Source organism: Sorex araneus, chromosome 2, assembly GCF_027595985.1.
Source record: "Sorex araneus isolate mSorAra2 chromosome 2, mSorAra2.pri, whole genome shotgun sequence".
NCBI lineage: Eukaryota > Metazoa > Chordata > Mammalia > Eulipotyphla > Soricidae > Sorex > Sorex araneus.
Genome location: NC_073303.1, coordinates 125110865 through 125182953, shown reverse-complemented (window position 1 = coordinate 125182953; position 72089 = coordinate 125110865). Strand labels below are relative to the sequence as shown.

Sequence of the window (72089 nt, the reverse complement as noted above, 5' to 3'; positions counted from 1 at the left end):
TGGTGGAGGGAAGGTGGACGGTGATAATGATGATGGGATTGGTGTTGTGATATTGAGTGCCTATAACAAATCATCATCAACAGCTTTGTAAACCACAGTGCTTATGTAAAGTGCCTGGGGTGAAATTTACAAGAGCAGGCCTTACCTATTTCATGTAAACTCCAAAATGTATTAGCACAGAATTTCTTTAAAAGTTTTATTCAAGACAGGTAAGGCATGATTATTATTATAATGAGATCCAAATCACTGTCACTGTATCACTGTCATCCCGTTGCTCATCAATTTGCTCGAACGGGCACCAATAACGTCTCCATTGTGAGATTTGTTACTGTTTTTGGCATACCGAATATGCCACAGGTAGCTTGCCAGGCTCTGCCGTGCGGGCGAGATACTCTCGGTAGCTTGCCGGGCTCTCCAAGAGGGGCGGAGGAATCGAACCTGGGTCGACCGCGTGCAAGGCCCTACCTGCTGTGCTATCGCTCCAGACAATGAGATCCAAATATTAAATAAAATTTAATGCAATATACTAAAATAGAAATGTGGGCTGAGAATCATTGCAATATATACCTCTTTTGTACTCGACTGGGTATTCATGATGTCATCATTTTTAAAAATTAAACGGGGTTCGGGGCTGGAGCGATAGCACAGCGGGTAGGGCGTTTGCCTTGCACGCGGCCGACCCGGGTTCTAATCCCAGCATCCCATATGGTCCCCTGAGCACCGCCAGGGGTAATTCCTGAGTGAAGAGCCAGGAGTAACCCCTGTGCATCGCCGGGTGTGACTCAAAAAAAAAAAATTAAATGGGGTTAGAGGGATAGAGATAGTACAGGGAGATAGGAGTTGAGGTGCTTGTCCTGCATATGACCAAGCCCATTTGATCCCCAGCACTGCATCCGAGTATCCGATTACTACCAGGAGTAATCCCTGAGTGCAGAGCCAGGAAAAATCCCTGAGCACTGCCAGGTCTGGCCCAAACCTCTCTTCCCCATATACACACACAAAACTTAAATATAATTTATGTAGCCAGGGACTGGAGAAACCGTATAGTGGATAAAGCACTTGCTTTGCATGCAGTTGACTGGGTCTGTTCCTCTGACAACCCCAGAACCCCAGCACCTCCAGAGTAATTCCTGAGTGCAGAGCCAGAAGTCACCCCTACGCTTCAGTGGGTGTGATCTCCCCCCAAAAAACAAACAAAAAGACACTCAAAGATAAACACTAGCCTAGCACCTACTGGTTGCAAACTCTAGAGCACTGATAATCCAGTAATAGCACTCCAGATTGCATGGAATATAACAGAGAAGGCAACCAAGCCCAGCTAACCAAACAGAAACACAGAAGGTTTACTACTGGTTGGCTGGTTTGCAGGGAGAGTGGAGATGAATCTGTTTATACTTAATGGCACAGACATATGTATTAATTTTCTCTCTCTCTCTCTCTATATATATAGATAGATATATGTATATATTTGACATAGCACTGCAAAAAATGTTATAAAAGGCATTTTATTTGGGCTTGGTCAAATAAGTATATTGCTATTCTTATCTAAAAAATCCTAAGAAATCATGTTTTGGTTTCTTCTCTCTGAGCTACCTTTTTTTTTTTTTTTGCTTTTTGGGTCACACCCAGCAATGCTCAGGGGTTACTCCTGGCTTTGCACTCAGGAATTACTCCTGGCAGTGCTTGGGGGACCATATGGATGCCAGGGATCGAACCCCGGGTCGGCCGCGTGCAAGGCAAACGCCCTACTCGCTGTGCTATCGCTCTAGCCCCTGAGCTACCATTTTCTAATCTCTGAGAAGTTCACCTTCTCTGAGATACCCAATCTTCTTCGTGTGTGTGTGTGTGTGTGTGTGTGTGTGTGTGTGTGTGTGTTTAGCAAGAAATACTTGGGACTGGTTTCCCTTTTCTTTTTTCCCCCTTTCTCTCAGAGCACACTGGGCAGCTACTGACTGCCGCTGATAACGAGTTAGTATCTCATCGACCCCAGGAAGGAGGCTTTTTAGGAGCATCTTCATCTTTTCCCATGAAGAAGCCCCTGATTATATGCCACAGTCTCATCTGGGTTCAATTTCCAGCACTTCCTATGGTCCCCCGAGCATGCCAGGAGTAATTCCTGAGTGCAGAGCCAGGAGTAAGCCCTGAGCATTGCTGGGTGTGGGTCCCAAAAGTGAAAAAACAAAAATAAAAAAGCTTTTTTTCCCCCCAGTAGAAATTCTGGTGAAATCCTTAGACAAACATAGGGTGAACCCAGCAGATAAACCACCCTTTTTGCATTGTCTTCATCTCCAGCACCTCTGCTTGGCCTGCATAGACCGTTTCCGTATGGATATTCTTTTTTTTTTTTTTTTTTTTTTCAAAATGTTCTGGTTATGTTTTATAGGGCTGACATAGATATATTACCATTTATTGGTTTCCTTTTTCTTTTTTTTTTTTTAAATTTATTTATTTTTAATTAGAGAATCACCGTGAGGGTACAGTTACAGATTTATACACTTTTGTGCTTATACTTCCCTCATACAAAGTTCGGGAACCCATCCCTTCACCAGTGCCCATTCTCCACCACCCGTAAACCCAGTGTCCCTCCCACCCTCCCCAATCCCATCTCCCCCCCACCCCACCCTGCCACTGTGGCAAGGCATTCCCTTCTGTTCTCTCTCTCTAATTAGCTGTTGTGGTTTGCAATAAAGGTGTTGAGTGGCCGCTGTGCTCAGTCTCTAGCCCTCATTCAGCCCGCAACTCCCTCCCCCACATGGCCTTCGACTACAATGTAGTTGGTGATCGCTTCTCTGAGTTGACCTTTCCCCGGAACGTGAGGCCAGCCTCGAAGCCATGGAGTCAACCTCCTGGTACTTATTTCTACAGTTCTTGGGTGTTAGTCTCCCACTCTGTTATTCTATATACCATAGATGAGTGCAATCTTTCTATGTCTGTCTCTCTCTTTCTGACTCATTTCACTCAGCATGAAACTTTTCATGCCCATCCACTTGACTACAAAATTCTTGACCTCCTTTTTTCTAACAGCTGCATAGTATGATATTCTTATGTCATGTCCATGAGGACCTGCGGGCAGCAGCGGGGCCGGTACAATACGCTGCAGCATGATTGGACAGACCACGCCACGTCCGATATTTGGGAGTTCTTGAGTATTTTGTCTCTTTCCATAAAGGTAGATGCCACCTGACTCTTCTCTACTGGTTACACAAACTTTCATCTGATACGGAGGCTCTTGTGCTTATTTTCATCTGAGATTACCATGTCTGTGTTTAGTGATCAGTTTTACCCTCTCACTGTCTTCTAAATTTCATGTGGTAGCTCCTGAAGTACGTATTAAAGACTTTATTATTTTATTTTTAGCTTCTTGGGTCCAGCGATGCTTAGGGATTATTCCCAGATCTGCATTCAGAAATTACTCCTAGTGGTACTCAGGGGACCATATGGAATGCCAGAGATAGAACCCAGGTCAGCAGCGTGAACGGCAAGTTCCCTACCTGCTTACTATCGCTCCAGCTCCTAAAGACTTTAATAAACCCTGATGGCATAAGGACCCATGGCCAAGGGTCCTCAGATCTGTAAAGCACTGTTCACTTACATATTAAAAAGTATGGCTATTCCATGATAATTAGCACCTGGATCATATTACATGAGTGTTTCCACTACTAAAACATTCTTATCACTTAGCCAGTTGAATAATAATATAATCTAGTTTACATCCATTAGACAGTGCATTTGATTGCTAGGACTTACTACTCATTGCAGGCTTGTACATTTCAAAACTCTGTCCCATTGAGGCTGGAGTGATAGCACAGTGGGAAGGGTGTTTGCCTTGCACGTGACTGACCTGGGTTCAATCCCTGGCATCCCAATGGTCCCCCAAGCACCGCCAGGAGTAATTCCTGAGTGCAGAGCCAGCAATAACCCCTGAGCAACGCTGGGTGTGACCCAAAAAAGCAAAAAAACAAACAAAACCCCCCCAAAAAACCCTGTCCCATTTCCTCAAACCAAGCCTGGCAGACACCATTTTCCTCTTTAATTTGACTTTCTCAGATTCCATGTCCAAATGATGTCATACAGTGTTTGTCTTTGCATAGTGCCCTAAAGGTCCAGCCCTGTGGCCATAAATGGCAAGATGTGTTTTCTTGTGAACTGAATAACATTCTGCAGAAAAGCTGTCTACCACAGTTATCCATTTACCCAACTGGTGGGGAAAAGGTTTTTTTCCCCACATCTTGGCCATTGTGGATAAAGTTGCCATAGACCTGGGAAGCGTATCTCTCTTCAATCTCTGTTTCCATTTCCTTTGGGCATACATCCACAAGTGGGATTGCTGAACCATATGGTTGATCTATTTTTAATGATTTGAGGAAGCTGATACTGTTTTCCATAGTGACTGAACCAGACACTGTTTTCTATCACGATCAAACCAATACAGGGTTGTGTGTCACCTAATGACGGGCATATGCTTTGAGAAATGCGTCACCAAGACACTTTCCTACTGTGCAAATGTCAGGGAGTGTGATTACACAAATCTAAGCAGTGCAGCCAAGCGTGCCCAGGCTGGATGGAGCAGCCTGTTATTCTTGGACTCGCAGTCTGTACTGATACCTACAGGCCACTGTAACACCATGAGGAGACTGGTGCACCCGTCAGACGGAGACATAGAGAAGGTACCTATGATATGGTATGCAGAAAAAAGGTCACTCGCCTGTGCAGAGCATTGGGCATAAATGAAACTTGGGTAGGACAGGAAGACGGTGCCACCTGTCCCTTCATGGGCTCTGCCCACTGGGCCAACTTCAGACATGCTTCTCGGTGATCTTTCACAAAACCTGTTTCACCTTATCACTGTATCACCCTGTCGTTCCATTGCTCATTGATTTTCTCAAGCGGGTGCCAGTAACGTCTCCATTTGTGTTCAGGGTCAGGGGAATGAGACCCATTATTTTTACTGTTTTTGGCATATTGAATATGCCCGGGTAGCTTGCCAGGCTCTGCTGTGCGAGATTCTGCATTGCTCTCTTCCGGGAACTTTGCTTTATAGTCTCTGGATCTTGGCCTTTGATGAGATTACATGATGCTGGGGGCAGTTTGTGAGTGTGACTGCCAAACTACTGGAAAACTGGGGATCTGAGTGGAGGAGGCCCAGTCCCGACCCAAGCAGGCTTGGAGATCTCAGCCACAGGTCCCGCATATCTGGGTTTCTCTGCTGGTTCCTTCATGGGTGGAGAGTGGCCTTTAGCATGGCTGTCGCTGGGTTCTGGAGGTTTTTGGCTGCCAGGGTTCTGCTTGGGGTGGGGAAGAACCCACCCCTCTGATGGGCTCCAGTGAAGACAGCCTGGCACAGGGGCAGGAGATTTTGCCCTTTCACCTTATACACTTTTTAATCTTTTTGATGCCTAGTAACACTTAGCTCAATGTATACACTACACAGCTCTACAAAGATTCTCTTTCCTATATCTTTATTCTATAAGCTTTTTCTATTTTAAAATAGTTTCATAATTCATTTTTAAAATATTATTATTATTATTATTATTATTATTATTATGTGGTGCTAGGGTCCAAACCCAGAAAGGACCTCACATATATAAGATCCACAGTCTCCTGATGAGCCATCCCTAAACTGATGGCTTTTAGCTGATACAAAAAAGATATGGAAGGGCTGGAGCGATAGCACAGCAGGTAGGGCTTTGCCTTGCACGCAGCTGACCTGGGTTCAATTCTCAGCATCCCATATAGTTCTCTGAGCACCGCCATGGGTAATTCCCATTGCATAATACAGGAGTAACCCCTGAGCATCGCCGGGTGTGACTGAAAACACAAAAAATTTTTAAAAATTTAAAAAAAGATATGGGGTGGGGGTGATCTGCTGAGATGGTACAGGGGCTAAGGCACTTATCTCACATCCCCCTGGCCTTGATAGAATTCCCAGCACCACAGATGGTCCCTGAGAAGTGCCAGGGGTCATGTGAGCACAGAGCTAGGAAGAGCCCCTGACCACTACTGGGTGTGACCCTCCTGTCCCCACCACTCCCAAAGACACAATACCAGAGAGATGGCACAGGGCACTTGCCATGCATGCAGCTGACCTCAGTTCATTCCTCAAGTACCACAAGGGGTGACCCTGATCACAGAACTGGAAGAAGCCCCCAACCACAGCTGGATGTGTCCCAAACCCATCCCCTTCAAAAGGAGAGATGGAGGCCAGGGATATGGCACCTTGAACGCCTGAGGCCCTGGGTCTGAGTCCCAGCACTGCATGCACCCTGAGCACTGCCAGAGCAATACTGGCACAGAGCTGGGAAGCCCCGGGCACAGTCAGTTGGCCCAAATCACATCCCAACCCCCCAGGAAGGACACAGCACAGAGACCACCTCAGACTGGAGTGCATGATTTGCTTTCTGAAGGCCCAGGTTCTATCCCCGAGCACTTTCAAGGGTGACCCTGAGCACTGAGTTGGGAGTAGCCCTTGCAGACTACTGGGGCCAACATTCCACCACAATGCACAAGAAAGACACAAACACACATTAGTCCAGGCCTGTACATCTTTCCCCCGCCTTGGAGGGCCTATCAAATCCTGTAATGACATGATTTGGACCGCACCAGGCTATACCCAGGGCCCATTCCTGACTCTGTGACTCAGGGGTCACTTCTGGCAGTGCTCAGAGCACCATCGGAGGTGCTGGGGTTCTGGGGATCAAACCAGAGCTGGCCACATGCAAAGCAAGTGCCTTAACTCTGATGCTATATTTCTAATCCCTATCTTTTTTATTTTCATGGTTGACTTTAAGATTTGGGGGTGCAGGTAGGCAGTGGAAGAACTCCATCTGGTCCCCTGAGCCCTACCAGGAGTGATCCCTGAGCACAGAGCCAGGAGTAAGCCCTGAGCACTGTCTGGTGTGGCCCAAGTAACCAAAAAAACATTTTTCTTTTTTTGCTTTTTGGGTCACATCCGGCGATGCATAGGGGTCACTCCTGTCTCAGCACTCAGGAATTACCCCTGGCGGTGCTCAGGGGACCATATGGGATGCTGGAAATCGAACCCGGGTTGGCTGTGTGCAAGGCAAAAGCCCTACCTGCTGTGCTATCGCTCCAGTTCCATAACCAAACTAATTTTTTTCAAGTTTTATATTTTGACATTTTTATAGGGCCATACCCAGTGGTGCTCCCTTAGAAGTGCTCAGGAGACCACATGGTGTCACCTGGGGCTAGATGGGGTGTCACAGATGTGCCCTTGTGCTGCATTCAGGCCCTCTTCACGTAGTTCACATCTTTGGCGCTCTTTTTAAGCTAGCGGGATTACTGCTACATCTCCCTCTTCCAGGTCACTCACTCTCCCCACCTCATGATCCCTGCCAGTCAGTGCCTGTCCTGTCACAACTGCAGACTGCCGCAGCTCTGAAGACCAGTGGCTGAAACCCACGCTCTCCATGTGCGCAGGATTACTCAGTTCAGAACTTACTGCATAAAAAACAATAATAGCTTCAGCCTCTGTGGTAAAGCGCCCTTCTGCTCACTAGCATTCAGAGAACCGTCTGGGGTCTGCTGTAGCGCATGGGATCGCTCCCGTCGAGCAGCTCCGAAACGAGACGATGGAAATAGTCCCCATGATTCTGTGAGTGTTTGCAGGAGAGTCATTTCCTGTGGCCCAGCTTGTTCATGGCTCAGGGCTTGCTCGTGGCTTACTCCCGCAGCTCTGCAATCAGGGATCACTCCTGTTGGGTCTTGGGAAGACTCTATGGGGTGCTGAGGGTTGAAGTCAGGCACGAGCCAGGCAAATACCTTACCTGCTGTAATAGCTGCCCAGCCCCAGCACATTTTCTTTTTTTCTCTTTTTTTGCTTTTTGGGTCACACCCAGCGATGCTCAGGGGTTACTCCTGGCTTTGCACTCAGGAATTACTCCTGGTGGTGCTTGGGGGACCATATGGGATGCCGGGAATTGAACCCAGGTTGGCCACGTGCAAGGCAAACGCCCTACCCGCTGTGCTATCGATCCGGCCCCACATTTTCTTTTTTTGTATTTTTTGGGTAGCACCCAGCGATGGTCAGGGGTTACTCCTGGCTCTGCACTCAGGAATTACTCTTGATGGTGCTTGGGGGACCATATGGGATGCGGAGATCAAACCTGGGTCAGCCTCGTGCAGGCAAACGCTCTCCCCACTGTGCTATCCCTCTGGCTCCAACACACTTTCTCAACTCAAGTGCCAGGTCTGGGCTCTGTCTTCAAAACCGTGTTCTCCTCTGAATACACACCTCGCTCGCTTTCCTCTAAGTTATCTTTGCTTGCTTTTTCCATCCTGGAGAAGCCCATGTTCTTTCTTGAACATGTATTTCCTCTCTTCTCTTGCATTGTTTTAGGTTTCATTCAAGAAAACTTCTTGCTTCACAAAATAATAATAAACAAAGTGTCAGATGCGCTTTGCTGCACTGTGCCGTGTCTGGACGACTGATGACTCCAAGCCTTTGTTCTGTGTCCTGGAGCTGACTCTGGCCTGGTTCTGGGAGAGGAACGTTAAGTCAGCAGCAGAACGGGCCGGGGGATTTTCGCACTAGGATCCTTGGGGGATTAGGCACTGGTGGGTACGTGGAGGCTGTTGGTGAGCCGGCTTGCTGAGCCTTGTGTTTCCTTCCTGCTTTTGCCCCTTCCAGCCGTCCAGAAATGCCAGTGCTGGGGCTTATTTAGACACAAACCTCCCAGCCAAAGGCTCCGGGCAATTCCTGTCCGCTTTTGGCTCTCTTGCCCCTTGTCAAGTCGCCACGAGGAGGAAGGTCACTAGGCAAAGTTCTCTTTCCCCGTTTCCAAACTGGTCTCCCTCCCACAGCGGGCAGGCTCGGTGTGCCTTTGGCAGGCATCTCGCCTGTACTTTTCTGTCCCCGTTTTGCAATCAACTGGCTCTCTCCAGGGAGTCATAACGCAAATATGCAGAATCCTGATCCCGCGAAGGTGCAACCCTCACAGACCACGTGGGTCTTCCAACCCACGGACAGGCTGGAATCCTCCTGAGTGGAGCCTGTCATGACAGTGCTTCTGCTCAGCTCTGCACGCTCAGCACTTGGCTTTAAAATGGGAGAGAGGGGCTGGAGCGATAGCACAGCAGGTAGGGCACTTGCCTTACACAGGGCCGACCCAGGTTCGACTCCCAGCATCCCATAAAGTCCCCCAATCACCGCCAGGAATAATTCCTGAGTACAGAGCCAGGAGTAACCCTTGTGCATTGCTGGGTGTGACCCAAAAAGCAAAAAGGAGAGGCTGGAGAGAGAGTACAGGCAGGGCACTTGCCTTGCATGTGGCTGCTCTGGATCCAATCTGCAGCATTGGTCCCCTGAGGAAGCCCAGAACACCAGCAGGTATAAAAAACAAACAAAAGAAACACCAAAACACACACACACACACACACACACACACACACACACACACACAAAGTATTTTTTAAAAAAATGAAAGAGGAACAACTCCCATTTCCATGACACTGATGTCACTTTGGTCATCTCAGAAACCAGATAAAAGCTAAGTTTATGTCACACACACACACCCCTTATTTGAAGCGCCACTCATCTCAGTGCACAGGGATCCCGCCTGGCGGTACTCAGGGGATCATGTGATACGGGGCATTCAGCCTGGGCCTCCTCCATGCAAAGCCTTAGCTCTGGCCCCATCACTGGGCCCCAATCCCATATTTTGTTTTGTTTTTGTTTTTTGGGGGTCACACCCGGCTATGCACAAGGGTTACTCCTGGCTCTGCACTCAGGAATTACCTCTGGCGGTGCTCGGGGGACCATATAGGATGCTGGGAATCGAACCCGAGTTGGCCACGTGCAAGGCAAACGCCCTACCCGGTGCTATTGCTCCAGCCCCTCCAATCCCATCTTTTAAAATGTATTATCGTCACTTTCATTTCAGCATCAAGGATTAGCAAAAGAAAATCTAAACTAGGAGCTTGAGCCATAGTTTAATACAGTGGGCAGGGCATTTGCCTTGCACACAGCCAACCCGGGTTCAATTTCTGGCATCCCATATGGTTTCCTGAGCACCGCCAGGAGTAATTCCTGAGTGCAAAGCCAGGAGTAACCCCTGTGCATCGCCAGGTGTGACCCAAAAAGCAAAAAGCAAAACAAAAAAAGAAAAAGAAAATCTAAACTAAAAAGAAAGCAAAAAATCCCAAGGCTCCAGGGTTTCAGGTCTGGCTTTGCTCCTTCCTGGCGGTATGTGTTCCTTCAGAAAAACATGCTTCTTATTTTCACTTGTTGGAAATTTCTTCTTTAGCAGCAGTAATTGGTATTTTTATCCAACATAGTTCTTAATTAACTGTTGTGAAAAGGTTGACATTTTCCTAATTGCCTAGAAGTGCAGCACCGGGTCAGAGGGGTTAATTTGGCAGGTTGTATAGAAAGTTTATAATTAAAAGATTTCAAGTCCATTTTTCAGTTCCAAGAGTATGTCACACAGGAATATGAACAAGGAAAACAATCATGGGTTTGCTAATGGAATGTCTGATAGTTCCAGATAAGGCAAGAGACTTGGTAGGAGGGGAAAATGAGAATTTGAAGTTAGCCTCTTTTGACTTCTAGAGTTTCTCCTCTGACAGTCCTAAACTGTGACACAAGAGCACCTTTGGGCTTCCTTCCCTGGGTCTTGAGATGTGGACATTTGTCGCTAGCCATATCCCACTCCATCCCAACTAGTTCCTGGACTAATCATTGGACTACCTGAGATTTTGGGGCTCATTTGTTCTTTCTTTGCTGTTTCCAGGTATTCACGTAAAGCTCAGGGCAGGGAACTCCCTGCCTGTAAGGCCTGGAGTGCAGCAACACTCCCTCTTACTGTGACATTAGCCATCACTAGGCTTCTGGAAGCCTTAGGTTTCTTACCTGCAAAGGGGGTGCGCCAAAGCAGCAGTGTAATAGGATGGTTCTAAGAATTGAACGTAACGGCAGATGAACCAGGAGCACCCATGAATATTAGTTACAATTAATTGGTTCAAAAGCAAGACTTCGGAGTTTGTACCACACTAGGGATGCTCAGGGGCTAGTCCTGATTCTGTGCTCAGAGATCAGTCCTGGAGGGGCTCAAAGGACCTCTAAGGTGCCAGGGATCGAACCTGGGTCAACCACATGCAAGGCAAATGCCCTATCCACTGTACTAACACTCTGGCCCCCAGGCCTTTCTTTCATTGTAGAAAATGCTTTGAGGCCACAGATATCCCATCTCCACCACCACGGCTCTCAGGGCTTGAACTTGGTTTCCAGCAGAGACTGATTTCACAATTCACACTGTTGGCTCTGTGTGACGTAACATTCCCGGCACCTCTCCACCAGGACTCTTAAGCAGCACTGCAGCATTTGCAAATAATCGCATAGAAAGAATGATCTATCCAACAATTAAACACTCGAGGATGTGTTTAGCATACAATCTAGTATCTAATTCATTTTACCTTATATTTATTTTTATGCTGGGAAAATGTGGAAACATGGGGAAAATGGGATTGATTTCAAAAGTTTAGGAAATATCAACATTTGGGGCTGATAAAATGTCAGGCTGGCGGGTCTGCTTGACAATGCGAAAAAACGAACATAATATTCCAAGAAGCATGTTTTACTTAGGGGTGGGGCATAAGGACAAACCCCCACCAACCATTTAAATCCATCTGCTTATCTGAATGTTAGCAATCATCAATTCAATCATGTTATTTTTGTGAAAAAATACTAGCTTCCAAGGCACCAGAGCAAGGGTTCAGTGTGTGGAGTGCTTGCCTTGCACTAGGCTGACCTAGGCTTGATCCCCAGCACTCCCCATGGTTCCCTCGAGCCAGGAATAAACCCTGAGCATACCAGTGTGGCCTAAACACCCACTCCCTGCCTCCAACAACACACACACAATGACCGCCTAGTATAGGGCCAGGAATAAGTCCTGAGCATACCAGGTAAGGTCTAACCACCACACACACACACACACACACACACTCTCTCTCTCTCTCTCTCTCTCTCTCTCTCTCTCTCACTGATCCCTGAGTATAGGGTCAGGAATAAGCCCTGAGCATACCAGGTGTGGCCTAAACACCCTCCCCTGCCCCAACAGACACACACACACACACACACACACACACACACACACACACACACACACACACAAACTGGCTTTAATCTTTGATAAAAAGCCTTCTTTCCTCTACAAAGGTTTGAATGATTTTCCCACTCTGTTGTTTCAAGTTTCCTCAGGATATTGTAACCTATTTTTTTCTACTTAAACAATCACCCCAGGCAAACTTCCCACAATTATGGACAGCTAAAAGGCTTGAAATACCGCCTGACGTTTGAAGGTGGGTTATCCTTTCCATCACTTATGTAGAACACTTGCAACTGATGTCTGAGAAGACACAGCAACATCTGAGATGTACTCACGGGATATCCTAGCCAAGTGTAAGGCCCCAGAAGCCTAACCAACTGACCGTCCTCCTGGATTCAGTTTTACAGGAGAGCTGCTAGTAAGCCTGGGAACAGGGACATGAGAACTCATCAGTGGGCTGGAAATTTAGTACAGGGATTAAAGCACTTGCCTTACCTGTGGCTGACCCGTTACATCCCTGAGGCCCACCTCAGTTCCTCAAATAAGAACCCAACACTTTGGACTTGTCCCCAGGTGTGTTCCCTGACGGGTGTCTCCCAGCATAGCCTTAGACCTCAGCCCACTATGGCTGGCCCTGGTAGCCAGTGGACTGACCTACTCCACCCACTTTGTTTCCAACTCACGAAACTTTAGATCCCTTTCTTCTATACAATAGGGAGAGCACATTCATTTAATACCAGTATTCAGGACCTCTAGAAGTCATACACTTTATGCAAATAAATCATCTGGGGCCAAATGAATTTTTAATGTGCTCTCCAGAATGCCACCTATTTCTGATCCATTAGTTTGAAGAGGCACATTATCAGCACACATCTACTGTACACAAAGTAATCACTGAAGCAGATTTTCTGTACCAAATTTGATGTCTCTAATGGAACATAGCTTCCAGGCTAGAAAAGCAGTTTCGGAGGGTCCATTGTCTTATCAGGTACCCAGAGAAAACTAGCACCTCTCATTTTAGACTCCAGTAAAAGCAGCCATACCCATACTTGAGGCTGTTTCACTGCTTCACCTAAAACGTAAGCTGCTGTCGGAGCCATAGATAGTGTGGTGGGTATTAGGCTTGCATGTGGCTGGCCAAATTTCAACTGTGCACTACGGGATTCCCTGAGCCTAGCCAGGAGTAATCCTTGAACACAGCTGGGTGTGGCCCCCAAACCAAAATTTTTAAAAATAAAAAATAAATTTAAAAATTTATCTACTGTAGGGGCTGGAGCAATAGCACAGCGGGTAGGGCATTTGCCTTGCACGCGGCCGACCCGGGTTCGATTCCCAGCATCCCATATGGTCCCCTGAGCACCGCCAGGGGTAATTCCTGAGTGCAGAGCCAGGAGCAACCCCTGTGCATCGCCGGGTGTGACCCAAAAAGCAAAAAAAAAAAATTTATCTACTGTAGACTACAAGCCACTTATAAGTAACCAACTAGTTGGATGTCATTTATGATAGTTCAACAACTGAATCATGGTTCCTACAGAGAATAAGGTCTAGGTGCCTGAGAATAACACCTTTTCAATAAATAAGCTGGTTGTCTGTCCAGGTTTTGGGGCCACACCTGTCTGTGTTCAGGGCTTACTCCTGGCTGGGTTCGAACGAGGGTCAGCCACATGCAAGAAAAGCGCCCTCCCCTCTGTTCTTCCTGGATACCTTAGCCAACAGCAGTATAATTTGGGTTTTAATGAAGTTTTTCTCTTAACCTTCTTGGACGTAAGTCAGAACAGGGAGCACAAAAACAGGGAGCAATTTGAATAGAATCAACCTCAAAAACCGAAACATCAAGACGGCATGAAACACTCTCAGGAGGAACTACTGTTTATGGCCTGAGCTGAAGAAGTGGCATAACATCCCTTATTCCACTGTCGAGACTACATGCACCCAGATGTCACTTTCAATCTCTGTGCATGTCTAAAAATGACCAACTTTTGAGATTTTGGGGCTTACAAGGGGTAAACTTGTGTTGACCGAACAATCAAATCATAAGGGCCTAGCATGATTTCCAATTTAATTCCTGCAAATCAAATGTCTACTTTAGATTCTTGAGTCCTGCCCAACACAGGCCTGGAAATGGGTTTTCTGTCACACTGAATAGCAAGGCCACTGAGCAGCTGATACTTTTGCTTTTTGGGTCACACTTGGAGGATGCACAGGTCCTGGCTCTACACTCCAGAATTACCCCTGGCAGTGCTCAGGGGACCATTATGGGATGCTGTGAATCGAACTCGGGTTAGCCGTGTGCAAGGCAACACCCTATCTGCTGTGCAGCCCCTCGGCAACTCATTTTTAAAAAGGCCAAGTGGCCACCTGCAGGCTGGAGATAGTACAGTGACTTCCTCTGCTATAACCCAGGCTCCATCCTCAACATCCCATATGTTCCCCTAGGCACCACCAGTGAGTGATCGAGTGTAGAGCCAGGAGTAACCTGATCACCTCCAGGAATGACCCAAACACTGAAATAAAATGTGGGCACTCTATATACAGCTTCTATGGAGTCTCAAACTACTGTCCTTTAATCTTCAAAGCCTGCTCTACTTCGGTAAATATGGTGCATACTTCTCATTTCTTTTCATGCCAATCACTGGTCCCTTAAAAATCACTGCTTAAGGACCTGTCAAACATAAAGCTCAAAATGCATCATTGAATCAATGTAAAAAGTATACCAAGCCTATTATCTATATCCTCTACCACCAATAAAATAGCTGTGTTGGTTTTATATAACCCTATATAAAAGAGAGCTTAAGCTAATTATCTTCTAACCTAGAAACCTCATTATAGCCCTACAAATGGCATGGTCTCAAACGTTAAGCTCAATTAACACATACAGGTATGCCTTGGTTTAACAATCGGGGAGGCTGGAGCCATAGCACAGTGGGGAGGGCATTTGCCTGGCACGCGGCCGACCTGAGTTCGATCCTCGGCATTCCATATGGTCCCCTGAGCACTGCCAGGAGAAATTCCTGAGTGCAGAGCCAGGACTAACCCCTGTGCATCGCCGGGTGTAACCCAAAATGGGGAAGAAAAAAAAAAAGAAAAAGAAACAGCAGGAAGGGAGTCTGCCCTGCATGCAGCCAACCTGGGTTCAAACCCTGGAACCAGACTGTCTCCCAACCACCACCAGAGTTGAGCCTGGAAAGCACAGCTGGGTATGGCCCAAAACCAAAGCAAAAAGAAATTGTGCCCTTTGAAACACAAACCCAAGATTCTCATCCTTCTTATGCCAGTTTTTCACTATCACCTATGTATATATCAATTACAAATAATTAACACAAAACAGCAAAGTACACTGTTTAAGTAATTTTTATTAAAGCAAGAATTTTATAATCCAAATTACGTTTCCTTGCTCAGTAATCAATTCTGTTATTTAAAACAGAACTATTTGACATTCTGAGCTATTCCACAGTAAAGAATTACAAAATTAAAGAAAGGAATGCTTTAAATTTTTGTACGTTGCTGAAAATTCTTTTTCCCAGGGTCTATAAAACATTGATTTGTTTTTATATTTTACTATTTTTTTTGTTTTTTTTTGTTGTTTTTAAATCAGAAGTAATCTAGGCCTAGCGGTTTGCTAGACCTGGCATTTGCTCGGTACATAAGGTTCAAAGTTTCCTTTCCTTTTTTTATTTATTTTATATTTTGCAATGTTTTTTTTCATAATATTTAAGTTTTTCGATGTTTAGATATTTTTCTTCGGTGAAGCACGAGTTTCTTTTCGTGGTCCCTGATCAATCTGCAAATAAATAAAGACTTATCATTAGCATTTGACAGTAGCAAATTTAGGTCCTTGGCTAAAATGTATTTGGGAGCCTGACTGGCAAAGTTTGTTGGAAGATAGCCCTCTTGCTCATTTACATACTATGACTGAAATTATTAACAGAAAAATATAAGATACTGCAGAGAAATGGAATGCCCAGAGACCAAGTATTTTCTTTCTGGTCCTTTACAACATAGCTCTGCCAAGTCCTTACTACAGTGTCACAGCTGCCACCTTAGCTGGAGTAAGCTCTGAAGTAGAAGACTTCCTGACGCTGCACACAACCAAGGGTGTTGTCATCTCATTCATAGGCCTCTTACAAGTGACTCTAAGAACTATTTCAAAAATGTTTTATTTTTAAAATTTAAGTCAATAACAGTGTAACTCTATGCTTCAGAGAATGTTTCCAATCTATCTGCATTAATGGCTGAATAAATTTTTACTATGTTTATACATGAGCTTGACCTGTTAAAAAGATCAAGAGCAACAAAATTAGAATGAATGCACACAGAAGGAAAGCTCACTTTAAACAGTTGGAACACCGGTGGCACTGTTCACGGCTTTCTGGGCAGCCTCTTTAGCTTGGTGGGCTTGTAGTACAGCTACAGCTTCATCAACCTTAAAAAAAAAAAAAAAAGTCTTTGTATTATTGTCTTCAAGGTGTTGACTTCAGGTCTCCAGAGGCAACCATCTCTCCTCAGATCCAAATGGAAACTCATCGAGGAGACCCCAACTCTGCCCACGCCTTTCAGATCCATTCTACAACTGCTCTAAAATTACAAATGTTCCTAAGTATCTCCCCCACTAAGATGAAGTGAGAGAGGTTGGAGCAATAGCACAGCCTTGTACACGGCCGACCCCGGTTCAATCCCCAACATCCCATATAGGTCCCCCAAGCACCGCCAGGAGTAATTCCTGAGTGCAGAGCTAGGACTAACCCCTGTGTATTGCCAGGTGTGACCCAAAAAGCAAAAAAAGATGAGAACAACCAGTTATTTCCCCCATTAAAGCAGCAGTAACAGGACTGAAGTCAAAGTACAGCAAATAGGCTGCTTGTCTTCCACACAACCAACCCAGGTTCAATCCCTGACACCCCATATGGTCCCCGGCTAAAGAGACGACAACCAGGAGTAAGCCCTGAGTACTGCAGGATACAGCATCCCAAAATCGAAACAATATTTGCTGCCCCTAAAGCAGCAGAGTATGGGCACTGGGAGTTAACTGCTGGATTGGAAATTCAGCTCTGCCATTTACAACTATGTATGTGCATGGGCAAATTACTCAAGCACTGTTTCACATCTATAAAGTGGGGATAAAAGCAGTAACAACCTATGGTGCTATTTGGATTTCCAGTTAATAATTTATAAACCCTTAGAACTGAAGGCAGCTTGAAATACTTATAAATGTTCTATAAAATTAAGTCTCTACAATAAATGTTCAAACATGGGACGTAGAGGTTGCTAGATAAATTCAAATTACTTTAGAACGAAGAGACTCCGGAGACTCAAGCATATGAAGAAGTTCTGAATTATCAATCTCCAACAACATGCCAGTGATTTTACCAGCAAGAGTAGGGTGCATGGCCTGAATGAGAGGAAAGAGCCGTTCACCTAGAACGAAGAAAACATGCAAAACCTGTCAGTCAACAAGTCTTTAACTGCACCTGCCATAGTAGAACCAGGGCGAGAGGAAAACCTTGCTCATGAGCGAATCCCAAACCCCATTGGATTTCAGCCTATCATGGATTATTTTATTACTGAGTAAGAGCTATCCAGGAAATTATCAGTTTGTCACAAAAAATAAACATCAAGTTATTAAATCTGTGCTAAGGCAGTCACAGCTATTTTTCTCAAGGAGTTCAAATTCCCTCCAAAAATTGTGGGGTGGAGAGAAAATAATGCCCCACTATCCCATCCAATAAAAGCAGTGTTCTCATTTTCTAATTTATCAGCTAGGTAAGCCTAGTTTAGTGCCCTCATTGTTCATCCATGCCAACCCTTACCCACCTCACTGTTTGGATGTGTGAATAACCACCTAGTTGCCTGAGCAGGAGAAAGGGACTCACCCAACATTTGCTTTTGCTCCTGAGGGGGGGCAGATGCCAACATGGAAGCAGTCAAAGGCTCCTGACCTTGTACATGAACAGCAGGCTAGATATCAAAAAGAAAACGTCCACATTCAAAGTACAGAAGAGAAAATCCAAGTACCTCCTCCCCAGGGAGCCGCACACAGGCCAGTCTACTCCCCAATACACATTCAAATGAACTTCTCTATGGGACAGCATCGTTTTCACTGGTGACTCTTTGGACCTGTAGCTTTATTATGACCAATGGCAACTAACTGTGATCCCAGCAGCAGGCACTTCTGGGGTCTGCTGGATGCTCAGGAGCACTGCTCTTGCACCACTCAAGATGGCTCCCTCTCCCATTCCTAGAGAAATCCCAAGCTTTTACCTGCTGCATGGTCACCTGTGGCTGTGCGTTCAGATGCTGCTGAGGATTGCGCACGCCTGCGGCGTACTTATACTGTGGAACGGTGCGGACAGCAGGAGTCGCGGCAGCGGCCGCAGCTGCAGGACGTGGACCCATTGTTTGTGTTGATGTGTTAGCTACAAAGATAACACGGGAGAGGGGGTTACTGTAGGCCTGCTATTTCAAACCAGAAGAAATTTCACAGGAGAGGTCGTCAAGACTCACCAACACGTTGCGTGGACATGACTCGTGGGACCTGGGAAGAAGCTGGTCTCATCGTACTAAATGGCGGTCTAGGAGCGGCTGGGCGGATAGCACCGGGCATATTTTGGAATGCTGCACAAAGACAGTAAGGGAGGGATTTACTCCTACTGGGATACATTAACCTGCACCACTCCTACTGGGATACATTAACCTGCACCAAGTTCTAAGTGCTCCTGAAAGAGCATAACTGGCAACAGCAGGACCCTGGTGATCACACATGGAGGGCATTTGCCTGGCATGCAGGCAACCCAGATTTGATATGGTCCTGAGCATAGCTCGGGATAGCCAAAAGTCCCCAAATAAGCAAGTAAAGGAAGTAGAGCATTAAGGGTATTTGGATCCAGTCCCAAATTTATCACAAATGAAAATCAAACCACTATTACTCAGACAGAAGGGTGAAGCCTATTAAGCCTTTCTTTAAAAAATTTAGGATTCTCCTCAAATGACTACCCGTAATTACAAGCCCTGAAAAAAAGCAACAGGTAGGTAACAAAGCACTAAAGTAGAACTGGTTTGGCCTCTGTAATTTTAGTCCAAGCTTGAAAGCAGGAACAGTACTTACGATGAGGTCTGGCACCCTGAGCAGTCCAGCGCGGACTTGGTCTTAGTTGAGCAATTTGGCTAGGAGGATAGTATGCAGCACGGTTCTGAGTCTGGAAAGGGAAAGCATGGCACATTCAATCCATCACCCTCCAATATCGGCATGCCCACACCCAAGCATTCCATGGTCACCCACTTCCCTTGGCTGCTGCTTTTAAAGGGGTATGCACTGGAGCCAGGTGCCCTGCTGCAACCCACCTGTGGGATAGCTGCCATGAAGTACCCTGAAGGAGGTGCTGGCTGGTAGGGGTTGATAACGGGGTTGGGCACGGCTCGCACACTCGCCATTCTCTGCATGTACTGGTTGGTCAGGTGAGCCTGGCGCTCTTCTTTGCGCTGAGCTAAAGCTACATACAATGGCTTGGTGGCCACAATTCTACCGTTCATTTCTGTAACTGCTTTAGTGGCTTCTTCTGGGGAGGAGAAACATACAAAACCAAACCCTTTGCTGCGACCACCCTCCATCATAACCTAGTAAAAGAAAACAAAAGTAATAAAATTAATGCACTGGTACGATGAGCTGCACAAAAGGTGACTTATTTCTATGTGACTTATTTCTATTATGCCCTCTGATAGTTTCTTCACAATTTTTCTCTAATACAAATAACAAAGGCCAGCTTCCGCCCCCCAAATACCCTGGGGGGGCTGAAGCAATAGCACAGAGGGTAGGGCATTTGCCTTGCACGTGGCCAACCCGGGTTCGATTCCCAGCATCCCATATGGTCCTTTGAGCACCACCAGGAGTAACTCCTGAGAATCGCCAGGTGTAACCAAAAAAAACCAAATACTCTGGGGTAAAAAGATGAAGGAACCACAACTCAGGTAACCACTCTGTTGTGCTGGGGCCATACCCAGGGGGTCCTGGCTCTGGGCTGGGGACAATAGAGTGCTAGACAACTGAACTAGAGTTGGCAGCAGGCAAGGTAAATGCCCACCCACTATACTTTTTCCTCTCGCCACCCACCAGTTCCCACTTCTTTAGACATTTTCAACAGTAAAGTTAAGTACCTAAACAAATTCAATGTCTATTAAATGTGAGCCTTTACCACACTAGAAAGTCAACAAGATGCTTTGAGGGTGGGGGGATACATTTTATAAAATAGGAACTTCCTATCAGGTCAAAGTTAGTTAAGCTGAAGCACATGCTTTGCAGGAAGGTCTGGGGGTCTAGTCCTGACTCACTGACTCCACAATACCAGATGAAGTGTACCCTCTTCCACAAAAGTAAAATGCAAACCACATTCAACACAAGTGCCATCACTATCAGGGTATAATCAATATTCAGGAGGAACTGCATGTACTGCAGAGATCTCTGAAATGAGCAACGGAGGGTGGCAGCTCAACAGTCTGCTGGTGCCCAGGAACACCTGGCCGCACAAAGGCAGGAATGACGAGTTATGTTCCCACACACAACTGGAAGGGCACTTGCCTTGCAGCCAACCTAGGTTCAACCTCCATACCACATATGGTTGGGTCCCCTGAGCACTATTCAAGAGTGATTCCTGAAGCACAGAGCCAGTTCTGACCCCAAGGCAAAACCGAGACAGAAAAATGAAATTACTAGGAAGACGAGGAACATCTTACTATTATGTACACAGTACATAACTGAAGATATTAGATCTGTCATTCATACCACTGAAAATCAAATCAACACTTAAGGAATCTGATGAGGCCGGAGCAATTGTACAGTGTGTAGGGCACTTTCCCTGCACATAGACAACCCAGGTTCAATCTGGGCACCCAATAAAAAAGTTCTGGATCTGAACACAAAAGGCAGAGGTGGCCGTGATTGTTCTGGAAACACTCAAGACAGTATTTCAGCATAAAAAAGGGGACTTCTTATTCCCAAATTATAAAGACAAGGTAACAGATAACTACATATCTTATTTGCAGAAAGAAGGGGCAAACTAGAATACACAAAGACACACTGAATAGCAATTAGACAATTTACTGGCTTTTGTGCTCGACACACATCACACATGAAGCTGATCCTGATTCAATCCTCAGTATCACTTGGTGCTGCCCCCTTTCCCAGCACTTCTGGGTGCAGCCCTAAAACACAAAAACTGGCATTTACACTACAATGTGTGTGTCTGAAAATATTTTAGCACTGGCTCTAATTCCAATCAAAAGCCTGATACTGGAAATCTATGACATATCTAAAATAGAGAACAACCAACACTATTTATTTTTTTTTTTTGCTTTCTGGGTCGCACCCGGCGATGCACAATTCCTGGCTCTGCACTCAGGAATTACTCCTGGCGGTGCTCAGGGAACCATATGGGATGCTGGGAATCGAACCCAGGCTAGGCCGCATGCAAGGCAAATGCCCTACCCGCTGTGCTATCACTCCAGCCCCCAACCAACACTCTTAGTAGAGAAAAATTTTCCTACAAGGCCTGCAATACCCAATACCCATCTAGTCCCAGGAGACAAGCAGGAGCTCCAAGTGGCTAAGCATGGTAAATTACCTTGGAGATCTTTTAGAGACTGAAAATGCGGAACCAAATAACCCTTCACCTTTTGCCTACATAAATTTGCTTTTCCCACAAGCATAATTAAACATCACCTTCTCCAAAGGAAGTGTTGTTAAATTTGTATCTCCTTCATACATTCAGAATCCAGTGGGTGCCAGAGCAACAGTACAGCAGGCAGGGGATTTGCCCTACATGGTCAGCCCCGGCTCAATCCCCAGTATCCTGTATTGCTTCTCTGAGCACTGCCATGAGTTAATTCCTGAGTGCAGAGCCAGGAGTGACCCCTGAACATGGCTGAGTGTGACCCAAAGAGGAAAAAAAAAATCCAAAAAACAAAACAAAAACAGCTGTAAAGTGCTCCCAAATAACATGAGAAGTAATCCTACCACCACATTCTGGCACTCTTAATAAAGTACCTTAGAGAGGCTAGAGAACTTAGCCAGTCAATTAGTCTAATTCCCTTGCCACATACAGTTACCCCCCACTAACACTCAGCCAAGAGCAGGTCCTAAACCTAGTTTTATGTGGTCCAAGAACAAAAACAGCACGAACAACTGCTTCACTCAAATGTATTCAATTTCTCCACTTTGCTAAACATTCCACACTGTCATAGAAGCGCTCTCTCTCTCTCTTTTTTATCCCAGAGATACACAGGTGTTACTCCTGGCTCATGCACTCAGGAATTACTCCTGGTGATGCTTGGGGAACCATAAGATGCTGGAAACTGAACTCGGGTCAGTCGGATGCAAGGAAAACACCCTACCCATTGTGCTATTGCTCCAGCCCATCATAGAAGCTCTCTTGGTCACTGGTATTGCCAGGAAAAGCTGGCAACATCACTGATTATATTAAAAAGCCAGAAATAACCAAGAGTCAAGAATCTACTCCTGTGTTCAATCTGACTTCAAGTCATCTGTAGCTTTTTTGTCCAAGGGGTGGAAGACACTGCCACCTAGGAAATCAGTCTATAATCAACAGTACAAATTAAAACAGATTAAGCCTATAGTAGTGACAATCAGTTACCAAATAAATAGCCCGTTTTATTTGGGAGGGGCAATGCCCACACACACAATGATGCTGGGGGATGGTGATAATGATTATAATGCAAAGTAACTGGACACTTGGAATTACCTCCCCAAGCCCTAAATTGCCTTTTTTAAAAACCTGAATCACTAAGTGCCTACTCTGCTAAGATCAACTATTGCCTTCATTTCTCAGGAAAGAATTCAAGCCTTGCCGCTGCAAAAAGAAAAGCACTGGGCAACAATATCCACTTTAAATCTGAGCAGGGAAATAAAAAGCTCCAGAATGAAGTCAAATTTTTGTTGAAAGAACAAAAGTAACCAGGAAAGCAATCCAGTATATACATTATAAAGAAATGTGTGAACATTATCCATTAAAAGATTTTCTCCAAACTTTATACACAAGTAGAAAACCATGTTTTACCTTTGCACTAGTGATTGTACCGAACGGAGAAAACTCTTTCCGAAGACGTTCATCATCAATGCCATCATCAAGATTTTTCACATAAAGGTTAACACCCTAAATGGAAGAAAATACCAACTCTAGGCAAAGAGTACTTAAGCACTTCCTTTTCTAGCCTCAAGTTTATTCTCCTTCCCTCCATCAAGCCCTCCAGTAACCTAAAAGCAATTTAAGATGAATATAAACTTCATCTCTGGTCTTATTTTGCTTTTGTATTTTAAAATGCCTTGGGGACGAGACAGCACATCCTGAGGGCAAGCTTTGCAAGCAGGAGGCCCAGATTCTAACCCATCACTGCCCTCATCATCTCAGCACCTAACCCCAACTCCTACCAGGGTGTGCCCAACGCCCTCCTGCCCCCAAGAACCTGGTATCTGGTGATCCTATCCTGCTTCATCTGTTCAAATTTGCGCTTAAGCTCTGTCTGCCGTTCCACTTTTTTCTGAGCTCGCCCAACATAAATTTGTTTTCCATTGAGCTCCTTTCCATTCATCTCATCCACAGCCTTAAATAAATCACAAAAAAAAAATAAATTACTAACATGAATATAGCATTCTTGATAAGTATAAACATAAACCACCAACAAAGTAGATTTCAATAAACACAACACCCACCCGCTCCCGTATTATAGAATACACAAACCACAACACCGCCTTTCTAAAGTTACTTAAGTCTTACCTTCTGAGCATCTTCATGCCTTTCGAAGCTTACAAATCCAAAACCTTTGGATTTTCCACTTTCATCCGTCATTACTTTCACACTTAAGGCAGGTCCTAAAAAGTATTTTTCAGTGATTCAAAGACTCTTATACAACATTCATTTAAAATGTCAAATGAAAGTAACAAAATTTAAAAGGGGACTTAAAGCATTCATGTCTCCAAAAAAAAGGATTCCTCCACCAACTCCCAATAGGCAATCTGTTTCAAAGACCCTTCATTTCTTAGCAATTAAACTCTAGTTCCTAAAGTAACTTCCAATTGTTTAAATACAAAATACTATTCTTAGAATTTAGATTAAAATGTATTTGTGCCTATTTAGCCAAAATACTACATTTTAAAGCATTGGCCCACAGCCCAAAATTTTTAATAGACAGTTAAGGGAATACAGTTTGAACACTGACAAGACAGCAGGAAATAGCAAAATCCGGAAGTATTCTACTCCCACCCCAAACCATCCCCCAGTATTTGGATCACACACCAGTGGTGCTCAGGGGTTACTCCTGACTCTGCACCCAAGAATTACTCCTGGCAGTGCATGTGGAGGCAGTATGGGGTGCCAGGGATGGAACCCATGCCAGCTACAGACAAAGCAAGTGCCCGACTCACTGCACTATCATCACAGGCCCAAAGAGATGTCTCTAAAGACATCCTTCAACTTCCTCAAGCTGGAAAACTGAGGATGAGTCTAGTGTTCTCAAATCGGCCAAGAAAATATTCAACATCTTCACATTATGTCAACTCAAAGCATTATTCATTTAGATAAGTTGTCAACAACATCTAATATCAGAGTAAGAACCAAGGCATAACAACACTTGTTTCCTTCATTTTTTTGTGCCAAGAGCAGAGGGGGTTCAACATGGCACGCTGGCATGGCAGTCTAAAGGCAGGTGGGCAAGGAAATCATTTTCGAAAGAATACCACCAGAAGTTCATCTGATTGTCTAAACAACTAATAAGTGAGGCTGGTGACACTTCATTTATTTGACATTCAATAAAGCTCTTTTAAAGGGAGACAACAGTTGTAAGGCCCCAAGGATTCAGGTCATCCAAAGATATTACTAGAAAATCTAGATCTTTCAAAGATAAAAGCCATGGTTTCAATTACAAACATGATGCTACTGGCTAAATATCTTGAATAAACATCTATCTCATAATTAAAGGCTACGTAGCCTCTGCCCTAAGTTGGCTGTGTCACGCAGGAGCCTGAGATGGACTGTCTATGAATAAATCTAGCACGCTATGTGAACATAGCAAAGCTTTTAAAATCTGTTCCAATTAGTCACACTTTATTGTGCTAATGTAATACAATGCTGTTCACCTTTTAATCTGGATAGAATCTCATTTACATGCTACTTTGTAGTAAAATACTGTCAAATAGCTTAATCCTCCTAAATACAAATATGTAAGTACCATGTTAAATCTCATCTAATTTTCTTCAAATATAAATTAGCCCAAACTAATGCTGAACAATTACTTGAAACTTGAATGTAAAAATTTAATTCACATTACCAAACTTGCCAAAGAGATCCTTAAGGCGCTCATCATCCATGTCTTCTCCAAAATTCTTGATGTAAACATTGGTGAACTCTTTTGCCCTAGCTCCAAGTTCAGCTTCTCGTTCCTTACGAGACTTAAATCGTCCAACAAATCTAAAAATATATAAGGTTCTACTTTACTAGGTTCTACTTTACTAAAATTACTACTACAGCAAAGTTTGAGATTTTATAATTGTTACTGAGAATTTTAGTCTTACAAAAAGACCTTATAGCAAAACAGATCAAACAGTGCCTTGAGGAAATAAAGCATAAAATGCAACCTAACTAAATCACAAAAAGCAGATGATTGAATCACATTTCTTTCCCTTCCTTCCAGCCAGCCCAGGGTTACACACTCCTATCAATGTGAAGGAGTGAGAGCATACCACCACCCGGCCCAAGTCAAGGCCCAAGTGTCCATGCCTGAAGTTCCAAAACCACCCCGGCCAAGGCTCTTCGCAAACACTGACAGTAAAATTAAAACTCTCCACTTAGATTTTAAGATGTCATTTTCTTTGTGGCACTAGCAAATTTAATTTCCCTTACTATGAAAATAGTAGTTACCAATATTAACAGATACTAAAGTAAAATAAATTCCCCCACAACTCTACCAACAGTGCTCAGGGTACCATACAGGTAGCTAGGGATCGAATAAGTTCCAAGTAAAGTCAAGTGCCTTACCCACTCACGAGTTATTTCAGTTCATCTGCTTTCAGTGTACAGGAGGAGATACCTAGTTTTATCTTCCTAACCCTCTTATTTAATGGTATGACTTTTCTCCAGGTAATCTATTTTATAAATGTTCTCAGAGAGGGATCTATTATCTGTGACAGACAGGCATAAGTTTTTCTTTTTTAAACAACGTGGAACTTATGAGACTTATTTGATCACAGTACAACTGCCAGAAATCAGGGCAGTTTAAAAGTACACAATGATCCTTTAATTTATACAAACTTTTCCTAAAAGAAAATTTACTTTGGTCTTGAGGTCACACCCAGTAACTCGCCGTGCTCAGGAATCACTCCTGAGCAGGCATAGGGTACGGGGACCATACAGGACTGGGGAATCAAACCTGTATCTGCCATGAGCAAAGCAAGTACTGCTTAGCTGTCCTATTCATTCCAGCCCAAATCAAACTTTACTTAATCTAATCTTCCACCTGTGATATTTTTTGTCCCCCTAGTTACTGCTGAGATATAACACTAAGTTAATGTTTTTTCTTTAATTTAAAGCCAGTATTTTCTTTTTTAAAAAATCATGGCTTTGGATGTTTTGTTTTTGCTTTTTGGGTCACACCCGGTAGATACAGAGATCACTCCTGGCTCTGCACTCAGGAATCACCCTTGGCAGTGCTCAGGGGACCATATGGGATGCTGGGATTCGAACCCGGGTCGGCCGCATGCAAGGCAAATGCCCTACCCACTGTGCTATCGCTCCAGCCCATGGCTTTGCTTTTTTGTTTTGGGCCATACCCATTTTGTCCTCAGGGCTTATTCCTTGCTCTTTACTCAGTGATCACTCCTGCAGGGCTCAATGTATGTGGTGTCCAGGAACCAAGGCAGATCAGTGGCTCAGTCTACACAGCAAATACTCTACGTACTCACTGTACTATCTTTCCAGCCCTTGAAAAGACTGAAGTTCCTGGCATTCCTGTACACTTTGCTAAATCATGCACCTGGCATAGAATAGAAACAGGCACATAGACCCTTCATTTACAGAGCAACTACAACGCCTTCTGCAGTGAATTATGAGAACACCTTAGAACTAACAGTTTGATTTACAAGAACCACCAAACCAAAATATGTGGGTCGCCTTTATACTTGTCAGCAGTATCAACTCACCGACCAAAACTTATATTAAGACCTTACAACTAGACTCATTCAGGTAAGTGAAACCAACAGCAAAAAATGAAAATTCGTATTTCCAATGCAACCTGGAAAGTTTAAATTGACTCAGAGGGTAGCAGAGTCACAAAGCTATCTCTGAATTCCAATAAACTGTCTGACCAACTGCAAGACTCACCCTGGGCTCTGAATGCAGACTGCTGAGTTGTAGCATATCAACATATTGTCAGTACAGGTAAATTTTCTTAGCTTCAGTTCCTCTAATTGATGTAAATAGGCTAATTACTATTAGCACCTCAGGAATTATGAGGTAGGTTTCTATCAGGACTTGTAGTTTTCAAAAAAATGTGCTTAAATTTATTTTCTTTAAACAGTTATAATATTGTTTAAATGGAAATTCCATCACATTCTATTACAATGAATAATTATAAAATCTAAAAAGATGCAGTTACTAATTTTTACTTGATCATCTATTAAGCATTATGAACTTGTACATTTAAGATATTCAGTTATACTTACACTTTGCGATCATTTAGAAGCATCCCATTCATTTTTTCAATAGCTCGTTCAGCGGCTTCCTGTGTCTCGAAATGTACAAATCCATAGCCCTTGGAGCCATTTTCATCACAAACCACCTACAGAAAACATTTACAATTTTCATTACTTGCCAGTGACTCAACATTGTTCCAGGATTCAGATATATGGCAGTCTACTAGCCTAGGTATTTGGGAAATAAAACTACCCATACAAAAATAGCATGGTAGCCATTTATTTCAACATTTTACTAGAAGCAGACAAAACAATGCAAAAACATCTACCTGCCATTTTTGCTTACCTTACATGAAAGGATGTTACCGAAAGCAGAAAATGTGTCATACAGTGCTTTATTATCGATGGATTTGTCCAAATTTTTAATGAATATGTTGCCCACTCCACTTTTGCGAAGGGATGGATCACGTTGAGACCACATGATGCGTACTGGCTTGCCCTTTATAACATCAAAATTCATGGTGTCCAAAGCACGCTCCGCTGCAGGAAGAAACATTTTCTGAGTTGACTATCACTGCAAAACTTTCACAAACCACTTAAAATTATAAACACTGAGGGACTGGTCAGCACTTTCCAATTTGACACACTGTACAGCAATGATTTCTGCTGCTCCTTCCCATGCTAGTTTTAAACTGTGCAATGCAAAAGGACAATCTGAAACCCCCCGTTTTCCTGTTAATAAAGCCACTACTAAATCAATGTATTTCTCAGCAATCTCTCCCCTTAACTGCCATAACAGCACCTTTTTCTGATTCCTGTCAACATAAAAATCAAGATTCCTCTGACAGAATCTGCATAAAGCTCAGTGAGACACCCACCACCTGTAGCCTATCCACAGGCTGGGAATGGTTCAAGGATTTCAAGCATTTCAACTGCTTGTCAAATTGGTTATTTCATTCTGGTCACAGTATTAAAAATTAAACCATTTTCTTTAAATAGTTCCCTGGAATTGGAGTCCTCGGATAACACCTCCAAAACAAATGTGGCAAAAATGAGATGCTGACATATTTCCTTCCATCTGGTCAGTTGCCTTTTTTTTCTTCACAAGTCAGCTTTACTTGACCTATGGCTTCGCCTACCCCAGTCATTCTGAATACATTGACAAGAACTTGATAAAATACGAAAACCCAAATACCTAATTTTTAATTACCAGACCTAAAATATTCACAATTTACTATTATACCTTTCTTGACCCTCATCAATACTCTCCTAAAATTACCTTAAGTCAAATTCACCCTACAGCATAGACTGACAACTGGTGATGTAACACTTTGGACAGTACTAATTTCAAAATCTACCCTATATTTTGGTGTCTATGAAGGGACTGAATTATGTGATCGAAGAAACACTTCTAGTTCAGAACACCTAATAGAAAATATACACACCTTGAAGTAAGACTAAAAGGGGAAAAGTCCTTAAACACCAAATGTCAAAAAATCCCATGCGGATGTTTTCTCTATAGAGTTTAAGTATCTCTCACCATTTCTTTTAACTTTCAGTTTCCTATTAAGACAGTGACAATCCACTGTCAGGTCACTATCTATTGACCACACCTACTCAGGTAATTTTATTTTTTTTTAGCTGACTTTGAGCTTTTGAGTGAGTCACCTTCCGGTAAAATTGGTCACTTTTCAGAAATGATTCCCTAAGCCCATCAATGTGACAACACATAGGTCAAAAATAAAGAACCTACCTGCAAGGGTGGTAAACTACATATGACAACCAAGCAAAACTGACAGGAAAAAACGCTATCTTTCTGAGCAGTTATAGAACTGGCCTACTGGTATCCAAGATAACCTAACATTCAGTGTACTGTAACCATGGTAACCAGAACTTTTCAAATCCGGAGCAATTAAAAATATTGTTTACATAGATTGAAAATTGGTAGCTCGGTTACATTCACAGCTGCTTTTACTTTACTAGTCTCTGGAATTTACTCGTTTTCTGTCAACTCAGGATTGTGATTTGCCTGCCCCCAAAATGTGAAATTCTCTAAGCTTAATCTCCACTCACTGATAAATCTTGCCCAGAGTTGGGAAAAACAGTTATGGAGTAATAATCCCAGCTACAGTTCACAGAGCAAAAGGGCAGGAAACTTCTGGCCTGGTGTCACTCCACAGTCGGCTTACCTTGAATCTGTCACAACTTCACCTAGTGGAAAGCTATTTTCATTACTATAAATTCTAATCCAGTGAAAGGAAATTTTAATCCCAACCTTAAGGCCTTTACTACAAAAAAAAATTTTTTTTAAATCACGACCATTTTACGGTGCTTGTCATGTAATCATAAAGCATGGGGAAGGGGGAAAAAGTGAAATTGGACCACAAAATTGAGTGAAGCCGACTCTAATTGTAGATCCAGATGTAAAGGGGGGGGGGGGAAATCCAGGCAACTCTTATCAGGCCACAGATGTTACCTGCCAAAAACTGTGTGTGAACTTCAAAATAATCCACTCAGAACCTCACCCCTGCCCGCCCACTCCTCTGCTCCCCAGGATCCAAGGGGGAGCGGGGGTCCTCTGGACCAAACCAGGGGTCTCCTCTGCATACAGAGGCTGGGCGGTGGGGGCCGGGCCACGGCCAAGCCACCGGAAGCCGAGCCTGGGGGGGTCCAAAGTGGGAGCCACGTTTCCTCCGCTTTGGGCCCTTTCCGAGCCAAGAGGGCTCGGGCGCGGGCGGCGGCGGCGGCTGGAGGCCCCCGCAGGGGTGTCCCCTCGCTCCCCGCCCACCCGGCCGCCGCTGCGCGAGGGGAACCCCGACACCTCCGCACGCCGCCGCCGGCACACCCCCCCCACCCGCGAAACGGGCGCTCGAGGGCCCCGAGGCCGGCGCCGGGGGCACTTTCGGGCCGGGCCCCGCGGCGGCCGGCGCAGGCCGCGGGCCCGGGAGGCGGCGGGGCTCAACACGTGGTGCCCGGCCGGCCCCCGGCCGCACTTCCTCCCCGCCGGGCCGCCGCCGCCGCGCGCCCGCCCGCCCGGCCCGGACGCCCCTCAGGAAAATGAAAAAATAAAAAATAATCCCGAGAGGAATAGGAATAATCGTTCGAGAAACCAGCACACCACGGCCTCCCCGAGCCCCGCGCCCCCGCGGCCCCCGGGCGGGAAGCGCCGCGCGGCGCGTCATCGCCCTAAAGTTTGCGAGCGGCGGAGGCCGAGAAAATGGTCGCGAGAGGAGGAAGTGGGGCGGCGCGGGGTCCCGGCTGACAGGCCCGCCCGGCCTAGCGCCCGCCCGCCCGCCGCCGCCGCCGCATGGCCGCCCGCGCCCGCCCGCCGCCCGCCCGGGCCTCACCGTCCGCCGGCTGCTGGAAGTTCACATACGCGTAGCCCAGGGAGCGGCGGGTGATCATGTCCCTGCAGACCCGGATGGAGAGGATGGGCCCGGCCGGGCTGAACTTCTCGTAGAGCATCGCCTCGGTCACGTCGGGGTGCAGGTCCCCCACGTAGAGCGAGGCCATGGGGTAGCTGGGGGCGCTGGGGTTCATCTCGGCACGGCTGCCCGCGGGGCCACAGGCCGCGACCTCTCGGCGACGACGACGGCGAGGAGGAGGAGGAGGAAAGCGCGGGTGCCGGGGCCGGGGGCCGGAGCCGGGGGGGAGGGGAGCGGGGGCGAGCGCAGAGGGACAAAATTCACCCGGAATCGAAAACTACTCAACGGCCGCGGCGGCGGGGCTGCGGGGCCGGCTGGGGCGGGCGGGTGGCGGTGTCCGGGCCGGGCCGCGAGCGGGGCAAGGCCTCGGGCTCTGGCTTTTCCTGCGTGGAGCTGGAGCTGCTGCTGCTGCTGCTGCTGCTGCTGCTGCTGCTGCTGCTGCTGCTGCTGCTGCGGGGCCGGCGGGCGGGCGGGTCGGTCGGTCTCGGCGGCTTCACCGGTTTTTTTGATTTTTATAAAAAGAGGAAGAAAAAAATAAAATAAAATAAAAATAAAACAAAAAGTCTCCGGCGGGGGAGGAGAACGCGGATTTTTTGTAAAAAGATTTTTTTTTAGGGTTTTTTGAGAGCTTTTTTGAGATTTTTTTTGGGTTTTTTAATAATAAATGTGTGTTCCGAGCCCGGAGCACACACTCCGCACTCTCAGCACTAACCGCCGGGGAGAAGGGGAAGCACCGCCTCCTGCACCCTCTACTTATACCCCCCGCCGCACTCGCCCCGCCCCCGCGCGTCTGACGCCGGGGCCCGACGCGAGCGTCGGCGCCGGAGGAGGCGGAGACTGGGAAGCCGAGGGGGCGGAGGGAAGAGCCGACAGGAGGCGGAGGCAAGCGCTGAGAGGAAGGGAGCGGCGGCGGCGGCGGCGGCGGCGGCGGCGGCGGCGGGAGGCGGGGCTTCTGCGCACGCGCCGCGCCGGCCGCCGGGGGCGGGGGGAGGGGAGGCCGGGCGTGCAGGCGGCTGAGGGAGGCGGTCGCTGCGCCGGCCCCGCCTCGCCCTTGCCCCGCCCCCGCCGCCGCCGCCGCCGCCGCCGCCGCCCGGGAGGAGCGTTAAGCCGTCACCGCGGCGGTGGGCGGCGCGCGCCGCTTCCGGGTTCCTCCGGGCCAACCACCCCCCACGTGCGCGGCCGCCGGCCCGGCCCGCCGGGCGCCTGAGGGGAGCCCTGAGGGGCGTGAGGTGCCAGCGCGACCCCCAACCCCCCCCACGCTCACACACTCTCGCACACGCACTTGGCCGTCGCGTCGCCCCGAAACGTGAGGGGAAGCCGCGGCGGGCGGGCGGCCGCCGCCTCCGAGTCGCCTACCCGGACGGCACTACGAGTCCCAGCGGGCAGCGCCGCCACGCGCGTCGGCCGCACGACCGGTGCCTGCCGGGAGCCGCCGTCCCCAACGGCCGCGGCGCTCGCCGACCCCCCAACCGGCCGCGGGTCCCCGACCCGCCGCCTCGGGGACCCCCCGCCCCCGCGCCCAACCGTCCCGCCGCTGGGCCCGGACGCCGGCCCGCGGCGCCGCTCATCGGAGGGGGAGGGGAGGGTCCCGTGTCAACCCCCCCCCCCCAAAACACACTGCCCAGCCCTGGACTCTTCACGTCGCGTCCCTGCGCCGCTGGCCACCGGTCAAAGGGGGCTCGGGTTCGGGAAAGCTGTTGCGGGGTGAGAGGGTTGCAGGGCTGGGGGCACGTGGCGGGGAGGGGCTTTGCCCGCTTTTCCTTTTCAAAAAAATAAAAGGGGAGGGGTGTCTCTGTTTAACGGAGGGTCTTCGGTGGGAATCCTGGTGCGATTTCTGCCCGAACTTTGTGGAAAGTGCGAAGCCCCTGCCCGCCTGCAGCCAGGCGAAATCAGCAATGATCTCAATTACTATGCGGCGTTGCAAACCTTCAACTGTTCGGTCCAGTGGTTGCGGACCTCAATAGGAATGCTAAATTGCATGAATTGGTCATGCAATGAATAGCTATAAGTAGCGATCAGAAGGATGTTAAGTCAATAAACAAATTTTCACTTTAAAGTAATAGACAGTAATTTTTTTTCTTTTAAAAAAAGCACTTGAATCAGTGTCCTTTTATTTGTTCCCCACGGCAATCGTGTGTGGGAGGTGGGCAAGTAGTAATGTATTTTACTGTTTAGGGAACCCTCTCAAGTTAAATAATTGCCAATTCATTTTTTAATTCAACGAATTTAATACATACCAACTATATTGTCAGATTTAGACTAGTTGCTTTATTCCCGTGTAATTAACATTTATTTAAATCAGCAGAATTCCACCAATGTACCATTTTTTCCTATTTTGGTAGGAAGAAGACGGTGTTTTTAAAGAACATACTGATGGGTTCTTCATTAGGTAAAAGAACAAAACTTAGGACCACTTTAGAAAGGCATTTATTATCAAATATAATGCTACTATTCAATCTACGATAATTCTTTTGGGGGGATTAGGGTGGGAGTGTCACACTCAGTGATGCTTAGGGATTACTCCTGGCTCTGCAGTCAGGAATTAACTTCTGGCTGTGCATGGGTGGACCATATGGGATCCTGGGGATCAAATCCAGTCGCAGAGTACGAGGCAAACGCCCTACCCACAATCAGAATTCTCGGCTAAGTCAATCCATCAATGTATTGACCACCTGCTAACCAAGTGGAGAGTACTGTATCTGTAAGGGAGAAAGAACACAAAGTTCTGCCCTCCAGAGACTTCTGATGCTCTGGTAATCGTAATATAAGCTCAGTGCAATAAATGTCAATCCTAGCATTCTACCTATTTGTGACACTTCTTTATTTGACTCTAAATGTATTTTACTCAAAAGGGGTAGAATATCATTACTGGACTTTAGAAGAAAACCTGACCATTTTGATTAACAAAACGATATGACCAATCAAACAGATGCAGTAGAAGAGGTGTAACTTCTTAGTAAAGAAGAGTAAAGGGGGATCCAGAGCCATAGTACACTGGGTAGGGTGCCTGCCTTGCACACAGCCAATCCCAGTTCGATCCCTAGCACCCTATATGGTCCCTAGAGACCTGCCAGTGAGGGCAGAGGCAAGAGTAAGCCCTGAGCACTGCCAGGTGTGGCTCAAAAACTAAAAAAAGTGAAGGGAGGCCATCTCTAATAACTTGGGACTTAGATTGCACCAAGAATTAAAACTACCCCAAACCGCATAGATGTGTCATCTCGTGGGCATACTTAGATACTTGTGCTCGAGGAAGAAGAGGGTAAGATTATTGGCCGGAAAGATAGTACAGCATAAGGAGCTTGCTGTGCACCTGGCCATCCCAGGTTCAATCCTCAGCGTCCTATATGGTCCCTGGAGGTCTCTAGGAGTGATTCCCCAACATAGAGCCAGGAGTAACTCCTGAGCACTGCAGATGTGCTTCCTGCCCCCTCCCTCTCAAAAAAGAGGGCACAGTTTAGGTTTTGCCTCACTAAAACACAATTGTAACTGATTATGGTGGGGAAAATGGTCAGGTGGGGGCCTGGGAGCTTGTGTAATGAAGCAACTATGCAAGTCACTAGCAAGGCCTTGTTCCCGGGTTGTTGAAGTGACTGTATTCAATAAATCAAAACATATTATAAATGAATGTCCATGTACAAGCCATGTCTCAACTGAAAAATCCAATTCATAGTTTAGCCTCCAGGGCACCCATCACAGGAAGTGGTTGCCCTGCATGGTAGCTGGGCATTACTGGAAAGGTATATTAATTCATTGCTGGTGAATAAATGCTTGGGAGGACAGGAGAGATAGTAGAGGGGTGAAGACATGTGACTTTGCCTTATGTGTGGCTGACACTGATTCCATTCTCAGCACCACTATGGTACCCTGAGCCCCCCCAGGAGTAATCCCTGAGTACCTGTGAGTACAGCTGGGAGTGGCATCAAAACTGAAAAAAGTAAAATTCTTGGGCGGGATGCTGGTCCTTGGGGCTTTGCCTGGAGTGTGGTTCTATTTTATTTGTTTTGTTTATTTTTGGAGCCACACCCAGCTCTGCTCAGGGCTTACTACTGACTGTACTCAGGGTCGTTACTAAAAAGGCTCCGGGAGATGAAAGCTGGGTGGTTCTTGTGCAAGGCAAATACCTTGCCCCATACTACCTCTCCTGCCCTGTAGCTGTGCTTCTTGACGATGAATGATGGTCACTGTTCTGCTTGAGGGAGGTACGGGGAGGATGGATGAGTGGGACTGGAAGTAAAGTCCATTGCTTAGCAGAAGCAGCTGGGAGACTCAGGAGAGGCAGGGGGCATTCATCTGGGAAGAAACAGCCATCTGGAACCTACTCGAGCCAGTAACCACCTTTTTCCTTTCCCTTCAACCACCTCCTTTCACTCAGTTGAGGAACCAAAAAATCAGAACCTACCTTCCCTCAGAGACATTGTCTTCTATTCTAGGGCTGGAGTGATAGCACAGCGGGGAGGGCGTTTGCCTTGCACACGGCCGACCCAGCTTCCATCCCTGGCATCCCATATGGTCCCCCCAGCACTGCCAGGAGTAATTTCTGAGTGCAGAGCCAGGAGTAACCCCTGAGCATCGCAGTAACCCAAAAAGCAAAAAGGTACTGTCTTCTAGTATTAGACTGTAGAGGGGTAAAGTGCTTGCTTTGGCGCTTCGATCCCCAGCACCGCATCAGAGGCCCTGAGCACAGAGAGGCATAGTCCCTGAGACCACAGGTGTGGCCCAGATCCCCCCAGGATTGTCCCCCTATATATTTTTAATTCCGTTTTAGGCACCATGGTTCTATTAATGAAAGGGCTCTATGTGTGACAAATTCCTGCCCCACACCCTCCCGCAGTGTGTACACTTTCCTCCCTCATTATCCCAGTGGCCCCTCGTGCCCTGCATATCTACCCCTCCCCTGCACTGTCATTGTCACCTCTTTTCATATGCAAGTATTATATGATGCTCAGAACCCTTCATTCTTCCATGGGCTACCATGTGGCATTTCCACCTCCACTCAAAATGCCCTCTTAATGGTGGCCAATGATCCCACTTTCCTCTGACAAATTTACAGAACTTTTTCCATCTTGTTTTACCCACTTTCATGATCTGAGCCTGTTTTCTGCCTTAAGACGTACTCCATTAAAGAGAGAGTGACACAGGTAAGGTGCTAACTTGCCTTGCATTCTGCCAATGCAAGTTCTATCCCTGGCACCACATAGGGCCCCCTGAGCATTGCCAGGAGGAAGTGACTCCTGAATGCAGAGGAAGAAAAGACTTGGTCCCAAAGGCAGGCAAGTCGGAGCACTCAAGACTGCCAAAGTGGGACTAGAGCAATAGCACAGCGGGTAGGGCGTTTGCCTTGCACGTGGCCAACCCAGGTTCTATTCCCAGCATCCCATATGGTCCCCTGAGCACCACCAGGGGTGATTCCTGAGTGCAGAGCCAGGAGTAACCCTGTGCATCGCCAGGCGTTACCCAAAAAGAAACAACAACAAAAAAAGACTGCCAAAGAGGGGTTCCTGGACCCGGGAGCAGAGGACTCCACCACCGCAGTCTTTAAACACCCTCATGCTTCCTTCTCCTAGAGGTCATTCACTGACAGGCAGATGATAAGAAATACTTGCCAATTCCTCTTGCCTTTTGGATTCACTACTATCATTTTTTTTTCTTTATCCCATCATTTCTCATTGGCCTTCAGAAATGTGCTCTCGATGTTTGTCTGGCTTCCCTGTGTGTATCTAATTTTAGATTGCAAGCTGAGGGACAGGATAATGTCGTTCCACGTGCACGATCCCACTGAGGATGCCTGGGAATGTCTCATCATATTAACATCGTTCTATTAACCTTTTCTTAACTTAGCAAATAGTATGCGAGGCTCTGCAAAGAACTTGGTTACTGGAACCCTACTGGGATTTATAAATAATTTGGAGGCTCTATCCAGGATATATTTACAATATATCCAGAATAATGTGTAGCCTTTCACGTAATGTGTGATATATTCAAGTTAGCCTTATATGATCTTTCTTTATTTTTTTTTTGAGGGGTTGCTTGGGGCTTACTCCTGGCACTGCACTCAGGAATCGCTCCTGGCAGGAAATTCAAGGGGACCATATATAGGGTGCCAGGGATGGAACCCAGGTGGCCTGCGTACGTGGCAAGTGCCTTATACCTGTACTATCTCTCTAGATCTTATATGATCTCTAGGCAATGCTAAGAGATATATTTGAGATGAACAGTAAAAAAATATAGAAGCTGAATATATTTATATATCCCTACTGACTCTTTGCTAGCAAAGACTTATAATGGATTAATCTCAGATGTCAGCCTGTTACTCTGAAGCCATAGCACTGGACCTTGGTAATGTTTGAGATAAGAATGGAGAATTGCAAGAAAAATGTGGGAAATTTTACTAACTATATTGTTAATCCTGGACTGGAGCCATAGCACAGTGGGTAGGGCATTTTCCTTGCACACAGTCTACCCGGGTTTGATTCCTCTATCCCTCTTGTAGAGCCCAGCAAGCTACTGAGAGTATCCCGCCTCACGGCAGAGCCTGGCAAGCTACCTAGGGCACATTCGATATGCCAAAAAAACAGTAACAAGTCTCACAATGGAGACATTACTGGTGCCCGCTCAAGCAAATCGATGAACAACGGGACAACGGTGCTACAGTGCAGTGCATCCCTACTGAAGGGGTTTGCTTTCTGTGGATTCTTGAACTAGAAAAATATTAGACTCTAATAAGACCTAATCCCTATGTTTCAGAAGTGAGAGCTGTACTCCATTGACTTACTTGATCTGTGGCACCCCCAATCAGAAGACTCCCTAGAGTGGATTCCATTCAAATTTTATGTTTTCTTTCCTAAGTGTTGCATCTTTTCCTCAGACCAACCAGGACCAAAGAAAAGCTTTATGAAATAATTTGAAATTGGTTCTGATGTTGTGAGATGATGTAGCACAACATTAGCTTCCAGACTATGACTGCCAGGAAGACATAGATCCCGAAACAGAGATTTCCTAGGTCATAAACACAAGCATGAAGACAGAGGCAGAATCGGGAGGAAAAGGTCATGGGTGGCTTAGTTGGAGAGGAGAAAGAGAAAGAGAGAAAAATACTCCAAAGGCTGACTTAGTGTCATGAGTGTTTGTTATGACAATTTAATACAATAGGGATACAATTCTAACTCACATTCCACTGCCTCTATAACAGGATCATTATGAGACCTGAATAAGAAATTCTATGTAAGCTTAAATTAAACCAGGCAGAGAGCTACCATTTACTGAATAACTCCTGTTTCTGTTGATACAACCATGTGTCAATGTGGCCAATACCAAATTCAAATTCATGACATACATTTTTTTAAATTTATTTTTGAATGGGGACCACATCCAGCGGTGCTCAGGACTTAGTCCTGGCTCTGTGCTAGGGGGTCACTCTGAACAGTGCTCTGGGAACCATAGGCAGTGATGGGGATTGAACCTGTGTATGCAGGGCAAGCACCTTAGCCCCTAGACTGTTTCCCCTGTGCCCATGACATATGTTTCTAACAGATTAAAAAAAAAAAAAACAAAAAAAAAAGTCCCTGTCCTAATTTCGAGAATAGACAAACTCAATGACTATGTTGAGACAGTGCTGAATATAGGAGGAACAGCAACCAGAGCAAAAACAAGAGAGGCCTAAGATGAGAGATGGTGAATTATATCAAAGTCAAATTGGTCTGTATATACTAGACTGTGTTTCCTAAGGCACATTAACTGAAGTAAATGATTTAGGGTATAGAAAAATAACAAAAATACATTTCGGGTCCATTGGAGAAATTCTGCTAATATAAAGAGCTAGTATTTACTGTGCCTTTGTATGTCACTTCACCAGAAGCCTATCAGAAAGGAAACATCAGTCTTGCCAATGAGAAAATCAGGACTCTTGAAAGGAAAATGGCTTTGATTCCAACACGGGCAGCACAAGCTCAAAGGTCTTTGATGTGGGAATTCAGCACTAGTACATGGGATAATGAGGACAGCAAGCCCGAGTTCTCCCTTGAACCTGTATCTCGCTTGCATGTCTCTATATATTTTGCTTTTTTCCACTCCGGAGAAGCCCGTGTTCTCTCTTGAACACATACCTCCTCCTTTCTTTCTCTCTCCTCACACCTTTCTAAGTTTCATTTAATAAAAACTATTTTGCGGCTGGAGTGATAGCACAGCAGGTAGGGCATTTGCCTTGCCCTCGGCTGACCTGGGTTTGATTCCCAGCATCCCATGTGGTCACCAGGTGTGACCCAAAATGAAAAACAAAAACAAAAACTATTTTGCTTCACACACACACACACACACACACACATGGGCCAGAGCACGTCTGGCAGGCACCCACCGGCCTTGTATGTGATCCACCCAGGTTTGATCCCCAGCATCCCATATGGGCCCCTAAGCACTGCCAGCAGTTATTCCTGAGCCCTGAGCATTGCTGGGTGTGGCCCCAAAATAAACAAGCAAACAAAAATCAAAGGGGCCCTGAGGTGGGTTGCATCAGGAATGTCATCAAGCTAGAGTAAGCAAGATAAGCTAAGCCTGTCAGCAGAGTCCCCGACCAAAATGTGGCGGACAAGAGAAGGGGTCAAGACAGGCAGAGAGAGAATGAGTACAAGGAAACAGAAGGAAATGGTGGATCACAAAAAGGGAACTGCATGTGACCTTGTGGTCTACTGGAAGTCAATTCTGGTAGTAAGATCCAAGCGCTGGGTGTGAGAGAGGTGACACAGAGGGAAGCCAATTGTAAGATGTTCTTGGAATGGTCCCACTTCAGGCTTCCTGGAAGTGAGCTCAAAACAAGTTCATACTGGGGCTGGAGTGATAGCATAGCGGGTAGGGTGTTTGCCTTGCACGCAGCCGACCCGGGTTCAATTCCCAGCATCCCATATGGTCCCCTGAGCACCGCCAGGGGTAATTCCTGAGTGCAGAGCCAGGAGTGACCCCTGTGCATCACTGGGTGTAACCCAAAAAAGCAAAAAAAAAAAAAAAAAAGTTCATACTGTCTAATGGGAAAGAACAAGCATTCCAGTTTATGCAGAAAGAACTTCTTTTCCTGTAGGAAATTTTAAAAAGAATGTACTGTGTGGCTTTTTGTGTGAAGGACAACAAATTACAGAACCATTCATTTTGCTCACTGCAGATCTCTTTTTTTCCTTTTTTTTTTTTTTTGCTTTTTGGGTCACATCTGGCTCTGCACAGGGGTTACTCCTGGCTCATGCACTCAGGAATTACTCCTTGTGCTCAGGGGACCATATGGGATGCTGGGAATCGAACCTGGGTCGGCCGCGTGCAAGGTAAATGCTCTACCCGCTGTGCTATCGCTCTAGCCCCCTCACTGTAGATCTTTTAAATTTACAATATGTATTGACGTATTGATGTGAAATATTAAAACCAGTTAAGTTTCTGCCCTTGTGAAGCTTACTTTATGGAAAATCGGGTAATTGCTTTAGTAACTTTACTAAAATGAAGTAACATTTTTTACCAGAATGTTTTTTCTTTTGTCATCTTTTAAAAATGACTAATCTAATCCAATAAAGGTGAGTTTGAAGGACTGGAGCAATCGTACAGGAGATAGGGCACTTGCCTTGTACAGAGTCGACCCAGATTTGATCCCCAGCACCTCAAATGATCCCCTGAGCTCCTCTATGAATCATCCCTGAGTACAGAACCAGGTGTAACCCCCTGAGCATTGCCAAGTATGGCCCCAAAACAAAACAGTAACAAAAAGGGTGAGTTTGGTAAAAAATTTGTCAAACTCTTAAAGACTGGTGGTGTTGTAGCCTATAGATAGTATATTTCAAAAATCAGGGTTAGTTTTTGTTGTTAAGTTAAATTGAAGTCATTTTCACATTCAGGTCTCTGGTAGTTCATCAGAAAGATATATTGATGTATATATGTAATATGATGTATATAAGCTATATATATAGTTTATTCATTTGATATTGTTATTGAAGGATATGTTGACATGTGTATATATATATATGTTATTTAGTATGTGTTATTGAATGACATATTAAGGACTTTCAATACTAAATACACACAGAGATGAGAATATCTACCTTAAGAAATGTGTATTACAGTTTCCAACCTTTAAACTCCTCTGGGCCAGGGGTTGAAAACCACTGACTGGTATGGATTACCACCATTGAATTCACCTGCTCTCTAGGAGCCTTGACTTCTTGAACCTCCCTAGATATTGCTAGCCTAAATATTGCTACGTAATTATCACTCTCTAGGAAAAACCTAGACTGTATTATGTCCCATGAGTCAGAGTTAGCTCGTTCCATGAGACATTTAAGTTGACCCTAAGGAACTGTATTTGATGTATGGGAACTTGTGGTAGCTCCTGACCACAAGGTGGACATTCAGAGGTTCCTATAATCACACAAAGCGTAATGGACAGATTCACACAATTGCCTGTGATCTCAGTGCATTATCACCCTTCATATAGAAGTGAGATAAGCTTTGTATTTGGGGAAGGGAGCAGGAAAGAAATGATCAAGTTGGTTTCCTTAGCTTAAGAATGGCCACCCGCTGGAGAGATAGCACAGCGGGTAGGGCGTTTGCCTTGCACGCGGCCGACCCGGGTTCAAATCCCAGCATCCCATATGGTCCCCTGAGCACGGCCAGGGGTGATTCTTGAGTGCATAGCCAGGAGTAACCCCTGTGCATCGCCAGGTGTGACCCAAAAAGCAAAAAAAAAAAAAAAAAAAAGAATGGCCACCCTTGAGGCCAGTGCAATAGTACAGTTGACAAAGCATTTGCTTCACACAGGGATGACCTGGGTTTGATCCCCAGTGCCTCAAAAAAATCCCTTAAGCCCCTCCAGGAGTGATCCCTGAGCACAGTCAGAAATAAGCCTTGAGCATTACAGGGTGTGTGACACCCAACAAACAAACAAAACATAGCCACCTTTTTTGTTTGTTTTTATTTTTGTTTTTTTGGGTCACATTCAGCATGCTCAGGGGTTACTTCTGGCTCTGCACTCAGAAATTATTTCTGGGGTGCTTGGGGGACCACATGGGATGCTGGGAATAGAACCTGGGTTGGCCACTGCAAGGCAAACGCCCTACCCTCTGTGCTATTGCTCCAGCCCCCATAGCCACCATTTAGCAAGCATTTTCCTCAATCCACCCTCAAAAGATCAGAATGATGCCTCCAAGAAGGTAGGTCCACAGGTAGGCCACAGTCCAGCTCCTGATCGAGGCTCTCCATGATAGAGCCTCTGCTCCAACCAGAGCCTGGTGGCCCTTCCTTGAGTCACAAGGGGCCATCAGAGAAAACCAGTTCCAGTTTTGTATTACTCCTCCTCAGGCAGCTCCTGAACTATGGCTCATTGCCATATTTTTTTGTTTGGGTGTGAGGGCCACACTAGGCAGTGCTCAGAGTTTACTCCTGGCTCTGTAGATTTTGCAGCTTCCTTCTAGAGAATTTTCTTTGGGTTCTTTCCTAGATCAGTCAAGAAACCATATGAATGCTAAGTGGTGGGGAACTGCCTACATCCGCCCAAGGCCACTGGATGGCTGTAGTGAATGAGTGTGTCAGAAACAGTCCAGCAGATCTGACCTGCAGTCTGTAGCTGTAGCTGGGAAGTCTTTCTGCCAGCTACTCCAAACGGTCCAGCCTTACCCAGGGATACCAGTTCCTTTCCACTAGCACCTTTGGAACACTTGCCCTTTATTTCCAAAGGAAAAAAATTTTGTGTGGGGCCACACACTCTGTAGTGCTCAGGCTGCCCTCAGGGATCAGTTCTGGTGGGGCCCAGGGGGACCTTAGGTGGTACCTGGGAGTCAGACTCATGCTGGGCATCCACTTAAACAAAAAACGCCTTACTGTTGTTGAGATTTTGTGAAGCTAGCCCCCCCCCCTTTTTTTCTATTTATCTGCAGATAAGGAAATTTGCATTTGAAAAAGTCCTTGCTTCTCAAGAGGAAAAAGTGAGAAGTATCTAATAGAGGCAAAGACCCCACTATTTTCCCCAGGATGCTCTCACGGGAAGGTTGCAACAAAACCAACTACCCCTCGAGAACATTGCAGACACGGGAGATGAAAACTACACTTCAGGTAATTGTCTGGCCAAGCTTAGTGAGACGAATTCTAAGAGAAAAGCAATGAAAAAAAAATTTATACAGTGTTATTGCTAGTCTTAATATTTGTTTTACTATGTTGTACTTTTATCATAGATAAAAGAATCATTCATGATAAACGTTCACTTTGCTGAGACTCCAACATTTTTCCTAAGTGATAATGGAATGTTTCATTGAATGATTTTTAAAAAGGGAAATATATTTTTGTAATTTGGGTGGAGAATAAAAATTTGAATTAGGTGTACTATAATGTGAGAACTAAGTGGGGTGTATTAATATAAACTAATGACTTGATGAAATGTGTTTTTTTTTCTGTTTAATGAAATGGCCAAGAACAAATGCATGCTACCACCATAAGGCTGATAAAATATATGCCTAAATATGTACTCCTAATGCCTCGTGTTGCCTAGATATATACTCTGATGCTCTTTTTTACTAAAAGGAACCCGTGGCTATCACCAGTGGCTATCGCGTGACTTCATATCTCATCATTCTCAACAATGAAAAACTAATTATCAAATGCTTCCTTGTCAGTAGGGCTGTTTTTTTGGGGGGGAACACAACAATAGTGAGTTTTGTGTTGAAATATGGAATGTAATCAAGGTAAAGAGAAAGTGAAGTGAAATTTATCAGCTACGCAGGTGGGGGTGGGGGTTGGAGGGGTGGGAGGTATACTGGGATTTTTGATGGTGGAATATAGGCACTCGTGAAGGGACGGGTGTTCGAGCATTGTATAACTAAGACATAAGCCTGAGAACTTTGTAACTTTCCACATGGTGATTCAATAAAATAAATAATTTTAAATAAATAAATAAATAAATAAAAGGAACCCGTGGGCTTTAGAAAAATGGCTGAAAAACAAATCATGTCTAGGTGTGGGAAGTTATAGGTGCATCTTAGAACATTTTACTTTTTTTCATGAACTCCTATCATTAAGAGTATTATAGATCACTATGCCTAAAATGTTATTAAAAAAAAAAAAAGGAACATCTTCCTGAACCTGCAAGGATGCTTTCAAAAATAATGGTGTTGGGGCTAAAGAGATAGTATAGAAGGTAAGGCATTTTTGCCTTTCACACGCCAACCCAGGTTTGATCCTTGGATATGGTCCCCAGAGAATCATCAGGAGTGATCCCTGAGCACCCCTGGGCACCACTGGGGGTTAACCCCAAATGAAAATAATGGTTGGGCCAGAGGGATAGTACAGTGGGAAGGGCATTTGCCTTGCACATGGCAAACCCAGGTTCGGTCCCTGGTATCTGATATGGTTCCCCAAGCACTGCCAGAGTAATTCCTGAGTGCAGAGCCAGGAGTAACCCTTGAGCATTGCTGGGTGTGATGCCAAAAGTAAAACATAAAATAAAATAAAAATAAAGGTGTTTTATATGCTGTGTGGAAGAAGCTAGGTTAAAGGGACATGAATTTGACTAAGTTATGTTCATTTGAGTATCAAAAGGAAAACAATACTTTGATCAGTCAAAATGTGTTAATCTGTGGAAAACTGAGTTTGTAATAATAGCAAAAATGAGAAAAATGGATGACTTGGAATAAAATTGAATATAATTGAATCTCATTATTCACTCTTATCACATTAGTATAATTAACTCATTCATTGAATCAGAGCAGAATATCAAATTCAGTAAATGATCAGATATCTTGCTTTTACTTCAACTGTTCATGTTGAGAAGAATTTTTTTTTCTTTTTGAATCACACCTGGCAATGCTCAGGGCTTAATCCTGGCTCTGCACTCAGGAATCACTCCTGGCAGTCCTTGGGGGACCATATGGGATGCTGGGGATCCAACCCGGGTCGGCCGTGTGCAAGGCAGATGCCCTACCCGCTGTGCTATCACTCTAGTCCCAAGATGAATTCTTAAATCTTAGTCCCTCACTGCCAATGAGGGACACTAGTCTATATTAGTGCAAACTGATTTTTCATAATGACAAATCTACTTCCCAGGATTCTGGGAATTGACATCACATGTCAAGTGATTACCACTCTAATGAATCATCCTGGCAAAATTAGCATCATAATATATGGAATTGTTAGACTCCCGAGTTTTTATGTATTGATTAACCAAGTTTCCAGAGCTGGTTCATGATCCTGGTGACATTTTCATAAGTCTCTAATGGGCTGTCCAGGAGAACTTGCCAAGATGTTCAAGTATCTTATACCTGAACTATCCAATATGGTAGCCAATAGTCTCTAGCATGAAAAGGCCCTGAAAACAAGGTCTGGAGAGATAGTACAGCTGGTAGAGCACTTGCTCTGCATGCCACTAACCTGGGTTTGATGCCCAACACTCTGTATGGTCTGTCCCCTGAAACCTACCAGGAATGATCCCTGAGTGAAGAACCAGAAGTAAGGCCAGAGCATAGCGAGATACGGCCCCCAAACCAACCAACCAACCAACCAACCAACCAACCAACCGAGTTCCATTGAAAATACAGTGGCTGATGCCCATCGTGTCAGATGCCATAGCTCCCGATTTTCAACTTCATTTCAACAGAGAGACTAACTTTAGGTGCACCCGAAATGTGAATTCCTAATCACCAATGCTGGATCACTGTTCATTTCCTTTAAGGGAAAGATATAAAGGCTTACACTTTCATTTCAAAGTGTGTGTGTGTGTGTGTGTGTGTGTGTGTGTGAAGCTAAGGATCTATAGTGACAAAGGTTTTTTTAACTAGGTAATAGCTTCCTGCTGTTAAAAATTTAAAATAGGGGCCGGAGCAATAGCACAGTGGGTAGGGCGTTTGCCTTGCATGAGGCCAACATGGGTTTGGCATCCCATATGATCCCCTGAGCACCGCTAGGGGTGATTCCTGAGTGCAGAGCCATGAGTAACCCCTGTGCATCACCAGGTGTGACCCAAAAAACAAAAACAACAACAAAAAAAACTTAAAATAAAAATCTAAAATAATAATGTTGGGCCAGAGAGATAGTACAAAGGATAGGGTGCTTGCCTGGCATTCAGCCAACTTGGATTTCATAACCGGGTCTCTGTATGTTCCCCTGAACACCACCAGGAGTGGCCTGTGAGCACAGAGTCAGGAGTAAACCCCAAGCACAAGCAGGTGTGACCCCCAAAAAACGAACAAAAATGTCGCCGGGATAAATAGTATGGCAGGTAAGATGCTTGCCTTGCATGTGGCTGACCCGGGTTCCATCTCAACACCCTAGATGATCCCCTGAACCCACCAGAAGTTGTCCCTGAGCACAGTGTCGGGAGTAAGTCCTGAGCACAGCCAGGTATCGTTCTCCCCCACAATAAAACAAAAAGTCCATAACAACAACAACAAAATGTTACTCCGGGCATGTTTGGAGGAAGCACATGGTGCCAAGGATCTAACCCAACCCTTTGGCATGCAAAGTGTGTGCTCCATCCAGCGAATCATCTCTCTGGCCCGACCAAAAATATTTTTTAAATTTAAAGGACTGGAATGGCTCAAAGGGCTGGAGTGCATGCTTTGCCTGAGCCTTGGGGTTGATCCACAGCAGCACGTGGCTCCAAAATCAAAACCAAAAATAACATTAAAATATGTAACGAGGCATCTCTGTAAGAAGTCTTTTCCCCACTCCCACTGTCTCCAGTACACAGATCTCTTCTTCGTGGGCATGACCAGCATGATCAGTTGGGTTTTTTTGGGTTTTTGTTTGTTTGTTTTTATTGAATCACTATGTGATAGTCCCTGGGTTGGATCCCCGCCCAATCTCCAACCACACAGGATGTGATAGGAGGGGATAGGACATTTGTAACAGGATAAAGACAACTGTGATTGTTTGTTTTTTTCCTTAAAAAAATTTTTTTTAATTAAATCACTGTGAGGTAGACCCTTCATGATTGGATTTCAGTCATACAGTGTTCCAATATCCATCCCTCCACCAGTGCCCATTTCCCAGCACCAGTGACCCCAGTTTCTCTTCCATCACCCCCCCACCCCCAAGCCCCCAGCCTGCCTCTATGGCATTCAGTTCTCTCTCCGTCTCCCTCTCTCTCTCTCTGTTCTCTCTTTCCCTCTTTCCTTTTCTGTCTCTCTTTCTCTTTTTCTCTCTCTCTCCCTCCCTTTGTCTGTCTGTCTGTCTGTCTGTCTCTCTCTCTCTCTCTCTCTTTCTCCCTCTCTCTGTCTCTACTCTCTCTACCCCCTTTTGGGCTTTGTGGTTTGCACTACAGTTACTGAAAGGTTATTAGGAACATCCCTTTACCTACTTTAGCACTCAGTCACGATCAGTTTTTTAATGTGTTCTAGAGATCGTTCATACATATACAGATATCCGTGCTGTTACGTGGCTTTTCCCTCTGATGATATTTTAGGGATTGCTCCATAGCAGTGCACTGTGTCCTTCCTACTGATTGCAGAATCGAAAGAATCTCTTTGCGGGCCAAAGATACGGCCCGCAAAGGGCTGCATGCCGTGGGCTCTGCATGTGGGAGGTCCCAGGGTGGGAAGCCAGCCCAGAGCACTGAGCTGGGAGTGGCCCCTGAAGCCAAACAAACCAATTCGAAAGAGTCTAGTTGAAAGGATCTCTTAGCCAGCACACCTTGACAGCGGTGAGATAGGCTGTGCTTGGAATGGGAAGAATCCCAATTTCACAAGGCGGGTAGGGATAACAGGATAACAGGGCGGAGCTCGGCCCGCCCATAGGCCAGCCACATTGCGACAGACCTGTCCCTTTGAACTAAACCATACTAAGCTCTACGGAGTGACCCAACATACTCTATTACAGTGACTGTGGCTTATTTTAAGGTGCAGCTATTATTATTATTATTATTAAATATATTAATATTATTTTTATATATTTATATCATATATTTCAATTATTCTTTCAGAAGTATCTGAGTGCCTATTTTGTGCCAAGCATTGGGAATAAAAAAAACTAAATCTCTGGTTTTGCTAATTTATATTCTAAGAGCCCAGACAAATCGCTCCACCAACTAAGAACAGCCATGCAACACCATCCACGGAACCGAGAAAGAGCTATCAATCTGTCAATCATGTCTGTGTCTGGGCCAGGTGAGGTTTTCCGTGTTGAGTCAAATTTAGTTAAATATAAAGGCCTGGAGAGATAGCACAGCGGGTAGGGCCTTTGCCTTGCACGCAGCTAACCCGGGTTTGATTCCTCTGTCCCCCTCAGAGAGCCCGGCAAGCTACCGAGAGTATCTCCTCCGCACAGCAGAGCCTGGCAAGCTACCCATGGGATATTCGATATGCCAAAAACAGTAACAACAAGCCTCAAAATGGAGACGTTACTGGTGCCCACTCGAGCAAATAGATGAACAATGGGATAACAGTGATACAGTGATATTATTATTATTATTATTATTATTAGGTGTGGAGGGGGTTCTGACCACACCTGGCTCTGCACCCAGGGATCACTTTTGGCGGTGCTTAGGGTCCCATAGAAGATGCCGGGCATCGAACCCTGGTTGACCGCATGCAAGGCAAGCACCCTATCTGCTGTACTATTGCTCTGATGCCGCTGACCCATCTTTTAGCCCTTTGAGGATGCCAGTCTGCTCTTTGCTGTTGAGAAATCTGTGGGTAAACCTAAATGGGGGACTCCTATAAGTTTTCTTCTTTGAGGCAGTGGGGGGCGGGGATGTAATTGGCAGTTCTCGGGTGCCACACCTACCTCTGTGATCAGGGATCACCCTTAGCAGTGCTGGGGATTGAACTGGAGTTGGCCACATGCAAGGCACGTGCCTATCTCTGTACTATTTCTGAGGCCCCAAGGAAGACTTTAAATTCCCATGGAATGGAAGCACATGAATGGATTTCTTATCAAGTAAAAGCCCAGCTCCCCACCAAGGCCCACCAGATTTGTCAACACTTCCCCTTCAGATGACGCTCCCCACGTAAGGCACAAAGCACAAAGCATGGCCAGCTGTCCCCTGGTGCCACTCTGCTTGCTGGCTGGCCTGCTCATTCCTGGATCCTCTGGTGGTCGACTACCTCAGCTTCCAAGTTGCTCCTCATAGAATGTGCGTCCAGAATGTTCCTTCACTAGACCCATTATAACCTGCTGTGAGTCTGTTCATCCATTCAGAATTTCTCTCCTACAGGGATGTAAGATCAGCACTCTTGGGGCCATGGTGAAGGCATGTGCCAACTTGAGTTTGGTCGCCTGTACTTCTTGGCTCCCCGAGCATCAGTGGGAGTGACCCTGAAGGCTACTGAATACTGCTGTGGTGTCCCTGGTGGTCCCCAAGGTCCATGCAGCTCCACATCCTCAGGTCCTTGCATTGAACTACCAACCCAGTGGGCTGGGAATTCCTGGTCCTCAGGGATGCTGAGTACCACTTGGGGGACACCCTTCATCCCCCTAAAAACTCATCAAACATGACAGGAAGTTGAACTGTCTTCACCAGTCACCACCTGGTGGTGGGCTCCAGGGGTGGGCCTCTAAGACTGAAAACAATGTTCTGCACAGAGCTGGTGCACAATTAATCTCTGCAGAAATGGGACCTGCAGAGCAAACAAACATTGAATGCATTTCAAATCTAGCGCCAGGAACATTAGGGGGTTTGGACAAGTGCCAGACCTTTCAAAGTAGTCCTTCCTAATTGAATAAAAGAAGCAAATTCTCTCAAGGAAGTGCCATTTTAATATGAGGATTTTGATTCCATTAACATCTGTCTGCGGTTCTCTTCTTTCCCCAGTCTGAGCCATCCCGCCTGTCCCTGCCTCCACTGTTGGTGAAGTAATGCGGCTTCTGCCGTGATGGTATGTGCTCTTCACCTCCTAATCTCTCTGAGTCATGAAATCAACATCCACTGGTCATGATGTCAGTGTTTCTTATCACGTGATTACCTTTTCATTGCTGAAAAATCCATATTTATATGGGGCTTTAAACTTTGAGAAGTTTTTTCTAAAAATTCCTTCCTTCCTTTCTTTTCTCCTTCCTTCTTTCTTCCCTTCCTTTTCCTTTCCCTTCTCCCTCCCTTCCTCCCTCCCTCTTTCCCTTTCTTCCTCCCTCCCTCCCTCCCTCCCTCCCTCCCTCCCTCCCTCCCTCCCTCCCTCCCTCCCTCCCTCCCTCCCTCCCTTCCTTCCTTCCTTCCTTCCTTCCTTCCTTCCTTCCTTCCTTCCTTCCTTCCTTCCTTTCTTTTTGCTTTCTTGTTTTGGGTTTTTTGTCACACCCAGAAATGCTCAGGACCTACTCCTGGCTCTGTGCTCAGTGATCACTCGGGTTGTGCTTGGGGATTCTTATGTGGTGCTGGGGGTTAAACCAGGGCCAGCTGTGTGCAAGTCAAGTGCTTTACCAGCTGTACTATTCTCTGGCCCCCATACAATTTATTCTTACAACCCCGCCCTTTCCTGTAAAGCATCTAATGGCCATTTAACTGAGACTTTGACACTCAGGAAAGATGAAATTTTCGTGAAAGAAACCTAAATAGCCAAAACCTGCTAGTGAGCTCAACTTTTCTGAGTCCAACTTCCAACTTTGTCTCCATGACGTTTTCAGCTGTACCACAGCTCCTTCAGTAACTATATTTGAACACTAGTTGGTGGTTTTCAAATACTTCCACATCAACAATAATATCGGATCCCCTTTATAACTCTGTGGTTGACCAGGCTGGCAAAATTCCTTCCCTATAGTTCCTCTTGGGAAAAAATACATACAAAATTGAAGATTTTGTTAGAGTCTTATAAATTTATGGGAATTCCCCTGTAAAAATGTAGAGAGATGCCAGGGAAGTTAAAAACTGTACACAACCATAAATACAGTTATGCTCAAGTCTGGGAAGAAGAGAGTTCCAGGGCAGGGTTTAGGTGTTTGCCTTGCATGCGGCCAACCCTGTATTAATCCTCAGCACCACACATGATCCCTCGAGGACCGCCAGGAGAGCTTCTTGAGCTCAGAGCCAGGAGTAAGCACTGAGTACAGCCGGGTGTGACCCCAAAACAAAAACAAAACAATAAAACCAAAACCAAGGAGTGCTAACTACATTTGTGGCTTTTGTGTGTGTGTGTTTTCTTTTGGGGTCACACCCAGCAATGCACTGGGGTTACTCCTGCCTCTGCACTCAGGAATCACTCCTGGCGGTGCTCAGGGGACCATATGGGATGCTGGGAATCGAACCCGGGTCGGCCGCATGCAAGGCAAATGCCCTACCTGCTGTGCTATCGCTCCAGCCCCATTAACTATATTTGAAAGAAGAGGATAAAACCGGAGTTGAAGGCTCAACTAGCGACATTACATATGGTCCCCCTTAGCCCCACCAGGAGTAATCCCTGAGCACAGAGCCAGGAGCAAGCCCTGAGCACTGCAAGATAAGCCCTCAAAACAAACAAAAACAGAAAAGAAGGAAAGAAAAGAAAAGAAAGGAGGGACTGCGAATCCCAGGGGTTTAGCCCATCACCCCCTGCTGCCGATGAGCTGGCCTTGAAGAGCCACGTGGACACTTCTGGGGACAGGGGAGATTCTATCTCTGTGAGCACCCAGGGCTGTGATCTGCCTCCATCGAGAGCCTGTCTGGAAGTCCAGATTGTTTATCTAGAAGCCGACCCAGCTTCAGCTCCAGCGCAGCTCCCCCCCACCCCCCACCAGGACCTCAAAGGCCCAGGCATGGCCGGCTCCAAGCTTGAAGTGAAAAACAGCAATGGGGGCTGAAGCAATAGCACAGCGGGTAGGGCATTTGCCTTGCACATGGCCGACCCGGGTTCAATCCCTGGCATCCCATATGGTCCCCCAAGCACCACCAGGAGTAATTCCTGAGTGCAGAATCAGGAGTAACCCCTGAGCATTGCTGGGTGTGGCCCAAAAAGCAAAATAAGAAAAAAAAGCATCAATGTTTTATATATATATACATACATACACACATATATCATTGCATGTTATACATGTATGTTATAATCATTACAGAGTCTTTGCGTCAAAACAGAACCCGAGAAGGTTTCAGTGGCCAAGAGTTTGACCCCTGGTACCACTGCACGTGCCAAGCGCACTTTCCCCACTGCACACTGTCGGTCCAAAATCCCTCAGGGAACAACCCAGCACAGCGTCCTCCACCTACCCCCAGCAAAGAGGCCACAAAAAGAGAAGGACAATGAGGGAAGGGCTGAAGAAAACACTTGCAATTCAAAAGATTCCTTTCCAAATAGTGACCACACCCCGGCTGGAGGAGCCTGCAGATGCCTGAGCTTGGCCACACCCTCTGCAGCACTGGGGGTAGCAGGACGCAGGGGCCCTCCAGCAAACCTGGCCTCATCCCTGCTAGCCTGTGCTCTGCCACCAAGGCTTCCTCCCAGGCCCAGGCCCCAACTTTTGTGGAGTTCTTTTGTTTGTTTTAGGGCTTGTTCCTGGCTTCAAGCTCAGGGATCACTCCTGGCAATGTTCATGGGATGGTATGTAGTGCTGGGAATAAAAACTCGGGTCAGCCATAAATGGTCAGCACCTAAGTCCCCGAGCTACATCTCTCCAGGCCACTTCTGAAGATTCTTTTTTTTTTTTTGGGGGGGGGGGGCTTTTTGGGTCACACCTGGCGATGCACAGGGGTTACTCCTGGCTCTGCACTCAGGAATTACTCCTGGCGGTGCTCAGGGAACCGTATGGGATGTCGGGAATCGAACCTGGGTTGGCCGCCTGCAAGGCAACTACCCCACTTCTGAAGATTCTTGTCCAGGAACAGCGTGATCCAATCGAGCAAACCGCTGAGGGTGGTGGCAAGGAGGAAGGACTGGGGGTGCAGGGAGGATCTCTCCAGCAGGGTATAAGCTCGTCTAATTCTGGGACTGAATCACATATGTTTATTTTTGCTTTTTGAGTCACACCCAGTGATGCTTAGGGTTTACTCCTGGCTCTGTACTCAGGAATTACTCCTGGCGGTGCATGGGGAATCATATGGGATGCTGGGAATTGAACCCAGGTCGGCTGTGTGCAAGGCAAATGCCCTACCCGCTGTGCTATCTCTCAGACCCCAAAACACCTATGTTTAAAATCAGATCCCCCAAAGATGGCTTAACTGACTTAGTCCACGCAAAGGCTTTGGCTAACACTCCCCAAAGCAAACGTTCTGGGTCCTTAATGTAGCTGCTAAAAGGGCAGGAAATTGGGATCTCTGTGCCCCAGTGCCCAGTCTCCATCTGGACTGGCATTCACAGACCTGCAAACATCCTGAACAAATGGGTATCCTGAGCATCCTGCTGGGCGGCAGCCTCCCAGCCAAGCAGGAAAGCTTCTCCCAGGAAAAAATCTCGGTGGAACTTGGAGCAGCTCAGGAATTCCAGTCCAAGGAGGAAGGTCGGTGAGAAAGGAGTGGCTGGCTGGAATGCAGGCGCTCGGAGATAAGGAAAAGTCAGAGGGCCGGAGACAGCACAGCTGCTACCTGCCATGTATGCAGCTGACCCAGGTTCGATCCCTGGCACCACCCCTGAGTCCTGCCAGGAGTAAGCCCTGAGCACAGCTGGGTGTGACCCCAAAACACACACAGAAAGGGGGAAAAAAAGAAAGGAAAGAACGAGTCCGGGTAGAGGCCAGGCCTTTCCCAGGCACAGGTGACATGAAGAGAAAGATAACGCAGCTTCTGCCACAAAAGGCTCAGGTCTAATGGGAAACAGAGGAAAGTTAATGAGGAAAATCTCACATGGACATGGTGAAAGGGGCAAAACGTGGCATGGGGACCAAGAAGCAGGAGGAAAGAGGGGCTGCGGAGAAGAGAGCACCCCCAAGAGCTTACCAACAGCCAGGTACTAAGCAGGGGCTTACTACTCAAAGTGGGTCTGCGGAATCCCCTGTCTCTACACCACCCATGTCTATGAGCTTGATTGTCTGCAGAATCCCAGGCCCACCTCACACCACTGATTCAGAGTCTGACTTTGAACAAGATGTTTAGGAACTCTCTGTCCGTTTAGGTTTCAAGCAGTCCTGGGCATACGGATTCCTCAACTTCATTTGGTGTATGTGTGTGTGTGTGTGTGTGTGTGTGTGTTTGCTCCCAGCTCAGTGCTTGGGGCCACTCTCTGTAGTAAGAGGGGAGGGGTCCCAGGCCTCCTGCGTGCCGAGCAGGCACTCAGCTTGTTGAGCCATCTCCCTGGCTGGCAAAGGTTTGATGTCATTCACGACCCGTAGGGTGCTTATCGTGTAGAGGGCATGGAGGCAAGAATGAGGTTTGTTATTATCTGTGGCAGGCGATCTAGCCACCAAAAGCCGGAACTGAGATTGGGGCTGACAGGCTGCGTTCTCATCTCTGTCTGGCTCTCCTGGGGTGTCTGGGAGGCTGCGGCAAGGAGGGCCCTGGGCTTGACTTTGGGCTTTGGTCTGGAGGAACAAGGACAATCCCACCAAACATCATGTGGCCAGATCTGGGCACAGGCCAGGAACAGCAGGTGAGGCAGCCAGTGAGCAGAGAAGGGGACCCTGAAGACCAGAGGGTGGGCCTCTCTAAAGAAACACATCGGGGGGCTAGCGCGATAGCACAGCGGGAGAGTATATGCCACGCATGACTGACCTAGGTTTGGTTCCCAGCATCCCATATGGTCCCCTGAGCACTGCCAGGAGTAATTCCTGAGTGCATGAGCCAGGACTAACCCTTGTGCATCGCCAGGTGTGACCCAAAGAGAAAAAAAAAGAAACACAGTGGGGTAGTAACTAATGCCCAAATGCAACGGACTGAGAACTGGCTGTCTTGGAGGAAAGTAGAGCAGGGTGGGGGCCACAGGGACAATGGTGGAAGGAAGAGGACACTGGTGGAGGGGATGATGTGGAAACTTTTTTTTTGGGGGGGGGGGAGGCTTTTTGGGTCACACCTGGAGACAATGCTCAGGAGTTACTCCTGACTCTGCACTCAGGAATCATTCCTGGAGGTGCTCAGGGGACTATATGGGATGCTGGGGATAGAACCCAGGTCACCCACATACAAGGCAAACACCCTACCTGCTCCAGTCCTGATGTTGGAATGTTTTGAGCATAAAACCCTGCATTAACAGGTTTGTAAAGCGGACCCAAAGGACCTCGGACACCACCCCAAGGACCTCAAACTCAGCCTGTGACAGGATTTTGCCACCTGCTGGGCAGCGGTGGTTGTGGGCAGGCTGCTGGTCCTGGAAGCAGATGCTGAGATGGCCTCCAGAGAGCAAGAGGTGAACAGGCGTCAGGGCTGTGAGAGGAAGAGGGGGAAGGTAGCCGGGGGCAGAGGCAGTCAGAGAGAGACTCGCCAGTCCCAGCTCCAGAGTGAGGCTGCCCTGTGCGGGGCTATGCTTCAGGAGCATGGAGGGCCACACCTTTATCCCTCACCCGGCGGTCCCCACACACTAGGCAGGGGTGTCCCTGAGGACGTGCGTGGGTCTCTCAGCGGGGGCAGCCCAGGAGGGAGGACATTATCTGTTGACAGCTGGCCGGAGGGTCTTCTCCTGGAGGGGCTCAGAGCAGGATGTCTCCAGACATCCTTTCTTTCTGCTTCTAGAAGTTTCCTTCTTACTGGGAATTCAGTTTGGTGGGCCCCTCAGGTCCTGAGTTCACTCATCGGCAAGCCAAAAGAGAGTGAGGGTGGGGCATCCAGGTGTTTTATTTTTACCACCCCTTTATTGGTAAGATGGAGATATGAAATCCCCGACTGGGTTGAGGAGAGACCTAGCAGATAATCCCAGCGGTGCTGGTGAGAATTTCTCCTGAAGGTCCCCAGACACTTCCTCCCTGGGGAGCACTCAGATTTTAGAAAATGTGAGGGTTGGAAGAGAATTGTGGACACCCCAGCTCGACCTTGGAACTCTGACCCTCTCGCCCACCATCCAGAGCCCATTGCTTGTCGGGCCCCCTTGGTTGAGCTCAGTCATGAAGGGCAATGGGAAAGCATGGAGGCTTCAAAACCAAGGCCCTCGCGATGGGGTTTGAACAAGACTGTGGGTGTGGAAGCATGTCTGACGAGTAAGCCCCTAACAGACGCAGTACACACCCTGCTCGAGTCTGCGCCCCCAGCCTGATCTCTTGGTGTTCCAATCTAGGGGCCTAAAGCTGTGTGTGCATGGTGACCTCTTAGGGGTCTCTGTGGTGGCTGCTGTGACCTCTCCCCTTTCACTCCTGATGCTATTCTCTAGGGCTTTCTTTCTCTGTTTCTTCCTAGGCATTTTGTCACTTTTGCTTATTCGCTCGCCACACCAGCTGTTGGTTCACTGGGATTTTACCAATGACAAATTGTCTTTTTAATTTCTCTTTCACTTATGTCCACTAGTTTTTGTTTTTTTTTTTCCTTTTTTTCTTTTGTTTTATTTTTCTTCTTCTTTTTTTTTTTTGTCCACTAGTTTTTGCTTTTTTTTTTAAAACTAAAACTAAAAACTAGTTTTAGTTTTTGCCTATTTGTTATGGCTTGTCTTGGAGCCATAGCTAATTGTACTCAAGTGCTGCTTGGGGTTGTGAATTCAGGGGTCATCATTTCTCCTGGTAACCGTGAGGTGCCAGGGAGCGAATCCACATCTCCCACATGCGAACCCAAGCTCTCGCCCTTTGAGCTAGTCCTTTAACTTTTTATTGCTTACTTCCTTCTTCTGCTGACTTGGGGTTTCAATTGTTGTTGCTATTTTCAAGTTCCTTAAGATAGGAGATTGGATTGCTTGAGCTTTTTCGTTTGTTTGTTTCCTGATGTGATTGCTACAAACTTCCCTGTTAGTACTGGTTTTGCTGTGTCCCAGAGGTTCTTTTTTTCTTTCCTTCCTCTCTTTTTCTTTCCTGTTTCCCTTTTTTTTGGGGGGGGGGGCGCTTTTTGGGTTATACCTGGTGGTGCTCAGGGATTATAGCTGACTTTGTACTCAGGAATTACTCTTGGTGCTGCTCTGGGAACCATCTGAGATGCCAGAGATAGAACTGGTGTCGGCTGCATGCAAGGCAAACTCCCTACCTGCTGTACTATCTCTCTCTCTCTCTCTCTCTCTCTCTCTCTCTCTCTCTCTCTCTCTCTCTCTCTCTCTCTCTCTCTCTCTCTCTCTAAAAATTAGCATTTGAATCTGGGGCTAGCCAGGGGAGCCTGAACTAGCATATGCTGGAAATGCTTTGTGATCAGTATATTAAGGAAACATACAGACCTTTCCAGAATTGCTTAATTTCCAACATCCAGATTTTAGCTTGTGAAATGGCTAAAATGTACAATTAAAGCTACTCATCATAATTTGTTACACTACCAATGTTAAATTACAGTTATCCTGGAGCATAGTTAAATGGTTTAAAGTAAGCCTGCAATATACCTAAAAAAATGTCTATCTCCTACATGCAAATTACTTCTCCTTGGAAAGTTCTTGTCGCTCTCACTTCTAAGCAAGGGCTAGTATCCCAGATACATAAGGAACTCACAAAAACACAACAACAAGGACAAATGACCTCATCAAAAACTGGGGAGAAGGGGCTGGAGCGATAGCACATCGGGTAGGGTGTTTGCCTTGCACGTGGCCGACCCGGGTTCGATTCCCAGCATCTCATATGGTCCCCTGAGCACCGCCAGGGATAATTCCTGAGTGCAGAGACAGGAGTAACCCCTGTGCAGAGACAGGTGTGACCCAAAAAGCAAAAAAAAAAAAAAGAAAAAAGAAAAGGAAACTTAAAAAAAAACTGGGGAGAAGAGCTAAACAGACACTTCTCCAATGAAGAAATACAGATAGCTCAAAAAGCACATGAAAAAATATGTTCCTGGGAATTGCAAATCTTAACAGCAATGAGATGTCACCTGGGGCTGGACAAGTGGTCAAGCAGGTAAGGAGCTTGCTGTGCTCAGCAGCTTCCATCCCCAGCATAATGGTCCCCGGAGCTTCAGCAGCCAGACCTCCATCCCGCACTTGGCTGGTCCCCAGATGCCAGGCCAGGGCTGGCACTCAGGATGTCGGTCTCTGCAGTGGGTGCAGCCCAGAAAGAAGGACCTTACCTGCTCACCGCTGGCTGGAGGGGCGCTGAGCAGGAAGTCTCCAGACCTTCTTTCTTCTTTGGGACGCTTCCGTCTTATTGGGGATCAGACTCAGTGGCAGCACACATGCCTGGTATGTCTGAGGCCCTGCCGGAAGTGATCCCTGAGCACAGAGGTAGGAATAAAACCCGATCACTGCTGGATGTGGTCCCCAGATTAAAAACAAACAAAAAATTAAGAGATATTGACATTTGGGTTGGGGATGTGATGTGGGTGACACTGTACTCTTTTCTTTTTTTGCTTTTTGGGTCGCATCTGGTGAAATGGTCAGGGGTTACTCCTGGCTCTGCACTCAGGTCAGGTATTACTCCTGGTGGTGCTCAGGAGATCATTTGGGATGCTGGGAATCGAACCTGGGTCGGTCATGTACAAAGCAAATGCCCTCCCCACTGTACTATCACTCCAGCCCCAGGGTACTGTACACTTAAAACATACAAACTTTCATGCTGTAATAAACCAGTGTTACTGTAATGAGATAAATGAATATTTTGTGCAATGCCTGGTGATGCTCAGGACTTATTCCTGGCTCTGCACTCCTGGCAGTGTTCAGGGGACTATGTGGGGTCCAGGGTATCAAACTGAAATTAGTTGTAGGCAAGGCCAAGGCTTTATCTCCTGTACTTGCTCTTAGATCTGAGAGTTTCCTGTGTAGCCGACTAAAAGTGAGCAGCCAGGGGCCACAGAAGCAGCCACCATGTATCCATGAGGCCACTCAGGAACCTAGCTTCCTTCCACTTTGTCAGTGACAGAGGATGTTAACTTCCTGCTGGTATTCATTTCTTAATTTGTAGTGTGGAAGCACACGGTTTAGCTAATCACCGGACTCCCACTTAGGAACTACAAATCCCAAGATTCCTAGCAGTTGAGCAAGACACGTGGCCATAGAATCATGTGACTAAGCAGCAACCACTCGGAAGACAAAAGTGATCCATTCCACTTCCAGGGCATTTCCTCCCTAAACCTAAACATGATTTATCCTCTTCTTGTTTTCCTTCCATGTTCCTGGAGGCTGGTCCTTGAGGAGTGTTTCTCAGATTTAACTGTGTACCAGATCACCTGGAACATTCTGTTGAAGCACAGATTCCTGGGCCCCATCCATATGCGTGTCAGTCAGTTCTGATGCTGAGGTCCCTGGACCAGGCCTGTACGTAGGGAACACTGGCAGGGCATTAACCTCCTCCATCACTGTCAATGGGACAAACAAACAGGCAAGAGACGGCATAAAAGTTGGGAATCTGTAGCATGTGTGCGTGTGTGCACGCGTGTGTGTGTGCATGCACGTGTGTGTGGGCATGGGTGTGTGTACGTGCATGCGTATGTGTGTGTGTGTGTGTGTGTGTGTGTCTGTCTATCTGTCTGTCTGTCTGCTGTGGGGGGTGGAATCTGAATTTTGATGGTGGTACAGGGATGATGACTTTCTCTTGAAGTGTTCTGAAATAAACAATGAGGTAAGTCAACGAGGTCTTTTTTTGTTTGTTTATTAAAGAACTAGATTCTATTTCCACGGGCCACTTGGCTCTTTTGAGAACAGGGACAGAGAGCTTCCAGGTCCTGCTGACGTCAATAATGGCACCATCAGGGGGGAGGAGAAAGGAGAGAGGACAAGAACGCGACGGGTGGCCGAATGGACAGAGCTAGCAGGTGATGCATCCTGAAGGCAGCTGGAAGACTGTGTTCAAGGAGGGCGGCTGGAGACAGGGATCTGACAACCCCTCAGTGTCTGAGTGTGGATGTGAGGATGGTGGGAAGGGGGCCCCCCCCCCGGCAGTGAAACGAATGAAGAGGGGGCCAAAAGCCGAGTGGTTAGAGAAGGTCATGAGAAAGTGGTTTAAAGATCAGGATGCGGGGCTGGAGCTATAATATAGCAGGTAGGGCATTTGCCTTGCACGCATCTGACCCGGGTTCGATCCCCAGCATCCCATATGGTCCCCCAAGCACCACCAGGAGTAATTCCTGAGTGCAGAGCCAGGAGTAACCCCTGAGAATCACTAGGTGTGACCCCAAAAGCAAATAATAATAATAATAATAATAATAATAATAATAATAAAGGTCAGGGTGGTGGGTGGTGAAGGCCTCAGAGGTCGCCTGTGGGACAGACACTCAGATGCAGTCTTGGTGGGTGAGTGAGAAGAGAGAGGGAACAAGCTTCGGGGACATGCCCAGGGTTCCACAGCTGGGAGCGGGCAGAGTCAAGTCAGCCTTGTCATCGGGGTGCTGCCTACCATTAGGAGATTCCAGGGGAGTCCTGGTTGCTCTCCTCAGAACAAAATGCCAGTGCAGGAAGCAAACACACACGTGGGTCTTTTGTCTTCAACATGAGCGTCCAGGTGGCCTGCTGGCCCCAGTCTCTCTGTCCCTCTCTGTCTCTCTGTCCCTTCATGAACCGTTTTCCAAATTCTCCTGCCTCCTGTTGTACCTCTCTAATTTTTTTTTTCTTTTTGGGTCATACCTGGCAATACTCAGGGGTTACTCCTGGCTCTGCACTCAGGAATCACCCCTGGTGGAGCTCAGGGGACCATATGGGATGCTGGGGATTGAACCTGGGTTGGCCACATGCAAGGCAAATGCCCTACCCGCTGTATTATCACGCTGACTCCTAAATCTAATTTTTTTTTTGGAGGAGGGGAGTACACAGCTTTCAGTGTTCGGGGGCTGTTCCAGTGCTGAGCTTGGGGATCGATTCCGGTGTTGTTCAGGAGACCATGAAGTGTCAGGGATGGAACTTGGGCCTCCTGTATGCAAAGCCTGCACTCGGCCCATTGAACTCTGGCCCTGGGAGTTAGAATCCAAGATGAAGATGCTCAGCTCTTAGGCAGCCACAGACACACAAGACCCCGGTCAGATCCAGCTTGGTCAACTCAGGGCTAGAGAAAGAAGCCGTTTCTGGTGCCATAGAACAAACCACTCCTAGGTGCTCCTCTCTGGGCTCTGAACTAGATACTGAATCACTCACACCTCGCCTTCCGCCGCTGCCGCCCCAGCCTGCGCCCGCTCTCTGCTGCAGTCGGCGCCCTCTGAACCTGCTTCCATTCAGAAGCCTTGCTCCGTGCTCCAGCCCCAGCTGGAGGCCCTCGCTGCTAAGGAAACTAGATCAGGTCTCTCTGCATTTGATGCCATCTCAGGAGCAGATCCAGGCTGCTAACCATGGCCCTTCTGCTCACACACTGGGTTGCCTGCCTGCTCCTGTCTGCTGTCACCAGGGACACGGTGACTTCCTGAACCCAGGGCTTACAGGGGCAGCTTGCTGACTGCCTGACCCTAGGGAAGCAGCCTTTGACTGTTCATGGCGGCCACTGCATGCATGCCTGGCTCTTTCCTACTCCGGTGGGGCGTGGGACTTCTGGTCCTCCTACCTAGTCCGTCCACAGCAGCCCCTTCACCTGATGGGCTTTTTCTGGCTGTGCATTCCAGACTGTCTCACAAAGAAGCGCTCCTTACCAGCCTAGAGAAGGGCCGCATGAATGATCATATGAAAAAGTAACGAGAGGGTGGCTGGAGCAATAGGACAGCGGGTAGGGTGTTTGCTTTGCATGCAGCCAATGCAGGTTTTATTCCTGGAAATTCATGATCCCTGAATCTGCCAGGTGTGACCTCCTGAATGTAAAGCCAGGAGTAACCCTTCGCACCACTGGGTGTGGCCCCCAAAAGCCAAACGTAAATAAGTAAAAAGTGATTAGCACAGTGGGTAGGGCATGTGCCTTGCATGCGGCTGAACCGAGTTTGATTCCCAGCATCCCATATGGTCCCCTGAGCACCGCCAGGAGTGATTCCTGAGTGTATGAGCCAAGAGTAACCTCTGTGCAATGCCGGGTGTGACCCAAAAAGCAAAAAAAAAAAAGCGATTAAGTAATAATCTAGGTTCAATCCCTGGCATCCCATATGGTTCCTGAGCACCATGAGGAATAATCCCTGAGTGCAAAGCCTGAGCACCACTGGGTGTGTTCCAAAAACGAGACAAAGATTAATCGGGCAGGGAGAAGGCTCAAAGGACTGAACACACCTTAGATCTATCATCTGGATATGATCGCAGAAACAGCCCCAGAGCCCTGCCAGGTACAATGCCCCAGAAGCAAAAACAAAATTAACTTACAGGGGCTGGAGCGATAGCACAGCGGGTAGGGCGTTTGCCTTGCACGCAGCCGACCTGGGTTCGATACCCAGCATCCCATTCCCAAACACCACCAGGAGTAATTCCTGAGTGCAGAGCCCCTGTGCATACCCAGGTGTGACTCGAAAAAGAAAAAAAATACTCTGTTAAAAAGGTATTTAGTGCTTTCATAAAACATTCCTAGATTGGGTTATAAACTTCCACATAGGGTATTGACCTAGGGTAAAAAAAAAGATGCACAATATGTACTTATATTCTTTGAGTATATGATTTCACCTAGTTAAGTCTCACTCTGCTCCTAGGAGCCCAGTACCCTCAGCTTAAATAATTGGAGAAGAAGCAGTTCAAGGTCCTGTGACAGTGAGATAAGGAAAGAGCTTGTCCTTGTCCAGGGCCCCAGGCTCTATCTGCGGGTTTCAGAGAGCTTTCTAGAGTGGGTTACTCTTGGGTTCCTGCCAGGCGTGGCATCGTCCTAAAAATGCCACATCACCTGTTAACTGGGGAAGAAACAGCCTTCTGGCCTGTTTTGCTAATTTTGTAAGCAATTGCCACAAAGCAAAGAGAAAGCAGAAGGAAAGCAAGCCAGACCAGAGAGGGGCACAAGTGACACGTGTGTGATGTGAAGAGTGAAAGCAAAAGTTAAGCCTGTCTGGGCATCTCGCCGGCAGCGTCATCCTCACTAAATCATGAAGTCAGAAAACCTGACTCTCTTTCCAACCTTCTTGCTCCCCAGTTCTCAGAAATTCATGTGTTTCTGGACCAGTGCGATAGTACAGCAGGGAGGGCATTTGCCTTGCACGTGGTTGACCCATGTTAGATCCCTGACATCCCATATGGTCTCCCAAGCATCACCAGGAGTAATTCCTGAGTGCAGAGCCTGGAGTAACCCTTGAGCATTGCTGGGTGTGGCCCCCAAACAAAAGTAACCCATGTGTTTCTGAGATAAACTCTCCTATCCTCAGATATAAAAAATATAGAGGACAAATAAAGAGATTTGCTGCAGAGCAGGTTTTTGATAAAATCAGCCCCTGCCTTTGTGTGTGGGGAGGTGTCTCAAGCCTGTATTATCCACAGACACCCCGAGATAACTTGAGGGAAGTGCGTTCCAGGGCACCTTTCCCTCTCCACACCATTTCCCACCGTTCTCTCCCTACTTCGTGTTTTGGAGTAGTTCAGGAAAGGAGAAAGTAATAAATCCTTAAATGGAACCCCACCCTTGAGTGGATCTCCTGGTAATCTAGAGTGCTGAACCCCCAAATGAGATTTTTGTCCTTAAATTAATCTCCTCAAAGAACTTTCCCTGAAGGAGGGGCATTACATCTGTTCATTGTTGTGATAATGTTCAACCCCACCCTCACAATTTCGATATAACTAACAACTAACGCTCTGAGAGAGAGAATAACAGTCACTGATTACCAACCAGCCTGTGGCTTGTTCCTTTGTTCCTTGTGCATTTGTTGCTATCTCGGTTCTCGGCCACCAAATGCACCCACACTCTGAACTCACACGTGTGTATAAGCATACATTTGTGCATGTCACCACATCTTCTCTGCTCATTCACCTCTCAGTGAATACTCACTTGGCTTCCACACTCTCCTATGATAACAACACTGCAATGAACACTGAGTGCACTGAACTTTTTGTGTTTGTATTTCCATTTCCTTCTGTTAATTACCCAAAAAGGATAGGATTACATCCTATAGTATTTTCTGTGCTTTATTATTTTTATTATTAGCACCGTCACTGCCTAGTAGTACTGTCGTCCCGTTGTTCATCGATTTTGCTTGAGTGGGCACCAGTAATGTCTCCATTGTGGGACTTGTTGTTACTGTTTTTGTCATACCAAATATGCCACGGGGAGCTTGCCAGGCTCTGCCATTTGGGCGGGATACTCTTGGTAACTTGCCGGGCTTTCTGAGAGGGACAGAAGAATCAAACCCGGGTCGGCTGTGTGCAAGGAAAACACCCTATCACTGTGTTATCTATCGCTCCAGATGATGATGATGATGATGGTGATGATGATGATGATGATGATGATGATAATGATTACTTGTAGGGGCTCTGGGACCAACCATCACCAGCTGCCCAGCAGTCAAAAATGCTTCCGAAATCTCTTGATGTTGATTCCACACATAGAGTAAGTGAGCTGCCCAACGTTTGTGGCACTCATGGCCAAAGCCCCTTCAGCCGCCAATGTTCAGGGGTTACTCTTGGCTGGGCACTCAGGAATCACTCCTGTCAGTGCTCCGGAGTGGGGATACTGGGGATCAAGTCTGGGTGAGCCACAGGCAAGCTCCTTACTTGCTGTACTATCTCTTCAGTCACTATTTTTAATCTCTTGGGATGTCCAGGAATGACAGCCAAAGTTTGCTCATACTTGCATCCTTACCAATACTGTTTGAAGAGTTTTTTTTCTTTACCTTCTTGCATTTCTTGTCTTTTTGATAATAGTCAGTCTAACAGGTATCAAATGACATCTTGCTGTGATTTTCATTTGCATTTCCTGATCGTTGGGTAATGCTGAGCATCTTTTTTTTTTCTTCATGTCTCTGTTGAGTATCTGTATGTTTCCTGTATATTTTTTTAATGTCTATTTGGGGATTAGTGGGATATTCCTGGAGTGAAAAGCTTGCCTTGATGTGGGTGTCCCTGGTTTGATTGCTGGCATTGCATAGTCTCCCAAGTGCCTTCAGGGGTCACTCCTGACCACAGAGCCAGGAAGACCCCGTGTCCTCCTAGCTGTGACCCACACAAACAAACAAACAAACAAACAAACAAAAAATGTCTCCTCAGATCTTCTACCCACTTTAAAATCGGATTGCTTTTGTTGGTGGTGGTGCTGAGTTGAATGAGTTATTATTCCTGTTGGTGATTCACCTCTGATCAGACACGCAAATGTGTAAATATTTCTTCCTATTGGGCAGGTTGCCTTTTCATTTTGTTGCCAATTTCCCTCGCTGTGCAGAAAGAAATTCCTTGCTTTCTAAAGAGTGATGATTGGGGTAGGGCGATAGCACAGTGGGTATTTGCCTTGCACGCGGCCAACCCAGGTTAGATTGCCAGCATCCCACATGGTCCTCTGAGTACCGCTAGGAGTTATTCCTGCATGCAGAGCCAGGAGTTAACCACTGTGCATTGCCGGGTGTGACCCAAAAAGATAAATAGATAAACAAACAAACAAACAAACAAAGAATGATGATGAAGTTTGATGGGGTCTGCAAGTGATTTCAGTCCCCTGGGTGTATTTTGTAGGGTTCACAGAGTTAGAAGCAGCAGCTCTCTCTTACCTGCTCTTCCCAGGTCACCTCCAGCTTCACACCCCAAGGGTCACACTTTGCCCCGGAGTAGTGACTGGCACCATTAGGCTACAGCAGGATCCCCTGGGGGTGGCAGAGTCTGTGGGAAATACCCATTCCCAACCTGCTTCCAGAGATTCCTGCTGACATGGGCCTGGCTAAATCTTCATTCACCCTCTAGAAGGTTCATCTGCCCCCAGCCATGAGAAACACCTCAAAGCAGGAAATAGTGGGAGGTGTCACCTGCAAGCCTTACCACAGAGACTACCCCTCAAGCTGTGTCTCCTTCATTTAAAATGAAAACTACAGAGGCTGGAGAGACAGCGCAGTGACCAAGATTGTGGTCTACCTGATGTTTTATCTCTGATATTCCTTAAGGTCCCCCGAGTCAGGCAGGAGAAAGCCCTGAGCATCATCAAGTGTGCATCAAAAAACAAAACAAGCTGCAAGTCTGTATTTTATACGCTCTCTGGCAGTCACAGGTATCCAATAAATATTTGCCAAACAAAACCAAGGAGCGCAAATATTTGACAGGTATGCTGTCTCAGCCTTCGTGTGCAAATCAGCTGGAGAGCGCCCTCCTCCTGATGTGGGAAGCAGCTTCCATCCCCTCCAAAATCCAGCTTTCCCTCACTTCAACCGGAACTGGCTTGCAAAATAAAGCCACTTACCAATTCTAACCAAAATGGAAGTTCTTGCCTCCCACCATTGGTCATTAACTCCCTTCGTGGGATTCAGAAAATAATAATATATACAAGTGTTAATTAAGTACCTGCAGCGTCAGTCCGAGTGGGTCGGAAGTGCAGTAAGATAATTACATTGGAAGGGTTGCGCCGAGCCAGGCCTAGCAATCAGCAGGCTCCGGCTCCTCTATCGCCGGAGACTTTGGGATGATCTAAGGATACAATAATGAAAATGATACCGAAACTCAGCATCTCTTCCTGGTGCATCAGCCAGGGTTGAAAGCTTTTAAGCAAATGCTCAGAATGCCCAAGAATAAAACCCACATTTCATCCAGATCCCAGTAGGGCTTCAGGAAAGCTGGAGTCAGATCCCCCCACCTAAAGCTTTCTCTCAGTTGTGCTCATTAATTCAGGAACACTGAGAACAGTACCCTTTCTTGCTCTCCAACCTCGAAGGTTAAAAGATTTACAGGTACATTTTGGGTTCTTAAAAGCTCTAAATCAGGGGCTAAGGAGGGTCAAAAGGAACTTCGGTTTTAAGGGCTAGAAATACAAGAGGGACTGGAGCAATAGCACAGTGGGTAGGGCATTTGCCTTGCATGCGGCTGACCTGGGTTCGATTCCCAGCATCCCACATAGTCCCCTGAGCAAAACCAGGGGTGATTCCTGAGTGCAGAGCCAGGAGTATCCCCTGTGCATCGCCAGGTATGACCCAAAAAGAAAAAAAAAAAGAAATACAAGAATGCTTCTTTTCCAGATGCTGCTAGTGAGATTTTTTTCCAATTAAAAGAGAAAAGGCCATAAAGTGATCCTTATTGTAATCCCCAATGTCTAGAACATTCCATCCCTCTCTGCCTTCAGAAGTTGCCTGACTTGTGTACCAGCAGAGGCCTGGCTGGCTCTTCTCTGGCTGTGGGGCTCTGCCCTGGCTCTCTGTGGGGTGTTGGGGGATGCTGGGCTGAATGTCTTGATTGCACTTCTCACTTAGCTGCCCTGCCCTTCTAGTCCTGTCTCCACTCCCCTCCCAAGTTGGCAGATGCTGTTTCTGCTGCTTGCAATAAAGTGCCTTTCAAATGTCGCCCTTCTTTCAAGACTTTGTTCCAAAGGATGGATGGGCGCTGGAACCAGAGAATGAGGTGAGAAAGTGAAGTCTAAAATATTCCTAGAAATGTTCAGATCCATGGCTAGAAACTTTCAGACACTTCCATTTTTGTAGACGATTTAAGCCAAAGCAGACAGTGATTCTTTTCCTGGTGTATAGATGATTTACAAGTTTTTGCTGGCTTTTCTCTATCTTAAGTTGCCAAGAGCATGTCTTGTTGGGTTTTTTTTTTTTCTTTCTTACTTTAGTGGGTCATATAATTGAGTCTGGAAAGATCAGGGAAGGTCTTCCATTTCCAAGAGTTAAAATAAAGAAAGGTAGCAATGAAACCAACCTCCTACTAGAAACGACCAAAAATACTGACTAACATCTTCACCCCTGACCCCTACTAACTCCATTTCTTTTTATTTTTTGTAAATATTAATGCTTTAATAAAATAAAATTTGGAAAAATATTTGATAAAAATGATTTGAAAAATTGACAATGTACCAGAGATTGTGGGAAAGTATTATTTCCAAAAATAATAAAAGGGTATACTGACTGTCTTTAGATTAATTACTTCTAACTTACTAAAAACATATCTAACCCCATTTCCTAAAAGTGCCAAATATCTGGCAAGATAGTTAGAAATTAAAGTCCAATTTGGAGAGTAAACAAGATCTCTGAAAGTTAAAGGCCAACCTAAAAGGGCATTTGTCAACTTGAACTTTGTATTGAGGGCTCCCAGGACCTTTGCCTGAACCAAAGCACAGCACTATGCCTCTCCTCACACTGCGAGTCAAACCCTCAGGGCAGGGGTGAGGCCCAAGGGTGCCTCTATCCAGAGACCCAGGACACTGCATGAGGTTCAGTCCTTAGGATCTGAGGAGAAGCAGGACTGGTAAGAAGTTAGAACTGCAATTGGTACTTGCAGAGATTTCAAATCTATATTGCTTTGGCCTGAGTAAAAATAAATAAGCAAAAGCAAAACCAGGAAGACAAAAGCACCAAAGCATAAAAACACCCTCAAGTTTGGATTTAGAGAGCCCCTGTGTCCCTAGCAGAGGCAAATGAAAATTCTCTCTAGAGAAACTTAAGAAAAAGCAAATGAAAATTCTCTCTAATGAAACCCGCAGGTCATAGACTATTCCGCCCCACAAACAAATTCTCAAGAATGTGAGGCCAGGGAGATAGCACAGCAACTTGCCTTGCACACGACTGACCCAGAGTGTGGCCCTCATGTGGTCTCCTGAGGGCAATCAATTCCTAAGTGCAGAGTCAGGAGTAACCCCTGAGCACCACTGGGTGTGGCCCAGAAAAAAATAAACAAAAGGACAATGAGTAGCACATAGTCAAAAATAACTAAGGCAATAGGGCATAGACGATATAAAATGGGAATTGAACTCCAAAGACTTCAGATTTTGGAATTATTAATCTATAAAACAACCAATACCACACTTGCTAAATTTGAAGGAATGGTATGTATGGAATGGATGTAACAAAGCAATCTGACAGGTTTGAAAATAAGCCAAGTAGAATATTTCAAAAAAAAATATCCAAAATTTAAATTTTATAAGATATGTTAAAGCCCAAAACAGTAACAATAATGGGTCTCATTCCCCTGACCCTGAACGCAACAGGGACAAACGGAGACGTTACTGGCACCCATCCGAGCAAATCGATGAGCAATGGGACGACAGTGATACAGTGATGTTCAAGCAGTTTAGAAAGAACCAAAAAGAGAATTAGAGAGCTGAAACCTGGATCAGAAGGGATTATTTATAGCACAGAGAAACAACAGTATAACAAATATAAAAGAGGATAAGAGAACAGAATGGAAAAGTCTAGCATTCATTTCATCAGACTACAAGTAGGAGAGAAGGACTTGAACAAAGACATTATTTGGAGAGTTAATGGCTAACAAATTTTCAGTATTGAACAAAGGCATCAATTTACAGATTTAAAATTTTTCAACAGGAAAAAATAACTACCCCTAGACTCATCGTTGTGAGACACTTACTAAACCAGAGAAAAATAAGATCTTGAAACCAACCAGAGAAAAATATTATCCGAGTAATGGCAGCTAGACAATAACTGAATTCTCAACAGTAAGAAGCCAGAACACTGGAGTGAAACCACCAGTGCAGTGACTCTTGCTGACCTAATTCTGTACCCAGCAAAAGCATCTTTCGAAAATGAGGTGCAGGGGTTGGAGAGAAAGGATAGCACCTAAGGCACTTGCCTTGAATGCAGCAAAACCCAGGTTTGATCCCTCACACCCCATGGTCCCCTGAGCATTTTTAGCAGTGATTTCTGAGCACAGAGCCAAGAGAGTAAGCCCTGAGCATTGCAGGACCCAAAACCAAAAATGAAGTTCAAGGAAAGCCATGTTTTGACAGATCAGGGCTGAGAGAGTCTGCCACCACTGCATCCTAATGTAAGAACTATCCTTTATGTAAAATAAAAGTTATATCACCAGGAATATCTGCAAGGGGAGAGGAAAGAAAGAGTGAAGAGGTTCTATCAGTGCCTTATACATCTTGGCTATCAACCCCTCAATCGGTGAGTGCTGGGTAAATAATTTCTCCCATTCTGTGGGCTGCCTTTGTATCCTGGTCAGTATTTCCTTTGAGGTGAAGAAGCTCCTTGATTTAATATAGTCCCACTTGTTTATTTTGTTTCCACGTGATTAGTCAGTGGTGTTTCATCCTTGAAGATGCTTTTAGCTTCAATGTCACCTTAGGGATTCAGCTCTGATATCACAATCTTTAATCCATTTTGATTTTGTGCATGACATTAGAAAGAGGTATGAGTTCATTTTTTTTTTTTTTGCATATGACTGACCAGTTTTCCCAGCATCACTTGTTGAAGGGATTGGAGCGATAGCACAGTTGACAGGACATTTGCCTTGCACGCGGCCGACCGGGTTAGATTCCTTCGTCCCTCTCAGAGAGCCCAGGAAGCTACCTTACGGCAGAGTCTGGCAAACTACCCATGGTGTACCCAATATGCCAAAAACAGTAACAACAAGTCTCACAATGGAGATGTTACTGGTGCCTGCTCAAGCAAATCAATGAACAATGGGACAACAGTGCTACAGTGCTACAGTACTACACTTGATGAAGAGGGTGGTGGAAAATGTATACTGATGAAGGGATGGGTGGTAGAACATTGGATGACTGAAGCTCAACCATGAACAACTTTGCAATTGTGTATCTCACAGTGATTCAAAACTTAAAAAAGAAAAATTTAAAGAAAGAATGAAGGGGGCTGGAGCAATAGCACAGTGGGTAGGGTGTTTGCCTTGCACGCTGTCCTCTCGGGGTTCGATTCCCAGAATCCCATATGGTTCTCTGAGCACCGCCAGGAGTATTTCCTGAGTGTAGAGCCAAGAGTAACCCCTGTGCATCACCGGGTCTGATCCGAAAAGAAAAAAAAAAAAAGAAAGAGTAAAGAGGTTGTTAAGAATGCCACATCTACGTGAAGAGTGACAGTATGAAACATCATAATAAAGTCTCAATGGGAAAATCCAACAAGTCCTACCCTATTTAACTTGATTTATCTTTATTTTTATTTTTGTTTTCTGGTACCTACCAGGTAGTCCTCAGAACTCTGTACTAAGGGATAACTCGGTAGTGATGATATCATGCAATTCTCTGCAATGGTTGGAACTGGAGGATCTTATGTAAGTTCAGTAAGTCAGAAAGTCAGACACATGCTGGCTGCTCTTAGTAATCTGTGCTCTACAGGAGGAAGTGAGAAGAGGCAGATGAGAGTTAACAGAGAAACAAGGGACAGGGACTTTGAACCCATCTGTGGTGTGGAGGTGAGGTATCTGATTACATCTAAACCATAGGAGCCAAGGCTCCTACCAGCCTGGGACCCAAACTGCAATAACTAAATCTAAAACTGTGCCTATGGAGGAGATGGGTGAAGAGTGTGAGAGGGCCCTGGGGTCATCAGTGGAGGGATACAGACACTGCCGATGGGATGGAAGCTGGAACAGCATGTGTCTGGACTCTTCAGTCAACAACTTGACTATAAAGTTTCTTGATTTAGTAAATTGTGTGGCTTAAGTTTTTAAAGACAGGGAAGGGGCTGGAACAGTAATCCAGCAGGTAGGGCACTCGCCTTGCATGCCATCAACCCAGGTTCAATCCCCGGCAACTCATAAGGTCCCCCAAGCCCACCAGGAGTTATCCTTGAGCACAGAGCCATAAATAAGCCCTGAGCATGGCCAGGTTTAGCCCCCAAACAAAACAAAAAAGTAACAATACATACTCATTTTTTGAATCATCAGTACTTGTCACTTGTCTCTTGTATCCCATTGATCTTCGACTTGCTCGAGCGGGTGCCAGTAACGTCTCCATTCGTCCCTGTCAAGTGTTAGTGTAGCCCAATGATATCTGCTCTCTCCAGGAATAGGTAGAGCCTCAAAACCTTCATTCAGAAGTCTGACCATCTCGTTGGTGGGTGGCCATGTGGTCTTTTGACATCCCGTGGAATCCAGTCGGTAACAGCTCTAGTCCAGTTGTTGTCTCTGAATCGCATTATGTGTCCAGCCCATCTGATTTTTGACGCCTTGGCAAACGAGACAGTGCCCCTGATTCTTGACCGATAGAGGTCCGAACTCCGGATTCCTTTTTTCACTTGAATGAAACATGTTACTCCAAGCATAGTTCTTTTGATTCCTCTTTGGGATACCTGAATAGCGTTCTCATCCTGTTTGCGTAGGGCCCAGGTCTCTGAGGCATATGTTAATGCAT

General features: G+C 46.2%; 1 protein-coding gene and 1 non-coding gene across 2 annotated transcripts; both read right to left on the bottom strand.

Annotated features, from left to right (window-relative positions):
* Positions 1 to 15395: 15395 nt before the first annotated feature.
* PABPC1 (poly(A) binding protein cytoplasmic 1) lies at positions 15396 to 31909 on the bottom strand. The gene is made up of 15 exons (XM_055128634.1): positions 31098 to 31909; positions 28097 to 28290; positions 27781 to 27896; positions 25392 to 25531; positions 23843 to 23937; positions 23532 to 23669; positions 23126 to 23221; positions 19401 to 19673; positions 19165 to 19255; positions 18564 to 18674; positions 18321 to 18475; positions 17933 to 18017; positions 17347 to 17477; positions 16392 to 16485; positions 15396 to 15843 (listed from the first exon to the last, which is right to left on the bottom strand). Exons 1-14 carry the CDS (start codon positions 31288 to 31290, stop codon positions 16393 to 16395), a joined length of 1911 nt encoding a protein of 636 aa, XP_054984609.1. The 5' UTR covers positions 31291 to 31909; the 3' UTR covers positions 15396 to 15843; position 16392.
* Positions 31910 to 64317: 32408 nt separating this feature from the next.
* On the bottom strand, positions 64318 to 64449 carry LOC129403071 (U11 spliceosomal RNA). Its single transcript, XR_008629056.1, has one exon. It is a non-coding gene; the product is annotated as a U11 spliceosomal RNA (small nuclear RNA).
* Between the last annotated feature and the right edge of the window lie 7640 nt (positions 64450 to 72089).

Coding starts and splice junctions, on each gene's coding strand:
- PABPC1 (XM_055128634.1), bottom strand. CDS start 31,290: ATGAACCCCAGCGCCCCCAGCTACCCCATGGCCTCGCTCTACGTGGGG. Junction 19,256..19,400: donor TCATGGCAGCTATCCCACAG/GTGGGTTGCAGC, acceptor TTCCCTTTCCAG/ACTCAGAACCGTGCTGCATA. Junction 18,476..18,563: donor CATGTCCACGCAACGTGTTG/GTGAGTCTTGAC, acceptor TTATCTTTGTAG/CTAACACATCAACACAAACA.